This window comes from Falco biarmicus, chromosome 14, assembly GCF_023638135.1.
Source record: "Falco biarmicus isolate bFalBia1 chromosome 14, bFalBia1.pri, whole genome shotgun sequence".
NCBI classification, from domain to species: domain Eukaryota; kingdom Metazoa; phylum Chordata; class Aves; order Falconiformes; family Falconidae; genus Falco; species Falco biarmicus.
The window spans coordinates 22,941,458-23,002,173 of NC_079301.1; the positions used below are offsets into that span (position 1 = coordinate 22,941,458).

The 60,716-nt window shown below is 52.6% G+C and overlaps 3 protein-coding genes across 11 annotated transcripts; all 3 read left to right on the top strand.

Annotated features, from left to right (window-relative positions):
* Positions 1-8,944: 8,944 nt before the first annotated feature.
* TMLHE (trimethyllysine hydroxylase, epsilon) lies at positions 8,945-34,287 on the top strand. 7 transcript variants are annotated; one of them, XM_056359811.1, is made up of 10 exons: positions 9,218-9,369; positions 12,469-12,569; positions 15,396-15,577; positions 16,981-17,157; positions 17,901-18,180; positions 19,294-19,413; positions 22,473-22,709; positions 23,405-23,543; positions 27,782-27,964; positions 33,854-34,287. In XM_056359811.1, the coding sequence occupies exons 3-10, from the start codon at positions 15,397-15,399 to the stop codon at positions 33,911-33,913; spliced, it is 1,377 nt and encodes a 458-aa protein (XP_056215786.1). In that variant the 5' UTR covers positions 9,218-9,369; positions 12,469-12,569; position 15,396; the 3' UTR covers positions 33,914-34,287. The 7 variants fall into 7 exon arrangements, with proteins under 7 accessions (XP_056215788.1, XP_056215785.1, XP_056215786.1 ...); XM_056359812.1 differs by lacking the exon at positions 12,469-12,569 and adding an exon at positions 10,714-10,807 and having other exon boundaries at positions 9,223-9,369; XM_056359816.1 differs by lacking the exons at positions 9,218-9,369; positions 12,469-12,569 and adding exons at positions 15,711-15,789; positions 16,742-16,852 and having other exon boundaries at positions 15,436-15,577.
* A 2,332-nt stretch (positions 34,288-36,619) lies between these two features.
* LOC130158792 (uncharacterized) lies at positions 36,620-41,968 on the top strand. Its single transcript, XM_056359828.1, has 5 exons — positions 36,620-36,894; positions 37,610-38,011; positions 39,457-39,549; positions 40,247-40,290; positions 41,363-41,968. The coding sequence occupies exons 1-5, from the start codon at positions 36,843-36,845 to the stop codon at positions 41,546-41,548; spliced, it is 777 nt and encodes a 258-aa protein (XP_056215803.1). The 5' UTR covers positions 36,620-36,842; the 3' UTR covers positions 41,549-41,968.
* An 89-nt stretch (positions 41,969-42,057) lies between these two features.
* Positions 42,058-56,740, top strand: LOC130158790 (uncharacterized). Of its 3 annotated transcripts, none has more exons than XM_056359823.1 (12): positions 42,058-45,706; positions 46,238-49,268; positions 49,378-49,432; positions 51,409-51,753; positions 52,694-52,963; positions 53,478-53,594; positions 54,148-54,249; positions 54,771-54,893; positions 55,118-55,210; positions 55,544-55,636; positions 55,921-55,978; positions 56,559-56,740. In XM_056359823.1, exons 3-12 carry the CDS (start codon positions 49,378-49,380, stop codon positions 56,608-56,610), a joined length of 1,308 nt encoding a protein of 435 aa, XP_056215798.1. In that variant the 5' UTR covers positions 42,058-45,706; positions 46,238-49,268; the 3' UTR covers positions 56,611-56,740. The 3 variants fall into 3 exon arrangements, with proteins under 3 accessions (XP_056215798.1, XP_056215799.1, XP_056215797.1); XM_056359824.1 differs by having other exon boundaries at positions 55,123-55,210; XM_056359822.1 differs by lacking the exons at positions 55,544-55,636; positions 55,921-55,978; positions 56,559-56,740 and adding an exon at positions 55,306-55,537 and having other exon boundaries at positions 55,123-55,210.
* The last annotated feature ends 3,976 nt before the right edge of the window (positions 56,741-60,716 follow it).

The window sequence follows — 60,716 nt, forward strand, 5'->3', positions numbered from 1 at the left end:
CTCAACACAGCCCATATCTCACCACATGGCACAGCAGAAGATGCCCCAAGCCCATAAGCAAGCCCCTGAGGCACAGGCAATGCCATGGAGGTTGAGTGTCTCCAGGTCAGGCCAGAAGGACAGTGCTCCCACCTCCAGCATGGCAGAGCTCCCCCGCTGCCCCCAAACCAAGCCTGGCTAGGGCAGCGACATGGGCAGGGTGGTGGCCAGACCCGTGGGGAGCCGATGCTCTGCTCCAGGGTCTCACAAACCCAGCTCATCTGTCCCTCGCTGTGGTTCCCAGAAAAAGCATCTTCTAAGATAGGCTTCAGGGCTCCATTGGAGGGTGGTGGTAAGGGGTGGCACCAGTGTCCCCCTGCTGCCTGCACCCCCCCAAACCCCACCTTTCGGCAGTGGCTGGAGCTTGTCTGGCTGCAGATCCCAGCCACTGGCACTTGGTGAGGTGGGACCCACAAGCAGGAGGAATGGGAGGCTAAGCCCACCACAGGGAGGGGTCTTCTGGCACATTGCCACCGATGACGGGTGAACTCCAGCCCACGCTCCCCCCTCCACACCTGCAGAGCTGGTGACAGAGAGCAGCGGAGACGCTTGAAGCCTCTTAATGGGCTGGGAAAGGTGAGGAGGAGGTTGAAGCTTCCTATATGGGGCTGGACTCTCCCCAAAGCTACTTCCAGAGCTTCCCAGAGCAGCCAGGCATATTTTGGCAGTCCAGGGGTGCTCCCTGGGGATGCTGCTGGTCCATGCTGCCCTGCCAGGGTGGGCTGAGCACAGGGCAAGCCCTGGGTAGGGACAACCACACTGTCTGCCTCTGTGCCAAGAGCCCTGACACCAAGACCCTCCCAGGGCCACTTAATAGGGCAAAGAGACCCCAGGCTGGAGAGCTGCATTCCTCCACTCCAAGCAGAGCTGGACCTGAGGGGCCATGGAAAAGCTGGGGCAGGGCCAGGTTCGGCTGCAGGCAGTGGGAAAGTCGAGGCGAGTGGGGAAAGGGGCTGTGCAGCAGCCAAAGCAGTGACCCCGCGGAGGAGGGTACCCCTGGGGCTGGGGTGTGGGGGTGAGCAGAGGGGGTGAACCCAGGGATGCCCTGAGGGAGCTGGCAGGCAGCCCTCCCCCGTCATGCTGCGTTCAACTGCTCCCAAATACAGCAACTGGCAAAAAGGGGGACCTGCACGCACCACCCCTCTCTTGGAGGTGGGTGGCAACAGGACATGCCTTGCTCGGAGGCTGCATCAGCAGGGCTGGCCACCTTGCAAGGAGAGACCACAGTGTTTTGTTGGGCAATTTTGAGCTGGGGAGCCCCACTACGGGGCTCCGTCTGCCTCCCGATGGCCATGCTGCTGCCGGGTCCCAGCAGGGTGGGAGAGAAGCCATGGCCTGAGCCCCTGGTGCAGGCAATCAGGCACAGGGGTGATGCTGGGGAGCACATACAAGAGCCACAGAACAGACCTGGGGACATGCGACATGGGTCCTAGGGGGGCTCTGAACCTCAGCTGGGACGAGGTCCTGGGTTTAATGGGCACCGTCTCTGCAAGGCTCCCACCTGACTCATCCCACCTTCTCCCACTCATCCCCAGGGGAGGTCAATCTCCTTCCTCCTCGGGTACCTGCTCTGGGGCAGGAAGAGCATCCACCCCCAGGACAGGAGAGGAAATTCTGGTTGTATAGAGCCTCATAAAGACTCACCTTTCCCCTGTCTCCAGGGGGAGGCATGGGCAGGTGCAGATGCTGCCTCATCCCTGCACCAGCACCTGGGTGTCTGTCCCTCTATGGACACCCCATTTTCCCAGGCAGGGCAATGTGAGGCTGAATGTTTTATTATTTTCCATGAGGGAAGGGTGTGAGAGCAGCCTGGGAGAGGACCTGCTGCTCCAAATACACAGGTAACAAAGTCAAAGGAAGGACTTGTCTTTGCCCACAGTTGGCAGCTCCTCCCTTTCTGGAGGACACCACCAAGCACATATTAATGGAAATCAGGAAATTAAGTCAGTTCATGGTTCCTTGACTCAGTTTACCACTTCTGATAGGTGCAATGGCTTATTCTTTGCCTGCAGTTATTTGGGAAGCATCCTTCCTTCTCCCATGCTATGGGAGATGTGGCAGACCCCCAGGGCACAGCCAAAGGAGGAGGTTGGCCACTGCTTTCCAAGATACCATGATCCAAAGCACCTTTGCCGGGGGTTATCACAGAGCAGGCTAGAAGGAGGGCAGTGATCCAGCCTCAGTGTTGGCCATAGCTTCTCCCCCACTACTAGTGTCCCCAGGCAGCCTGGGGGATATGCGAGATTTCAGCTGGGAACAGGCCTGAGAAAATCATGGGCTCCCTGTGGAAAGCATATTTGAATCCACCTGGGTCTGTTTGGAGAGAGAAAAGGATCATTCATCCCTGAAGAGGGAAGGCTGAGGGCTTCCTGCTTCCCCACTGAAGGTTTCCAGACGGGTCCCATGGAGGAGCTGCATGTCCCCACCACTGGGTCTCATAAACCAGGGCTGCTCAGGGCACAGGGGAGGTAGAGCCACCCAGGTCTCCCAGCAAACCAAGATGTAGCACTGGCGGGGTCCTGGGGGACTGTGACAGCTCTCCCCAGACGGCTCCCCCATCACCCTCGTGCCTGGCTCACGGATGCACCAGCACTGCCGTCGCACATGTCACCGCTGCCCAGCCCCAGCTCACGCTCCCCTCGTGGCTGGGTTTTGCTGAACCAGGAAAATCAATAGTGGCTGTCTGCTGATGGCCAGACCGGGCGGGGGGGTCAGACGGAGGGGAGGCAGGGGCTGAGGCGAGGCAGGGGGACAGAGGAAGAGCAGGGGGACCCCAGGGGCTCGGGGAAAGGCAGCAGAGCTGCATGGCAGAAGGTTTGGGCAGAGACCTGCAAGGGTTTGTCTCCCATCCCCGGAGGGTCTGCAGGATTCACCCTGCTGATGCAGCCCCCTTCTCCCAGCCCCCTGGCAGAGACCCGGCTGCCATAGACACACGGGAACCGACAGGGACTCTGCTTTAATGCAAATCACTTATTGACCCTGCAGAGCTGAGGGCGGAGGAAGATTGAAAGGAGGAAGTGTAGGGAAAGAGCTCCAATTAGCAGCATCAAAGCTATATATTATCTTCTGGAACGAGTGCCCTGGCCAGCAGGCAGCAAGCCAGCGCAGTGGCTGCTGTGCAGCATGGTGCTGGGGGTGACCTGGCCTTGCACAGAGCCCGGGGACCCCCCAGAGCATCCCCACTCACCCCCCAAGAAAGCCCCCAGTGCCCACCACCCTCCCCCGCACGCAGAGGCTGCGCAGCTCAGGGCGGCCCTTGGCCACATGCACCCAGTTGGGAGAAGGGAGCCGGAGCTGGTGAACCTGCCAGGTGGCTGCTGGGACCAGGGAAGGGGCAGGTGACATTGTGCCAAAGGATGGGCAGAGAAGGACCTTCCTCCTCGGCCATTTGCCCTCTCCTTACGGGATCCAGATGCCCGTGGTGGTGCTCTACATCATTTCAGCGATTCCCTCTCACTTTCCCAAGACACTGAGAAGAAGAAATTTACTCAAGAGCCCTGGGAAAAACAGCTCCATGGCAGCCAAGCGAGAGGTAAAAGAGCTGCTGGGGTGTGGGGCCCAAGGCAGGAGGTTTGGAGCTACCAGCAGGAGCTGGGTGCTGGAGGGTCATACCCATATTTCCTGCTGTCCTCCCCGAACGAGGGGACACCCAAAGGGTGTCTTCAGGGCCCCTCCATTGCTGCAAAGAAAAAAATATTGAGAGCAAATGCTCCACTTCTAACAGAGAGAGAACCCTCTGTCGCCTTCTTGCTCCAGCACTTCCTACCATGCCTCTGCCTCCAGTACCTCCAGCATCTTCACGTACCCTGCAAGGGTCCCACGGACTCATTTCCTGAGCCCACCCACACATGCCTCTGACCCCAGGATCCCAGGGGATGAGGAAGGGTCTCACATCCCCAGAGACACCCCAGCATCCCTGGGCAGACACTGTTCCCAGGAGAGCTTCAGAGGTTTCCTGAGCTGAACAAGCCCCCGTTGTGTGTTCCCCTTTCCCTTGAACTGCCTCCCTGTCCTCAACAGGGAGCTGGGAGCGAGAGGACCACAAAGCCTCCAGCTCCCCCACGGCACATATTCAATATCCCATAAATGTTTGTCTTTTACAGGACATGTCAAGCACATACTCCAGCTTGCAGGAAGGAGACTTGCCAACCTAACGGCTCATGTCAGGAGCTGTGGGATGAGCTTCTGATTCCTCAGACCTGCGAGCACTGCCTCCTCCTGTCTGGGGTCTGTACTGGCCTCAGACATCAGAGGATGCCCGCAGTTGAGTGCAACCTGCCTGGATGAAGAGGGTGAAGGTCTGTGAGAAGAGCACAGCTCACACCCGAGCCCAGATCCCTTCTGGGTTCTCCCCCTCCATGGTCCTACAGGCAGGGGCAAACCATGGGTCCCGGCCGCACCATGGCTCTGGAGCTCAGAAGGTGACACCAGGGTGGGGTGGAGGAACCCCAGATTGGAAGGAGATGCTCTCCTTGCAGACATCCCACTGAGAACGGTCCCGTGAGCTGGTGACAAAGGTGCTGCCGGTCCAAGGGGGAGCGGAGGCAGCTAGCAGCACGCAGCCCCCAGGCCAAGCTCATCGGAGAGAAACCGTGACGTAAGGCTGGGGGAAGCAGGGTCCTGGCCTTTCCCAGGCTCCGCCGTGCTCCACGCTCCAGTTCCCTGCCAGTTTATCAGCCACTGGAGTGCGACCAAGGGAACATCGGCCAGGACAGAACAAACAAACATCCGAGTTTGGGCTTCCTTCCTTCCTTCGAACAACCAAAAAAAAAAAAAAAAGGGGGGGTGGGGGTGGTGGAATTAAATTAATTTTAAAAAAGCAAAACTGAAACAAGACAAATAAATAAGCATTTTTGTTTCTGTGGGGACGTGATGCATTCTTGGGAGTGGGACCTTGGCCTCGGGGAGAAGTAATGCCAGAGCAGCAAAGCCAGTGACGGCACGGGTGGCCCCATGGGCAGCTCACCACTGCACCCAGAGGGACCCGGCGCGTGTCCCTCGGCTCCGATAGCCCTTGGATCAAGCGCTGTGCCGGTGTCAGGATCGCAGCCACACTGGGGGCTTTGCCTCAGGTTTTACCTCGCATTCTTATCACCATTGTGCACGCCAGGTTCTCCTGCTAGCCTCCATTCCCTCAACCCTCTTGAAATCACTGACCAGTATCACTCTAAGAGACAGAAGTTTAGAGGCAACTTTAGTCCTAAGAAGTGTCATGAAAGGACAGAGTGAGGAGGAACAGAGGGGCTCAGCCCCTTATGACACACCAGAAAATCCCCCTGGACTCTCAGGTCCCTAAGACAGCCACATTTCACCAGTTCATAGCCTATTGAGAGGGGAAGTTCTGGTGGGCAGAGGTTGTTTTGCCCTTTTCATTTCATTACAACAACCTTGCAGCATGGGTCAGTTAAGACCAACCAGCAACTGGAGCTCCAGTCCCTGGACCCTCCTAACCCTGACCTCCCAAAGGTCCTCCGGATTTTCCTCTCATCTTACTGTGCTGTGTTATCCATGATGGGGTTTGTTGGGTTGAGATGGGCCAGGTTGGATCATTCATGTTGGTTGGGTTGTGTCACTCTCGTTGGGTTGTGTTATGTTGGATCACTGGCGTTGGGTTGGGTTGTTTTGGGCCACTCACATTGGGTTGCGGTGGGCTGGGCTGCATCATTCAGGTTGGATTGTATCGAGTTGTGCTGGATGTGCATCAGAATAAAATAGTTCCAACACCCAAACTGACATCTTTCAGAATTTTTGTCCTGTGAGTGTCCCACACTCATTTCCAGGAACATCCCCTGTCCGCTCAGGCACCTATTGTTCTGGTTGCTCTTGTGGAAATTGCCATGTTTCCTGTAAAACGTGAATTTCCTGTCTTGACATGCGGAAATGTCCCCCAATTTTTGCCAGCGTGGAAGCCACGTGTAAAGAGAAACCTGTGTGTGCCCTGCACGTCACAGAAAGCACCACCTGACATCAGCACCGGCAACACAACCCCTGAGAAATCCTGTGAGCAGGGAAGGGTGACAGATTTCTTGCACGGCCCGTCAGAGCGGAATGAGCGAGCCCAACGGAGGATGCATCTGTAGGATGCGGAGTCACTTTCCTCTGCGCGTGGCGATGCGCTGCTGACCTCGGAGCCCCACGGCACTGGAGCTGCTGCAGGGACCGGCAGGGCCTTTCCCAGGCAGAGGGCTAATTCTGTATCCCCCGGGCCGGATGCGGTATCTCGTCACCAGCACCCATTAGGGAAGGGAAGAGCATTGTGTGGGCTGTTGCTTTTTTTAAAACCGTTTCTTGACCCCAGAACTAGCATGCGAGTGAGAGCCGCTGCTGGAGGAAGGAGGGGAGAAGAGGAGGGGGGGCAGAAAATTCCCAGGTCCCAGCTCTCCCTGGGAAATCCCCAGAAAGCTCCCAGGCGCTTTCTTTCCCAGCACACAACATACTACGTGCCAGGGCCAAGCAGCAGGTGCATGTCCAAAGCGCTGGGCACCTGGGGGAGAGGGTAGCCAGCCAGCGCACCTCCAAGGGGGACTGGGGTTGTGGCACTGCCAGCCCCTGCCCCACAAGACACGGCAGGTCCAAGCTCAGCTCTGCAGGGCACAAGAGGGACTGCACACCCTGGTGAGCTCCAGAGACCACACTCCATACCCCTAACGGTGGCTCATCTACGTGAGACACAAACCATGGGACATCCTGATGCTGCTGCACTGCTCGTCCTAAACGCAGCCAGCGGAGACACCACAGGAGGGGGATCTTTCCTCCCCAGAGCCCCCCAGACCCTTAGCAGCCTTTCAGCTGATTCACTATTTATTCGTGTCTGCTCACATCCACTGCTCATGACAGGAATACACCTGGATCTTGCAGACACCCAGGCGCTGTGTCAGAGGTGCTGAGCACCAGGGCATGGTGGGAGAGGGGCTGGGGCTTCCTGCCAGGCCCATGGTGTGCGGGAGAAGGACCAAGACACGGGGCGAGGCACCGGGTGAGCATGAGGAGCATGGGGCTAGCCACTGCCTGCAGCCATGCAGCTGCTGCCTCCCCTGGGGAGCTGGCATCAGGGCACGCTTGCACCCCGGCAGCCTGGGAAGGGCCCGCGCCAAATTCTCATGGAGGCTGAGATGCCTCTGCCGTGAGCTCACCGAGTGACTAACTTGTTTATCTCCCTTGGGAGCTGTACCAAGTTTTTGGGAAGCAGCAGATCCCCGCCAGCTCCTCTGCCTGTTCCAGGCGCCGCCCCCACCCCTTTCCTGAAAAACACTCTTGGAAAACAGAAAGCTGTGGTGACACACCACCACGTCCCCTCGCTGTGAATGCAATCACAGCAAGTGGCTGTTCCACCTCTTGCCAGACCAGCACACCCAGGAGTGCGACAGCAGGGAAACTGTAAGGACTCTAAAGGCCCACGTTCTGGAAAACTGGGCATGGAAATCGCAGTACAGCACAGATTCCACACTGGGGAGAAGCACGCAGTGCTTCGCAGGGGCGAACTGTCTATGCAGGTACCATGGAGGAGCAACCCAGACCTCATCCTGCCCCATCTCCAGCACATGAGACAGGGCAGCTGCTTGCCAGGGATGTGGCCAGCAGCCCAGAGCGATCTCCGAGGATGCCAGGGCTCAGCACCACTCAGGATGCATCCGATGTGCTGAGTGGCAGCAGGGTTAGCCTGCTTGGGGATGTTCTGCCCTCCCCGTTGCCTGCCAGCACAGCATGTCCCCAGGTGACAGGGACATCCTGGGACACCCTTCAGGCCAGGCAGCGGCCACGGACCATCTCCAGGGAGGAACAGGGTCCAGGGGGTGCTTCTCCCCAGCACGACAGATGCTGGAGATGGACAACAGATGGGCAACTGCTGATGGGACAAGCAGGGGTGGAATCCATTCCTCTACAAAAGCATCACGTTATAAGCATATGACCGATGGGTTAAAGCAATCCACATGTAAGCAAACTTCAGAGCTCCAGTGCCACCATGCGTCATGTATCCTCACCCCACGCTGCCATCCCCATGCCACCTGCGCTTTCGGATCTATCTCCCTCTGGATCCGTGCCCAAAGGCGACTCGGCACCACAATCCTGCACTGAAGATGCTTCATGCTAGAGAAAAGAATTAAATACCCGGGGGCTAGAGCTGCTGCTTCGAGGAAGCCCAGGGTGTCCGCCCTTGCTCAGGACAGGGCGCCCAGCAGGTCTGGCGGGGGATGCCCCAGGGCACCTTCAGGGCCAGGAACGGGCCCCAGCGAGGCGGGGGAGGGCGAAGGGGCCGGGGGGAGGCGGCAGCCACCACAGCCGGGACCAGGCAGCCCGCACCTCCCCTCAGCCTCCCGCCCTGCACCCTGGTGCCTTTAAATGAAAACCGGCATTTTATACCCCAAATAGGTAGCGTCTGCCCCCGCCCCGCCCCGCGCGGTACCGGCAGCTCCCGAGGCTCGGCCCGGCCCCGCTCCCTGGCACGCCTTGTCCCTCCCCGGGCGCAGACCGCAGCCAAGCCGGGAGAAGCAGCAGGCCAGGGACGGATGCAGGGACAGGACCGCTGCCCCCGAGCCGGCGCTGGCCCCAGCGCCAAGCCCAACACCGGACCCAGTCCCAGCTCAAACCCCAACACCAAGCCCGACCCGACCCGGCCCGGCCCCGCTGCCAGCGGCAACATGGCGGCCCCGCCACCGGGCCGGGCGCCGGCACGGCGCGCATGCGCGGCCACGACGCTCCCCCTCCCCGCGACGCTCTGGGCTGCGGCGTGCCCCTCTATGGTTCCCCCCGGGGCGCTCCACGGTTAAAGCACCGAAGCAGCTCATCGCACGCCCCCGCTGCTTCTCGCCCGGAGCCTCTCCGGAGAGTCTCGCTGCGCGCAGAGGCTTTTCGCCACCTCCGCGCCCTAGGACAGCCAGGTCTTCATAGGGCGTGCAGTGCTCTAGCCGCCCTCCCCGTCTCTATGGTGTGTTCGGCGCTCTACGTAGCGGCCTCCCAGCTCTTCACAGCCACCAGGGCCGCGGTCTGTGGCGCCTCCTGCCGCCGCCCGGTGCGGGCCCTGCTTTGCCCCTCTCCCGCAGAGAGCGGGGCCGGCCCGGTCCGTGTGACCGCCGTGCTCTCGGCATCACACATCGTCTCTACGGGCGCGGCGCTCTACCCGGCAGGTCGCTCTCTATGGCGGGCGGCGCTCTAGCCCAGCCCGCCCGCGCTCGGTGGGGCAGCCCCGCCCCGGGGCGGCCCGCGGCGCCGGTTGACGCCGCCTGAGGCGGCCGCGGTCCCGCCGCTGCTGCCCGGCCCCGCGGCCCTGGGGCCAGGTGGAGCCGCTCAGGAGGAGCTGGGGCGGCTCCGAGCTCCGGGGGAGCTGCCGAGGTGGGTCGGGGCCTGAGGCGGGGGCTCCTTAGCGGCCCTCGGGGCCCGGTACGGGCTGTCGTGCCGGGGCTGGCTGCGGGGCCTGGCCCGGGCCCTGCGCTCCGTGCTGGGAGGGGGCGGGCGGCGCGGGGGCTGCTCGGAGGCCGGCGCTGCTGGCGGGCCGGGCGCTCAGCGTGCGGTTGGTAACGTGGCGTTTTCCGCGTGCCTCAGCGAGCTCCAGTCGTAGCAGCCGCGGCGCCCCGGGCAGCGCCGGCCCCGAGCTGCCGCAGTCGGCGTGGGAAAGCCTCCGGGCGGCCGTTGCACCGGGTGGGTGCAGGGCCCAGCCGGAGGGAGCAGGGCAGAGCCGCGACCACCAGCGCGGACCCTTTGTCGTCCCTGCAGCGCCCCGGGCCCGTGGGAAGCCTCGCTCCGTCCTTTCCCCCACCTCAGCCCCGTGCTCGCACGGCCCCAGGTAACGTTACGGGCCCGGGGTTCAGACGGGGATTAAGACGTCAGATCCCCTTAGTTTGTGATTAAAAGCTTGCAGCCAAGGGCAGCGCGTTTTCCTCTCCTTCCCTGATAAAATGCAACCCCTCCCTGCCCGGGAGAGCTGCCTGGCCCCTCTGCCAGGGCACGATTCAGACTGGGTGCATGAAGTGATTTACTAACAGGAGTTTACTGTCTTAAATATCCCTGTGGGAGATATACCACGAGGGCTGGCTGCTTTGCTGAAGAAAAGAATTAGAGCTTGTTTCTGTTAAGCTGTGCAGCCTGAAAAGGCTTTGCTTGAGATAGCTGAAGAAACAGCAGACTGCAGTAAGGCTATGGAAAGGGGGTCTGGAGTCAGGTGGCTGGTGTTAAACGTGGGCTGAGCAGATAATTACCTTTATTTCTAGGAGAATGAAGTAGCTGCGAAGCTGGTAGTGTCTGGGATGTCTTTATTAGCTCCTTAATTTAATTGAAATCCCTTGCGGGGAAGGGCTGGAAGGATAATCTGATTCCTGACAGCTGAGATCTCATGCAGTTGTCTGCTGTGGCAGAGCAGTCTGCAGTGGGGGGGCAGGAGCCTTTCTCAGCAGGGAACAGGCAATCAGCCTTTTGTTTCTTTTGTAATTAATAGGTAAGCTAGGTCAGCTCAGGATTTTAAACCTTGAACTCCGCTGGCAATGGAGTGGCTGTGTCTAAGAGATGCCTGCTGTTCCAGGGGGCTTGGCCCACCACAGGGGTTTGTCACCTGGGTTAGTGTACTTGGCTCCTCTGGTTCTGGCACAGCCCTCTCAAGGCAGCAGCTCTGTCACAGGCTTTGCTGCACTCCTCTCTATCCACATTCCCTTTCTTTATTAATTTCTTTCTCTCTTTTTGAAGTATGAGGCCTGTTGTGCTACCAGAAATTTTCCTGTTTCTTATGGATCAGAAACCTTTGCTTTAGCCAGACGCTTCTAGCAGTGAGAAAGGATGCGTGAGTATAATCCACTGAACGTTTGGAAAAGCTTAATGAAAAACACATAATTTTTTTTCAAATGCCAAATGAGCTTGAAAAACAGGCTGGACATGCTGTCACAGAGTGATGAAACAGGTCTGTTCACAGCACCAGCAGTTAGGGCACTGGAGCAGCTTCCCTAATGCCAACAGGCCAGTGTCGCTCTGTTCCTGGAAGGTTTTAGCTAAATACTGGGTGAAGACCACAGATCGGTGTGGTTTCTCCTTCCGTATATGTTTTCATTGGTGGAACTATTTGGTCACTAATTTTTCCAGCTCATTATTTTTCTTTGCTCAAAATGGGAATTGTGGCTTTTTATCAAAGAGGTTAAAAACAATATTGGTTACTTCAAATGCTTCTTGTGTGAGCAGTGTGACAAACTGCTCAAGGGCCAGGAGGGAAGTCTGGACAGACAAGTCCCTGCTGAGGGCCCGCTCTTCCTTCCGCCTCCTTTCACAGCCTGTCTCTTGTCTTTTCTCTCAAGAGACTTATGATAATTCCTCAAATCACAATATATTTGAGTTTTCTCCATTTCCCTCTAGCACCTGCTGCCCTGTTCCTCTTGTTCACCCTGTCACTTCAAGTGTGAGTTCTGTTTTTCATCTACCATGTGGTGGACTCTTCCATAGGATGAGCCACACAGAACATATTCACATATAAGGCTGCATGGGGGTTTGTCTTGCTTTGGGAGAGGGGCAGGCTTGGTAACTGAACATGACTCCCTTCCCAAAGTCCACTTGCGTTTACGTACAGGGTCATTCAATGTCTTCTTCCTCCTGCCTTTTCTTTTTGAATTTCAAGGGAAATTTTGTCTTGAAATCTCTTAGCTGTTGCATTTTGCTGCTACCCAGGTGAGCTGTGTGTGGTCTGGACAACTAAAGATGAGAAGCATAAAGGCGAAGTAAACAGGAGGATTGGGGGGAAAGAGCTGTTCGCGTAACTAATTCCAGCCAGGAGAGAGCTGTTAGCTCTCACTAAACAAACACAAAGGCAAAATGTAAATCCTCTCAAATCATATAGCCTTTTTTGTTGTTGTTTTCAACTCCTCTTAGTTTCAGTATCTCTTGGAAAAAATTAATTTAGGGCTTCTCTGTGAGCTGTTTGTGGTGTCTGCTTCCTGCAAGAACAGCAGAGATGCAAGAGGTCTCGTTGATTAAATATCTGGGTCACTTACTATTCCCTATGTTTTTTCTCTGGTAAGTGTTGATATTGGAAGAGGGTGGGATAAAAGGAGCGTGTGCAGAAAGATACAACTTCAGCTGGAGCTGCCCCAGGCAGAGGCCGCTTCCTAAATGGATTTGTAGATGAGCTTTTCCAGTCAGTTTTGGGTCCTGTGTGAGGAGACATGAGACATGTGCAAATAAGCTTGCTGCTTCCCTGCCTGCTGCCGTTGGGTTAGTGGACATCCTTGGTACCCAAAAGTTAAACTGAACAAGTGTCTTCCCTCCCGTGTGTCTTTCTCAAAGAATAGTCTCAAGCTTTGTGAGCTGTGATGCTTGGTTCAGGGAGTTAAATAATTTCCTGCCAATAAACATCATAGTCAACTTTGGGGTTTCCATAGCTGTAGATTTTCTTTACTTAGTGTTAAGTTTGCGTGTCAGATTTGGCTAATTCTTTTTTCCTATACTAAATTTTCAAAGCTGGGGAGGTCGCACATGTTGGAAAGCATTTTCCGAGGACTTAGCACAGGTCTTTCTACAAAACTGATATTCTGGCTGGCTGGAGACTACTAAAGAGAAAAGTGAGTATTCTTGTGTGTCTTCAGATGCCTGGTAACTCTGGCTCAGGCTGTGTAAGTTCTCTGGTGCCCCATTTTCTTGGTCTGTAGTGAGAATGCTGGAGTCTTTCAGGATGTTGCAGCTCAGTCGGCATTTATAAAGAATTTCACAGGCTTCGCAGCGGTATTTGAAGTGCAAGGTCAGTTGTGTTAGCAGAGATCTTGGTTACTGGAGGTGTCAGGCAGCCAGCAAGGAGCTCCCGCTGCCTGCCCTCCTGTGTGGAGTGAGACATCAGCTTCTGAGCTGTTTCATGTCTTGTATTAACGATCTGGGTGAGGGGACCAAGGCTGGGCCATGCTGACCTGCAGGGGGGCTGGGCTGAGGGGCGAATGCCGAGGCCAGTGGTGTGAGGCTCAGCACCGCTCTGTGCCTGGGGGGACACCAGCCCCAGGCAGCTGGGGGCAGGGGGCTGGGAACTGCCCGGTGGGAAAGGGCCTGGGGGGGCGGCTGGATGTGACCCGCAGGGTGCCCAGGTGGCCAAGGCCAACAGCACCCTGGCTGGTAGCCGAAACAGCGTGGCCAGCAGGAGCAGGGCAGTGACCGTCCCTCGGCGCTGGTGCGGCCGCCCCTCGAGCCCTGGGCTCAGGTTTGGGCCCCACAGGGCAGGGGGGGCACTGGGGGGCTGGAGCGTGTCCAGCACCGGGCAGGGGCTGGGGCGAGGGCTGGAGCACAAGTCCTGTGGGGAGCGGCTGGGGGAGCTGGGGGGGTTCAGCCTGGAGAAAAGGAGGCTCAGGGGGGACCTCGCTCCCTACCGCTGCCTGACAGGGGGGTGTAGCGAGGTGGGGGTCAGTCTCTTCTCTCAAGTAATAGAGGAAACAGCCTCAAGTTGTACCAGGAGAGGTTTAAGCAGGATGTTAGGAAAAATTTCTTCACCGACAGGGCTGTCTGGCTCTGGGACAGGCTGCCCAGGGAAGTGGTGGAGTCACCATCTACAAAGATGTGTTTGGGGACATAGCTTGGTGGTGGTGGCCTTGGCAGTGCTGGGTTAATGGTTGAACTCGATCTTAAAGGTCTTTTTCACCTAAGTGATTCTATGATTGTATGGCTTCCAGGACAGCCCGATTCCCTGCAGCCTGGTGAGGAGTGACTATTGCATTTTAGCAGCCACAGAAATCAGAAAATTCTGAGTTGAAATCTTTCTGTAGTGCTCACACTGTCAGGGACTTGTGCACAAGCTGTGGCCAAAAACCTTGCAAAACTTGGTAGCTGAAAAGTGCATCTTAATCTCAAACCATGTTCTCTTTATAAAAATGTTTGCACTTTTTTTTTTTCTCTAGAGCTGGCTGTCTGCATTATTTTATTTTTTTTCTGGCTTAGCAAATTGTTGTCTGGCAATGTGGCACCTCTGCTGATTTCATTGTTATTGCCAGTTTTTGAGATCTATGCATTGAATCAGCTATGAAGTAGGAAAGCAGGCTGGATGGCCAAAGCGTCAGTGTCTGTACTCTCCAGATAAGAAAATGAAGGAAAATCAGAAGTCTAGGATAAGAAATGCTTTCTGAGTCTGTGCTCTTATCCAGTGGCACCACATTTCTATGCGCTTCAGACCAAAGTGCTGTTAAAATCCTGCTGGGTTTAGACCTGACCTCCAGAAATTAATAAACATGACAGCACATGTAGACCCTAGCTTCATATCTTAAAACTTGTAAGGTTTTGCCCTTGCTCTTTGTATTGAAGAGTTTTTACAAATCTCCCTCTGAGAAATCGCCTTCTAATCTCCAACCTAAAATTAACCACAATTGGTTTCCTTTTCCATGCCAGCTGTGTCCTTCAGTAGAAGTAGAGATCTTCTTCCTCCTCGTTGTTTTGCATACTTTTTCCAGAACTGACCTAATTACTGTATTCCCCTAGTTCTTGCTTCTGTAACCAAGGTCACTTTTCCCTGCTTCCCTGGTCTCTGTAGTTCTATGTGGGAATGGTGAATTCAAACTGGGAAGGCTGGAGAAGGGACAAGACCTGCAGCAGACGAGGCTTTGCCAGTATTTAGCACAAGAACATTGCACGCACAGCTGTCTCTTCTGGAATTGCTTTGCCTGGTAAATCCTAGGATCTCATCTGTGTGTTCTCAGGACTGTGTTCTGCAGTGGTTTATGGTGGTCACAAAATAAGCAAGACAGCCTTGTCTCTCCTCCTTCTGCTTCCAGCTGATGCCTGTGGATTGGATTAGCTTGTTTATTTAAAAACATTGGTTGACCCCTAATGGTTAATTCCCTGTTGCTTCTGTTACATGCAGTTTTTGAGGGCAGCCAGTTTTCACATGCAACGTCCTGGTCTTCCTCTGGGGTGTTGGTGATGCCTACTATCTACTGCAGCTGCTCTGAGCAAGGGATGCCCAATTTCACGGAGATTGTTGCAGTCTGTGTGATGTTAACAATAAGCGTGGGTTGTAGGCACGGGGAAAAAGCTTGGCAGCGTGCCTGACTGTGTTGTCACTGGGAGAATACAAAAGTGACAATGGTACTTGGACTTGGCAGTGAAAGCATTTAATACGAGACTCTCCAAACTCTGCGTTTAGGTTTTTTTCATGTCCAGATGGTGCCTGGGAGGTAAGTGACTCTCTCCTCTGGCCAGGCTGCCAGTCATCATGCCTACTTCTCTTCTTCCTCCTCAATGGGCTAGGTCTCACTCATCTTTTTTGTCAGTAAATTACAGTTCTGGAGGATGATACTGGCTTTCCCAGAAATGCTTCCAGTACCTGGCACAAGAGTGTAGAGATTGAGACCAGGATGTGATACAGTAGCACAGCCGAGTCACCTTGTTCTTTCCCTTCTCTCTCTCCTGATTCTCAGGATGTGGTGCAGGAGGCTGGCATGTCTGTTCAAGGTGCCGTGCCAGCTGAGTGGAAGTGCAAGACATCACTTGCTGTGGCTGTCCCGTGACAGAAAGGCTGTCCTCGGTGCTGCAGCTCGCTGGCATCACACAGCCCCAGAGTCCCTCAAATGTGCCTGGCAGTTACATGGTGACCATCTAGGTAGGTGTGTTGGGTGTGTGTGTACCTGATTTTGAGTCTGTCTGGGGAGAGGAGTGAGATTTTTTTTTTTTTCTGCCCTTGTTTCCCGGGAGTGATTTTTATTTTTTTTTCCTTCTGAAATGGCCTGCGTTAGAGGGATGCACACTGGAGTCTGTTTCATGTTCCCTTTGGGAATTCCCAAAGGCAGGGCGGAACAGGTTTCTCTGCTGGCGGTAAGTCTTTTACCATAAACAAGACAATACTAAATCAGAAATCAAATCAAGGGATTCCTGAGCCTTGGCCTGTCAGTCGCTTGTTTTCTGCGTAGTGCTCTGACCGGCAGGCAGGATGGCTGGTTTGGTGTGTGCCTGGCTGTCTTGCCCCCACTTGTGCAGGTTTTCTTTAAAACATTGATGCATGAAATGCTGTTGCTGAAGCAGGTTTGCAAGCAGCCTGTCTGTCTGTGTGGCTGGATGGCATGAGCAGCAGGGGGCATAAAAGCCTTTGAGAGACCGCTTAAAGAAAAAGCAAGGAGAGCGCGTCTTAATGTGAAGTTATGGAGCAAGCCAGTTATGAATGCTGTCTAATGCTGATATTTGTCCTGTTCTTGGAGGTGACTTGGCAACTGAGGCATATGTTTCCCCATGGCCTGTTTGATTTGGTCCAGTGTCTGTCTGCCAGGGTGATGGCCACTGAGGCTAATAATGAGATGTTGGTTATCTAAGCCTCTTGTAAGCGAAGGGAACAGCTCAGTACCTTATCCAACACAGTGGCCCCAAGAAAGGCTGTTGTTTTCCCACTGCAAGGTGACCTCTGATACCTGGATTTCAAAGCTGAGTGGGACTAGAGCAGGAAGGGCTCTCCTGTTGCCTCTGCTGGCTCTGACCCCCATCTGAAGGGCTTTGAGTATTCCTGAGCTGTCCTGGGATGGAGCAAGGAGGAGAGACGTTATTGTAATGCTAAGTGGATAGCAAAGCTTTGCATCGAGGTCTTGATGTTGCCTGTAATGTTTGTACAGTTTGGATGCCGGTGTGATTATTTGATTCACTCTTCCCTGTAATTCCTGTGCTGGGGTCTACAACTATGTCATGTACAGCAGCTGTTGTACAGTTCAGAGTTTATGGCTTGTTGAAGAGGTAAGTATGTGACCAGCGTGTTTGTCGGCCACGCTTCTTCCTGTTGCAGGATGAGATTGCCTGTAGGCTTGGTGAGAAGGGAGGCAGTGGTGAGATCACTGACAGCCAGGCCTTTTAAGAAGATATTCTGCCTGGTCTTCATGTGACAGGCTAGCTTAATGTACGTAAAGAGGCACTGCATCCCCTGTAAGTGGGATCATAACTTGTGGGCTCTTGGCTTCAGTTCTTGATTCTCTTTCTTCTCACTGTTCACACCAGTGCATCTTTTGAGCCTGTCCCTCTTTGCAGAGCTCAGGTATGCGAACACACTGATGCGCTTCGATTTTGTGTGGCTGAGGGACCACTGCCGCTCTGCTTCCTGCTACAATGCCAAGACGAACCAGCGCAGCTTGGACACGGCTAGTGTGGACCTGGGTATCAAACCCAAGGCTGTCCGAGTGGATGAGACCACACTCTTCCTCACGTGTAAGAAGCAAAGCACCTGTGCCCTTTGTATTTCATGGACCACCAGCCCTGCTTAGAGGGAGCCGTATTGCTGGATCCCACTCTTAGCTTTGCTGGGAGAGGGCAACCTTATTTTTAAATCAGTAGCTGTTTTGGGAGGGGGTTAGCTGTAAGCAGGCTTTAAACACTGCTTTTCTTAGCAGCATGTAAGTGCATCAGTCTTCAATCTGTGTCTGTTTTCCCCAGCCCTTTTTGGGTAGAGCTGTGTGTATCTTCACTGTCTGCATATTTTACCCGTTTGTTTGCACACAGCAGCTATGCAGGTAGTGAACAAATTGGTCAAGAAATGGTTGGTTTTCTTTTCATTAACCTGTCCTGTTTGAGCTGGTGTCCCTCATCAGAATTCACATTTTCTGTCCTTTCTCCTTGGCTTCCCAGCTGCTTTCTTCCTTTTGTTGTAGCTTACCTTCTTTTATGGGCCTGTCTTCAATGCTTTACTTCTCCTTGGAGTCCTGTCAGTAGAAAACAAACCCACTGAAATTGAAATACTTGGCTCTGAATTTGGAGTTGTTGCAGCAGCGACAAGGCTTTTAGGACTTGTGGCCTTAACCAGATAATATTTTGGGTGGCATCAGAGTGCAAAGAGTCTGTCACCAGACAAAATTAAAAGGATGGGGACTGTCCTAGACTGACGGTTGCGCTGGCCATGATCTCAGGCTGTTCAGTGCAATTGTGGTGACTGCGACTCTTCTCCCTTGTCAAAGGGCCGGATGGGCACGTGACGCGGTATGGGCTGGAGTGGCTTGTGAAGAACAGCTATGAGGGGCAGAAGCAGCAGGTCATGCACCCGCGGATTCTCTGGAATGCAGAAATTTACCGCCAAGCCCAGGTCCCATCCGTCGACTGCCGGAGTTTCCTGGAGACAGATGAGGGGCTAAAGGAATTCCTGCAAAACTTCTTGTTATATGGGATTGCTTTTGTAGAGAATGTCACTCCCACCAAAGAGGACACGGAAATTTTGGCGGAAAGGATCAGCTTAATCAGGTAACTAGGGCTGCCCTGGGAAGGCCACTGACCATGTTGTAGAGGAGCTGTGAAGCGTAGACTGCCGTTTTCTTCTTGTTTGTGTGCTGCCGCCGTATCCTATATATTGTGCAGTGTTTGTAAACAGAAGGTTTGGGTCTTCTACAGCCTCTGGCCACTCCGCTTGAACTGAGATGGAGTATTGCACTGTGGGATCTGACCTCTTTTTAGAGGGAAGTCTGGAGTCAGCAGGTTATGGAACTGCCTCAGGAGCATATGATGACTTGTGCGATAGTGGGGTTGTGCACAGGGAGGAGTGACTGAAGGAAGTAGCCTGTCTGGGAAGACTAGAGCTTTGCAAGGAGAGACATTTCCTGTTATGACTTGAAAGGTTAGGAAGGGCAGCCCTGGCCCTGGGAGCCAGGGAGATCAAAAACAATTTGTAGCTCTTGCTAAATAAAAATATTGAGAAATATTTCTTCTATGTTTCTTTAGAACACACCAACAGCATGGCAGGTTGGGGTTTGAGTTTAGGTTTTTGTCCAAGCTACAGAAACAGTTGAACTTGCCTTGGGCCATTGGAAGAGGAGGATTTTCTTCTAGTGAATAGTCACTCCGAATAGAAATGAGGGGCTCCAAGAATATCCAGCCAACTCTCTTTCTCCAGGCACCCTCACCCTGTAGTGCTTGTCCCTGCCTTCTGTCTGTCCCCTTCTGCAAATGTTGTAGTGGGGACATGGGTGAAAATTCAGGATCCTAAGAACAAGAAATGGGATAGTTGGGTAACTGCAGTGGGTACAAGCAAGGGCTAGGTGCACTCTGGCAACTCCTCATCCCTCAGTGGCTTCCTTGATTTGACTGAGACTGATGTTTGGTGTGGCAAGGTCATCTGTATCTGTGGAGGGGAAGCAAGACTCGCTCCCATCAGTCTTTCGGGAAGGAAAGGGAAATTAAGTACTAGAAGCAGCATTAGAAGCACCATCTCTCGACAATGTGACTTTTGTTAAGTTGTTCTGCCTTAACTTCTTGTGTACATAGGACGGAGAGGAGCAACTTCATATGCAGGAGAGGATCTGTTTTACCAGCGCACTGATCCCCGCAGTGCTGTGTGATAACTGCCTGCCTCTTTTGCAGGGAGACCATTTATGGTAGAATGTGGTACTTTACCTCTGACTTCTCTCGGGGGGACACTGCCTACACCAAGCTGGCTCTGGATCGTCACACCGACACAACCTACTTCCAGGAGCCCTGCGGGTAAGTGCTTTGGCTGGTTCACAGACACAAAGTGCAGAAGGCAGGAGCAATTCACAGTGATGCTGTGATGCTTGGGCTTCATTGTCTCCAGTGCTACTGATGGGATGTACTACTGCTAGTCACACAGCGATTCTGGGCCCTCTCTGATCCCTGTGGACTGGGGAGGTCTGTAGATCTATGCTCGGAACTTCTTTACTGCCTGCATTCTGGAAGACCTAGGACATGGCTGTTAGTGCTGGCTGCTGCTTGGTATTGCTGTGGTTCAAGCAGTTTTTGTAGCCACAAAGGTGGCTTAGCGCTGTAGTTGTTTCTAGTTGTTTCTGTGCTACTCTGAAGCCTCTCTACGGAAATCCCCCTCCTCTGTCTCTGAACTGACAGACAGCATTCAACCTCACAGGAATGAGCAGCTGATTCTGTCTTTTGGATACATCTGGCAAAGCGGCAAGCTCTCCTTGCCCGCATCAGCACTGTCTCTTTTGCTGGCTGAGCTCTGTCAGCGGTAGCCTCTGGGAGAGGAGGGAGAGCAGCTGCGCTTGGCACAGCCCGCAGTGACTGTCTCTGTGCTCCCAGGCTGTGTGAGTGGTTGCTGATGGATGTGCTGTGCTCACATATGCTCTGTGCTGTTGCTCTGTTTCAGTTCAAACAGGTTGGGGTTTGCATTTTGGCAGTGGTTCCAGCCCTGTAGGTAGTTAGAAACCCGGCTTCCCCAGCCCTTCGAAGTTCACACCTGTCTGCTTGTAAAAGCAGTTTGTAGCTACAGCATTGTTTCCCAAATTCTAGCTTGCAAATGGCTTTTCTGATACACCCTCTGGGGCGTGAGTTTTATACACAGAGAAGGGAAGGCAGCAGCCTTGGTCATAGCTCACAGTGAAGTACAAGAGGCTTAGGCTTAATTTCTATCTTAATTTTTTTTTTTGGCTGCTTTTATTTCAATCAAGAGGGGAATCGTCAGGAAATGGCCTGGAGTGGAACAGGTGGAAGTACTGTGATCTGGTATGGCACTAGGGCTACAAAGAGGAGTCACTCAGTCCACACCTCCTGCCCTAGGGCAAGATTAGCTCTTCCCAAGTGAGGCTGTTAACTTGCTAAGCATCTTAATGGAGAAGGCCTGTGATGCAAAGCTGTAAAAGTAGAGGACTAAGAGGTGAGATCTGTTGGCTGCATGGGGATTTCAGAGCAGCTCTTCAGACCAGGAAAGGTCGAGTTACCCAGGTGCTGAGCACTGTTGTCTGTGCCCAACCAGGCAGGAAGCTTTTGGGCAGTAGCGTTTGTTCTGAAGCAGCTCGACATCAGGAGCAAAGTAAGTGGATTTTATTGTGCTCTGTGGAGCTGGAAGTAGATGCATAAAGCATAGGTCCTGCCACACACTTCAAGCCAGATCTAGTTGGCGTCTCTGTTCCAAGTACACAGCTGACTGCAGAGCCCACATGCTTTCGTGACCTATGCAGCGTTAACCTGCTTGGCTGACTTGTTTTAGGAGCTCACAAGATCTTCCCCAAAATCAAATGAAAAGAGTAATTAGTAATCAGAACTTCAGCCTACAAAAGACCTTTGATTAAACTGCTTGGTGCCAGAACTATAGAGCTCATTAGTTATTTTTATACCTTTTCTACTTGGAAAGGTTCCCTGCAGGTAGGTGTATTCTCATCTGCAGCCAACTGAAGTATATCAAGCAATGACAGCATGGGCTAAATTAGTAGGGCAAACCATCAGTGCTTGCAATTCTGCAAAACCATAGTTGTGCAGGAAGAACATGAATTTCTTGCTTTCCTGAGCCCCCATCTCTGTCAGAAATCCCTTCTTCCCAGACTGTTTCAGACTTACTTCCAAAACACCTGAAACAGTCTTTGACCTGCTTCTAAATGAAATGAGGTGTTTTTCAAGAAAGATGTGTTCATTTGAATGTCTGCTTTCCACCCATGCTTTGGCTGAATTCAGCCAAATCTGACAGGTCTCCAGTTAAATTATTGCAGAGTAGAGGATAGAAACTCCCCAGGCTATGGGAAAGACTTTGATGTTATCTCACTCATCAGGTACCAGAGAGCCTGCCCTCTGAAGAGACTTTCCCAGTGCACCCAGCTGCAGGAGGTTGTTGCCTTTGAGGCACAGGGTGTTCTTTGCTCCTGTGCTTGTGGACTAACTTTGTAAAATTATCCTGAAAATGTTGTGGGTAGAAGGGTGGCTGATCACCCAGGTGAAAAGGTGCTGGTGAGGGTGGAGCTGGGAGGTCCTGCCACATCAATTGCTGTGGGTCTGGGTTAATCGGCTCAGAAGGGAGATCAGAAGATAAGGGCTTTCCCAGAAGGTCACAGTTAATTTTCTAACAAGTGAGGTTGATACACTGTGAAAATTGGGAGTAGGTGGCTTGAGGCAGCTCCTGGGTATTTGTTCCTAACAGTACAATGCCTATGTTGCTTGGATGAAGGAAAAGAGAAGCTTCAGAGAAGTAACAGAAGGACAAAAGCTGAGTTGGATGGCTTCCCACTAGGGAGGGGATGTCCATGTAGGTAAGCTGCTTACTGGGGACTCCTCCACTCCAAGCTTTCCAAAGGGTCTTTAATGTATTGCCTTGAGGAATGTCTCCTGCGTGTGGGAGACCACGATGTACGTGCTTTTGAATGAGAGTCACCCTGGACTCCCCTTGTAGCTCCTGGAGACCTCAACAGTACAACCAGCATGTCTTTAACTGTCCTTTTTGTTTTGAGGTGCTCTAGAGAAGTTCTGTGCTTTTGAACCTCTGCATCCTACTGCCTGCATGGGTTTTGGGTGACACAGGCCTGATCCTACACCACCTGAAGTCTCCCAGACTCATGTCACTTGATTTGGGAGGCAATGTAGGCAGTTCTCTCAGAAAGGAAACTGTGTGAGATTGGGCCTGAAGAAATGGCAGGTACAGCCATTTCTTGCCGGTCTGTCTCCATCCCCTGGCAGGTCTTGGTGAAATAAGAAGGGCGGTGCATCCATCTGCATCTGGCTGCGTCGGTGGGGAGCACCTTCTGTCCATGGGACAGGCAACCAAGGTCTTTTCTCTTGTGCTCTGGGTTCTCTCGCCCGTGCAGCATCCAGGTGTTTCACTGCCTGAAGCACGAGGGCACAGGTGGGCGGACGCTGCTGGTGGATGGTTTCTATGCAGCAGAGCAGGTTCTCCAGCAAGCCCCTGATCAATTCGAGCTGCTCAGCAAGGTGCCGTTGAAGCACGAGTATGTTGAGAACGTGGGAGACTGTCACAATCACATGATCGGAGTCGGGCCGGTTCTCAATGTCTATCCCTGGAACAACGAGCTTTATCTGATCAGGTAACATCAACGTGAGACCTCTTTTTTTTATGGGAAGGAGAGGGGGTTGTGGCAGGTGGTAGTGGTTTTCCAGAAGATACCATAAACTAAAAACCAGTGTATGTTTGAGGGGCAGGGGTGAAACCACAGAAAAGCGCTGCATTTCCTCCTGGGCTGTGCATTACCGCTTTAGAGGAAGTGTCAGAACCACCGATACAAAGGCAGGTGTCAGTACTGAGCTTTGATATTTGGGGTTTTTTCCCTGCTCCTGTCATCCTCCTTTCAGCTCCATGCCCTCATCTCTCTTCGCTTGAGAGGCAATAGAATTCAGCCCTTCTCTGAAAAAGCCTCTAGAAACTAGCCTGGCATACAGGGAACATGGATAGTGCGGACTGGTCCCCTTCTGTAGGAAATTTGGGCTGCTTTCTGAGGCTCTGGCTTGTCCTAGTGCAGGAGGCTGTCTAGCATTGCCTTGCACTCGTATTCTGAACAGCCCTCGGTCTTGCCTGTTGTTGTGATGCATCCTTCTGTAGAAAATCAGCAAGAGTTTTACACCTTGCTCCCAGTGCTGTGTATCTTCCTGAAAGTCCTGTGCTTGCAGCATAGCCTCCCTTAAATACTGACTAATCCTACAGGATCCTGAGGTTCCCTTTGGAAATACCTGGCTGGGCTTGTGGAGCCATGGGGGGAGTCTCTAACCTCTTCTTTGTTTGTAGATACAATAACTATGATCGTGCCGTTATCAACACAGTGCCTTACGATATTGTACATCGTTGGTACGCTGCGCACCGCACACTCACCACGGAGCTCAGGAGACCAGAAAATGAACTGTGGGTCAAACTGAAGCCAGGCAAGGTAGGACTTGGAGTTGGAAGGCTTGTCTGTGTTTGGTGCAGGGAGGGAGGCAGGGTGCTCTTCTGGATGTGCAGACTTGTTGCCACTAAGGTAAATCCTTCAGGCAAGCTCCATATACTGCAGTTTTCCTCTTTACAGCTGCTTTAAGGTGCCCTGTGTTACAGCATTGGCTTCTCCTGTGCATGTGTTCCTACTGTCCTAAAAATATACGAGCTTCCAGGTAAAGCAGAAGTTTACTTCAAACTCTGCCTCAGAGGACGGTTAGTCCAAGCTGGGGGAGACGAGGAAGATCTTTCCAGTCACTGAAATGAGGACCCTCGGAAGCAGAGGGGCTGCAAACACTTAACTTTCAGCCTCTAACTTAATCCAGAAGAAGATTTTATTTTGATAGCAATATAAAGGTGTGGGAAGCTGAATTTACTTCTGTTCGGAGGTTATATTTGGACCCTTACATTGCCAGTGAATCACAGGAGACCTGGGCCATCTTCACTGTCACAGAAATGGCGAAGGTGCCTTAGCACACCTTGGTATTTAAAGGAAAAAGCTCTGCCCTGTGTTTGAAAGGCTGATGCTGCGTACAGCTGTGGAGGAGCTTGAAGGGCTAAACCCACAGCTGTGGACTTGAAGGTGTTACAGTGCCTGGCTTCTTCCTTCAGCTGTGCCTGCTTGAAAGGGGCTTTATTCCTACAGGGTCTAGACTCAGCCTGAGCCCAAAAATGAAAGGGTCTAGCAGGGAAGGTGGTCAGAGCCCCTGCCCCTCTCTGTTCCTAAGGGTGCCGTGGTGGGAAGTGACACTTACAGGCAGAAGATGGCCACTTTCTGTTGCCGGTGAGCTATTGCCAAATCTTTCCAGCAGAAAAGCAAGGAAACAGCCCAGAATGTATTTCTGTGGTTTGCTAGCTGTCGTGTTTTAACTTGTGGTTAGCAGCAGAGCAGAACTGCCGGCTTCAGGTAAACCAGCTGTGCTAGAGCACATGAAACATCTGGCTAGAGTCTCGTGTTGTCTGACAGTGGTGAACAGGAGGAAGGGTCATGCCCACTGTGGCATGGTCTTACTTGCTTTTCCAGTCTCTAGGGATCTGGAGCTCCAGGACCTGTTCTGTCAGAGGGTCCTGGTCCTGGCTGCAGTGGTTGCCTTTCTTCTGACAGCCTTTTCTCTTCACTGCAGGCACTGTTTGTAGATAACTGGCGTGTCCTGCACGGACGGGAAGCGTTCACAGGGTACCGCCAGCTCTGTGGCTGTTACCTGACGAGAGATGATGTGCTGAACACCGCACGCGTACTGGGACTCCAAGCTTAGCCCGGACCGCCCTCTGCGGAGCGGCAGTCAGACCGCCGGCACCACCACGCTGGTGCATCACCACGACTAAGATGTTGCACATACCTCAGGCACCTCCACCCTCTCTAAGCAGTTCTCGGTGCCTCCTCAGGAGAGGGAGCAGGTGGAAGCCAAAGGTTACGGGAGCTTTATGGGACCGTATTCTGCCTTTGAGCATGGTCAGCTCTTGCTGTCTGTGCACCCAGCCTGGTCTTTCCAGCCTGTCAGTCTGTGCCAGCTCTGCTGAGTGAGAGCGAATCATACCACGGGAAGTGTGCCTGGCACCTACTGATGTGAAGTGATCCTCCAATCTAAGTGCCTTCAGGATCTGAAGTCTTTGCATTTTTCCCTATTGTTCAGCCTTTTTTGTCAGCTGGCAGTTCGAGTCTGGCTTTTTTTAGTGGAGCAGAAAGGAAATCTCCGGGGTCTTGTCTCACCCCAGGCTGAACTTCACCCCCTTCTAGAGAAAATGGAAATCTGTGGTCCCTATTTGATGAAAATGCCACTACTCAAACTGAGGGCTGTTGACGTATTTCAGTGCTTGCTTTCCTCTTAAACATACTACGTACCCCCTTAGCAGTCACTGACACAAGCTGTGCTGCTTGAGAGATGGCCAGGAAGGAGAACTTGGTGCAGTTAGGGTATTTCTGAAAAGGTTTAGGTTAGAAGGAAAGGGGGAAGTAGCAAGATCTGCATGTTGGGAAGGAGAGGTGACTGTGTTAGATGGGGGATGTGTTTCTCATGTTTCCTTGACTTCCAGTAATGTAATGCTGGCTTCTTCCTGCCTGTTGCGCTGTGCTTGTATCAAGGGCAAGTGCTCAGCAGCTACAGTATTTGCTGACAAATTTCCTACTGTGCCTGCTCTTTCATCTTTTCTGAAGAAGGAATTTGTGTTGCGTCATCGTTAAACTGGCTGCTGCATGAGGCTGACCATTGAGTTGTTTGTTCTTTTTCCATCAGATTCTTTGCATGTGAAGGTAATGAACACAGAGGTGACTTTCAGCTCCTGGTAGCTGGGAGGATAAATTGGAGTCTGGCAGGGCCATAAAAGCAAGTTCTGTCGTTATTAGAAACACTGGAATTTTAGAATGGAGAGGGGATTTTAGGATTTGTTTATTTTTCATTCTGTATCTTTTGAGGGTGTTTGCTCTGCTCTGACGAGAGAGACCTTAAAACGGGGCTGGTCCCTCTCCTGGCTTTCCTGTGCAAGCAATATGCTTGGGTCCAAGGTATGAGTGCAGTGCTAGACTTGCTGTCCTCATTTAATCTAAACACTGAATATATAGATCCTAGTGTTAAGAGGCACTCTTGAAAGCTTTTTTTTTTATTATTTTTTTCCACGTGGACCAAGCGATGTGATGCGGTCTCTCACAGTATTTCCATCGTGAGTTGGAAGGGGTTTCTGAGCGAAGGCTTGGCAGGGAGCTGTTGATCAGAGGATGAGTGAGGAAGTGAAGCATGAGCAATGGTGGCAGGTAATGCAAGCTTGAAGTGAACTGGCTTCTGTCAGGTACGTCTCCCCAGGCCTGTGAACAGCAGCCTCAGACACAGGCAGGAGCTCTCATTTTCCTCTAGGCTGAGGCAGTGAATTCCTTGACCAGCCTGCAGCGTGTGTTCTGTTACTTTCTTTATCAGGCATTTTGTTCATAGGTTCTCCTTAGGTGCCAGTTATGCCAGCATGGCTTAGATGCAAAGTTTTACAAATCTTTGTGCATCGTGTTGAAGTGGCAACCCACAGCGGTTACGTGTGCTCCCCCTCACACAGCTCGGGTGCGCTGGGGTTGGTTTCACCCTGTGCTGCTGGGTGAAGCTGTGGCCTGGAGCATGGGGGAAGAGGTGGTGACAAAAAGCGATCTCTGTGTTAGCTGATGAAGGAGAGGACAAAGGGGTCCTGATCAGTATTTGAAACCCTTGAGTAGCGGAGCTGTCTTTCAAATTATTTGGGGGTATCAAGAGTTCCTGAGCTCTTTTTTGCCTCTCTGTGCCTCCGGGATGTGAGGGAAGGTGCTTGGGTATCATGGAAACCTTCCCTTAGTCAATGAGGTCAGCTTTACTTTCCCCTGCTCATGGGACCTCTGTCTTGGTCAGCTGCAAGCTGAATCTGCCGCTACCCTGAGCTGGAGTGTGCAGGACTCTGGCTAGCACAAGGGAGAACCGACCAAATTCTGTTTGATGACAGATTGTCGTGACATACGTGCCTTTCTGACAAGGAACACAGTGACTGTAGCTCTGCCTCCCACCGTGGCTGGTGCTGCCAAGGGCCGTGGTCTTCAGAAACCAACCTCTTACCAGCCAACTGCAAGCCAACACACTCCTCAAAGTGATTGTGTAATCTCTTTGGAGGAAAATTTTTCACTGCGAATGTAGAAGAAACACATTTCCTCATAGGTATTATCCAAATTAATGTAGCCACCCCAACAATAAAATGTGGAGTGGAGAGAGCTTTGTTTAAATCTTGTGCTTTATGTCTCCCCACTTCCCAAGAGGGCTAAATTCTTCCTAAGCAGCTTGTGAGCATTAAAACTTTATTTGAAGGAACAGGACTTCTTGGCAGCTGCCACCTGTCTGACACTGGCGTTTGTTGTGCTGTGTTACAGAGCAGGTTGTTTGCTGTAATGGTATCAGATCTGGTTTTGTAATCGGGCTTTTTCAGTTCTTTCAGCCAATAAATGATGAACAGCTTCCTTCTCCTTCTATACTGGTGATCCAATGTATGTGTTTTAAAAACATTTTCCACAACTAAGAAATAAAGTCTTCAAATAAATGATTTATAAGTAGTCAGCTTAACAAAATACATATTTCAAGCAATCATGAACTTGAAAATGAGTGTATTGCCCACCAAGTGTGGAATAAACATGAGGAGCAGTAAAGTGATGCATCTCCATTGACTTCTCATCGTTCATTCTTCCACTGGCCACAGGAAGGCAGAAGATGCAAGAAATTCATATTAAAAAGTCAACGAGGAGTGTCACCCCTGTGTGGCTTTGGGGATGCTGCTGCTGTTTCTTTTGCTGTGCTAGAGGCGTTTCTTCTGGGACTCCGAGAAGTTCTGTTCAAAAGCCTGAGGGACTGCAGGCGTTTTGGAGGAGCTGCAGGGTGTGATGTCTGTCATGCTGAAGGGGAGGGGGCTGGGGCTGGTGTGAGGATATAGCGGAGGGAATCTGGGAGTGCAGTGGGGATGGTTTGAGCGTGCATGGGGGAACATGGAGCTGGTGTGAAGGCATGTGAGGCAGGAAGGGAGCAGAGCTAAGCACAGTCTGAGGGCACCTGGGGAGGAAACGAGCCATGTGAGGGTTGGTGGAGGGCAATGTATATGTACCCTGGCGTCCTTGGTTCCCATCCCAGGGCCCACAGTTTGGTCCCTTTTGCTTACTGGGGGCCCTCTCTCCCTAACCTTGAGCACCCTGAACACCCCTCACCCCCCCTACACACCCTCAGCTGCCTCCACTTGCCCTCTGGTCTGCTCCAGACTGTCCCTTTTGTCCTCCAGTGCCCCCCACCCACCTGCTTGGTGTCTGTCACCGCACGCTCCCTTTGGGACCACTCCCCTTCCTCGTGGCTGCACAGCACAGCCCATCATTCAGCTTTTGGTGTTCCAGGGTCCTCAGTCCTTTGGTGAAACCAGGCACACACACCCCTTTTTTACCTGCTCATCCCATCAGGAACCCCTGTTTTTCCTCCAGTATGCCCCAGGGCTCTGGTTTCCTCCCAGGGTGCTCCAGAGCCCCTTGCCCCCCCCCAGGTTGCAGGATTGCTCCGTTTCATCTCTTGGCTTATCCTCTCTTTGCATTTTGGCCCCCTCAGGGCCGCCAGGAGCCTTGTGCTCCTGACAGGACTTGCATAAAAAAGAAATAAGCTGCTTTCAGTGCTGCAAAGAATAATTTGGTAGAGAGACTACCAAAGAAAAAAAGAAAAAGAATGCATGTATTGTTCTTGCAAATGTCTGATTCATGCTTCGCTCAATTACAATCGTTATGTAGTGACTAAAAGCCTTTTCTTGTATGAAAAAAAAAAGTTTAATTCTGCTCTTGCTGAATAAATACTGAAATTATTTTTAACTAAGCTGAAAAGTATTTACATTTGTAGCTTTAGTCCTCATTTCATTCCTTTTTGGCTACTGGAAAATACAGAAGCTATTTTAATAGGGGCCTTCAGCTTACTTAACTAAAAATGTATTACCTAAAGTTAATTATTAAAGACCTTCATTCCAACCTGAACTGTCAGGATCAGAGAGACAGGAACGGTTTTGCTATGGAAATGGGGCAATTTGTATTTACAGAAGAACAAGGTGGAAGCAAATTAATACGTGGCAAGTATCATAATTTTGAGGAAAAACAGACAGTGCAAGCAAATCTTGTAATTGCCTTCAGTGGGCTGCAGGAAGGGTGGGCTGCCCTTCGCAGCGTGTGAGGTACCAAAGGCAACATGCAAACCGCACAGCAAACCTGATGGTAACGGAGTCCCCTGGGAACTCCTCCTTACACCTCCTGCTCCTCTCAAATTCTTGAATAACCCGCGGCAGCAGAGACATCCCTGGTTTGGGTTGGCAGTTTTGAGCAGGGATGTGTTCGGTACTCTCTCTCCCATGCGCCCAACGATGGGTATCTGTTCATTTTACCCATTTTACCTCTTTCCTCCTCCCCTTTTTCTGGTTGAACTTCAGAGACCTCCTTAGTCATCAGCCAGAGAAAGGACGTATTCGTTGACAGATCGTGCTACCTGCTCGTGGGAGGTACCCGTTTCTGGCTCATTACTGTTCATTACCTGTGCTGTCATAGCACTTGGAGCCGAGAGAATGTAATGGGGGTAAATACATTAGATCAGGGATGGAAGCAAATTATCACCTGGCCCCCTTTAATAATTTCAATTATTAAATTCAATAATTCAATTTCTAACTTCAGTAGATTTACTGAAACAAAGGGAAAACCTTTACAAATTCACAGGAGCCTGGTGATCATAGCACCAGACCGAGATTTTCCAAGTGATTAATTATTCTGCTGTTCTCTCGCACCAACCAGTTATGCACAATTGACTTGTGGTTAATTAATCCCTTATAGCATCTCTGAAAGGGCTGGGCACAGCAGCAGTGGGGCTGAAGGGGCCTGGGGAGGCAGGACTGGCAGAGCACCCCCCCTCCGCTCAGCACGCAGCTCCTGCTCCTCTGCCCTCCGGCCCAAAGAGGCAAAAAAGAGACAAAAAAGGGGGTTTTATGTAAACACAGCCATGAGAGCTCTCCATAAAACCTGTTGCTCTAAAGCATTTTGATTTCAGTCAACAGCCAAACCTCACATTGTTTTACAGGCAGGTTATTTGATTATTTTACTGGAAAAAAGCTGAAGGCAAAACCTGCTTTGTGGTTCAGAAACTCCTGTTGGGCCCCCCCTGGAGCAGATCAGTCCTGCCCCGGGAAATACCAGCAGGGAATTCTAATTGAGCAGATTTTGGTAGAGTTTGTGCCTGAAAACACTGGAAAGGGGGAAAGCAGAAGGTGTAAGGCCACAAGAGGTGAAAGGCTGCTGCTGAGCAGGAAAGAAGAAATAAAGAGAAAATAAAGATTCCCAGGAGTCAGAGTTACATTCTGAGAAAACATTGCATGTTTAAAGACACATCCCCATCCAGCAGTTAAGGATACTTTTAAATACGCATATGTAAGCCCGGGTGAAATGTAAGCAGAAGTTTTACTATCAACATTCGCTGAGTCAGATGGTTCAGTATCAAAAAAAAAAAAAAAAGAGGAAGAAAAAGCCACTTGTGAAAGACACAGATCTAACTGAACACAGGAAAGAGAGCATTAGCCCCTTCTCCTGCACAAAAATCCTTCTGTTAAAACATTGGTTATGCAGAAAACAGATTTTTCAGGGGAAAGCATCTGCCAAGCAGCACGTTTGTTCTGGTACATCCAGAAAGGTGATCAAGGCGGTGTTGCACCCGCTGCTGGTTACTGCCTGCCCCCCGCCTGCGAGCAGTTACTCTGCGTAGAGGTTTGTATTTTGCTGATGTGCGTGTTAATGTAAAATACAGGAGCCACAGATGGCGATGCTTTATGCTTAGTGACATGCAAGAGGGGGCAAAACTATTCCTTGCATAAGTTTAGAGAAAGAAGAAACAAGTATATTTTGAATGGCAAGGTTATATGTACCCAAGCCCTCGAGGAGTTTTCATTTAGCTCAGCTGGGAAAGCTGAGGTGCTCCAGCTGATGAGCTCTGCAAACAGCCTGAAACCCCTCGGCACAACCCCAGCCCCTGACAATGCTTTGCATCAGCAAGTTTGCAGCAAATCACCTGGATAAAGGCTGCACATCAGCTTTTTCCTCCAGTTTTCAGGTTTAATCTCGATTCCCACAAGATTTTTCATTTTATTCCTATGTCCTTTCCACATGCCTGTATCTTTCTGGATATTGTAAACAAATACTTTAATGTGGCTCCAGGTGCAGAGGATTTGAAGGCAATTGGGTGATAAAAGGGCAGTCTTTTCCCATGAGTGTGTTGATGAATTATGGTCCATAAAGTCATCCTCAAAGCTTTCCCTAGGGAAGGGAAGGGAAGAGAAGGGGTTGTGGTGTTTTTTTCTGTGTTAAAAATGAGTGGGAAGGAAGCGGAGAAAGGTCTGTTTGTGAGCAGCGGTAACCGGCTGGGCTCTGATATGTCACAGAGCAGGGGATTTTCCACTATTTCCACAGTGTGTTGGAGGAAGCCAGAAGGAGACTGCTATGTCCCAAAATCAGATGGTCCTTACTAGGAAAATGTATCGTTAACCCAGATACAGAGATGACCCTCTGCAGCACCTGTGGTTTGGGGTTATTTCTGAGTGCCAGGGGTGTGAACGGAGGCACCTCCAGTGGCACTGCTGTAGTAAGAGACCTTTTCTGCTGTGCTTTCCTGAAACCAAGGGTCTAACTAGCATTTGTCTGTAGATATTAGCGAAGCAGATGGTTTCCCTGAGCTGGTGGGGAGGAAGGAAGGGGTGGGAGCTGGATGTGTCTTGTTTGCCCACGAGCGACGGGCTCTGCTGTGAAGCCTGGCAGGTCGAGGGTTTCGCAGAGGCCGCTGTAACAGGTCATGTTTTTAGTGTTCGTGCACTTTTAATCCCTGTTTGTTACTCTCAGTGCTTTGCAAATCCATATTACAGTGTGGCTCCTCCAGCTCTGCTGCAGATGAAGATATTCTTAAATTTCTAATTTTTGCTGCCGGCACTCTGCACATGCGAGGTGGGGGCTTCTCACGGCACACAGGTAATGCTGCTTTTGCACCACTGAGCCCGTTCTGCAGCCCTGGTACTCTCACCTCCTGCCCTGACATTGCTCACGGCTCTAAAAAAGCCTTTGCATGACAGTGTGTACATGGCACAGGAGCCCCCAGACCAAAGCCAAGGTTCCCCAGCTGCCGGGACCTCAGAAAAGGATGCTCAGGTATTTCTGCAGTGGTTGCATCAATTCCTGAGCGTGCACACAACTCTGGAAGCAAAAGAAGCCTCTAAAGAAAACACCTATACCGCTATGGTTTTGTTTTTAGAAATAACTACAGAGCTGTGAGGGGAAGGCAGGATGTTTCTGTGTCAACACTGAAAAAGCACCAGGGAAGGGACCTTCTGCCTCCTGGGTGGCCACGGTGGTTGGTGGGGCTGGGGATGAGTTCATCTGCTGCGCTTGTAGGTTCCATCTCTGAAAGACTCCTCAGGTGAGTGCTGGTGGCTGTGGCCAGCTGCAGGAGGCTGAGGTCTGCCCCTAAATCCCAGCTGTGCTCCCCAAAGCTGACCCACAGCGGAGCCATGCAAGGAGGGACAGGCTTTGTGAAGTGTGTGAGGGCTTCTGCAACACAGCCAGGTCCATCAGTCCAAAAGAGGCCGGAGGTGCTGGATGCTGCGGGGTGCCGTGCTCAGGACGGGGATGTCGCAAGGCTTCTGCAAAGCAAATGCAAATTTTGTGATGTACCTCATGAGGTCAGGGGGCTCTGACAAGTCCAGCGATGCTTCAGTTCAGGGAGGAAGGGACCCCTGCAAAGCTTCTACCAGCCCCCTTCATCCTTCAGCATTCCTCGGGATGGATTTGTTGGCAAACTGAAGCCCTTATAGTCACAACGCCTTATGCTTGTGCAGCTAAGGAGATCTCCAGGAAAAAACCAACCTCAGATCAAGGCAAGCTGCTGATCCCATCGCAGACCTGAGTCAGCCTGGCTGGTGAATGGGATGACGAGTCTGGTGGGAGAGGGGCAGCAGGGCTGGGGCTGGGTGCAGGGACACGGGGCTGGGCGAGCTGCTGAGGGATGTCTTGTAGTGTGAACCAGGGCGAGACCTGCGAGTGAGCTGTGAGCCCGTCAGCTGGAGAGCGAGAGCAGGATCAGGCCCTTCACATCCCTGCGAGTGCTGTGTGTGGGTGCGGGGGTGCCGGTGGCTGTGCCGACCTGCCAGAGGCTGGCGGTAGGAAAGTGCCTGCGTGCACTGGGGTCTGTGCTCTGTCTCCTTGCTGCCTGGGCTGGGGAACAGGACCCACTTTGGCTTTGGTGGACCAGGACCACTCCCTGGGCTCATGAAACCCCCCTGGGTCAGCTCCTCTTAACATAAAGCTCAATTACTGAACACCGATGTTTTATATTTACTTTAAAAGCAATGACTTGTAGAAACATACATATTCAGATGGTGTTTCCCAGCTTTTAGCTTATTAAGAAAATGAGTGCTAACATCCGAAGGCATCATTCCTGTTGCTTTTCCTTCTGTACATCTCAGCTGTGTGTTGATGGGGCTGGGGTTGGTTTAGATTTTGGGGGTGGAAAAGGAGGCAGCTGGAGGTGCTGTAGCATCCACCCAGAGCCAGGCTAACCCCGGGCTCAGGCAGAGCTGATGCAGGGGAGGGGGCAGAGCGGGAGGGGGCTGGGCTAGAGGGTGTCTGGCGAAGGAGAGCAGCCTTGGGGAAAGAGGTAAAAACACAGAGTAAAATGCAGTCCTCTCAAATTCTCCTTTGTTCCCAAATCCTGACAGACGTTTTCTGCCCTCTAGAAACTGCTGCTCTTTCCCTGGCCATCACTATCCTCTGTAGCTCCTTCATCAACCTCTTGAAATGTCACTGCCCCCCTTCCTGTTCACCCACCTGCTTTGACACCAACCCTCCAGCCTCCCCGCTGGAGACTTCTGATGTACCTTCATCCCTCCAGTACCTCCCTGAGCCCTCCCCTGGGCTGGCTGCATCCTGCCACCCTGGCCCTTGTGTGTCCTGACAGCAGGTACATCCTTCTGAGCTGAAGAGGGATTGCAGAGGCACTGACATGTGGCCAGGCTTCCCCAGGACCATCTCAAGTAGTTCAAAGTCAATTGGCCGGAGCTGCTGACCACCGACCTCCTGCCTGAGACACGTCCTCATGAAAATTTTGAGGTCAGCACAGATGCAGTTTCTCATGAGTGTGTCCTCACTGCACCTCCAAGGCAAAACATGAGCTCTTTGCAGGGGTACTGCACCCTCTGCTCCATCCTGATGCTCGTCGGTAAGTCTGGGATGGGGCAGGCAGAAAGTGACTTGGGGGATGTAGAAGCTGGGACTGGGGCAATGCTTTCTGTTCACTGCTTCTGCTGGTGTAGTAGTCAATGCTGGTAATCTCTGGGCAGCCCACAAAGCGTGATAACAGCAGGGTTATCAGTTCTCAGCTGCCAGTGTTCATCACTGCATCTGCAATTCAGAAGATCTCTTCTGCTTTCATCTATGTGATGATAACATACGTGAAAAGGCTTTCCCTGGTTTTAGATGTGAGTTGGAAATCACAAATGGAACCCTGAGAGAGCATTCATAACAGCTGGCCCAACCCCTGGTGCTGTCCATTTCCCGAAGGAAAGAAAAATTCTCTCAGGCTGATGGACCAGTGTTTCCCAGCCCACACAGCTCCCTGCAAGCGCTGCGCAGGCAGAGCCCCTCGCTGCCAGCTTTCACAGCTGCAGCCAGACAGTTTGGGGATAACTTCTGCTTTGTTCCCACAGCCAAGCTCCTGGGAGGCATCAGACGCGGTGTCCCACTCAGTCGCAGGGACGGAGCAGGCAGAGCCGGCTGCAGCACGGGGCAGCTCCGCAGCTGCGCTGATGCCGCTTCCCGAAGCTTTTGGGTGCTGCTCGAGGGAAGAGGTGAACGTGCAGGAGCGGCTACATGTGGTACCCCAGGGAAACGTCGCAGCTCGGGACAGCGCCCTTGCAGCAATGCCTGCGCAGCTTAAATGTGCTGAACAATTTCTGAGGCTTGTTTTCTGTGCGCCACCTGCTCTGGTTGTCCCCTTGCTGGTGCAGGAGCCCCGGGAGCCGGTGAAGGCAGCAGCCGTCCTACTGCGAAGTGAATGTGCTTTGCACTGCAGCACCTCCCACTCGCTCTGCCTGAGCAAACGTGCCCCCAGCATGCCTGCTCAGCAGGCAGAGACCCGTGGTTTCCCCAGTATAAAATGGTCTTCCAGTGGCCCTGTGTGACTGAGGTTTCTTTCCTCTGTGGGAGGTGGCATGTGCTTCGCCCTGTGCCCAGCCCCAAGTGGCAGCAGCTGCCACCCCAACCTGCCCGTGGGCATGCGGTGGAGGTGCCTGTCCCCTGCCCCCCCCTCCCTCCCCGACCACCCCATCCCTGCAGGGCAGAGGGCTCAGGGCTGGGGTCTCAAGCAAGCGCTTCCACCCTGGCACGTTCCTGGTTTGCCAGCGATGGTGCGGACACCTCCGCAGCAGCACTTTGTGTCTCCCCCTGCCCTGGATCAGCTCTCCATCCCAGCGAGGGGAAGGTGCCCTGTTTGTCACCAACCAGATAGCCCTTGCCCCAGCGCAGCGCTGCTCCCTGCACTCAAATACCCCTCTCCCCATTCAGCACCCCTCTCCAGTGGAATAAGCACCCCTCCCTCCAACAGCCTGCTCCCCACAACAGCCAAGGCTGTGTCTGCAGTATCGCTTTGGGCTCTTCCAGCTGCCGAGCCAGAGGGGAGATAATTTTCCAAAGGTTCTGGCAATCCCAAAAAGGGCAAAGCACCTCAGCGTGGGGCTGCCAGGAACCGGGGGCTGCTTTTGCAGGATATTTTCTGGTTGTCCCCTGAGGGTGAGAAAGTGGACACCTCTCAGCATTGTCCATGGTCACGTTCCTGCTGTGACCAGGCGAGATGAGGTGACCCCATGACATCTTACGGTGCTGTTGCAGCCAAGAGGGCTGTAGAGCTTCGTAGCCCCGTCCCCGCTGCAGCCGTGCTCCCCCAGCGCTGGCCCACATCCCACCGTGGTGGTCACAAAGCCGTGGTCAGCTCTGAGAATAAGCAACCAAGATTAAGTTGAACTAGACCGACGGGGCTCTGCTGCTGCTCCAGCTGCCTCTCAGGCAGGACGGCTGCGTGAGAGAGAGCCCCAACCCACCACCTTGCAACCACCCTTGCTGACGAGGTGCTGGCCATCATGAACCTGGGGAGCAGGAGCTGGCATGGGGGACTGGGTGTTCCCTGGGGCAGAGCTGTCCCCTTGCTCCCATGTTTGCAGCTCCCCCTTGTCCTTGCCATGCTCCGTGGTCGCGGCAGCAGCTCTCTGCCACGAGCAGTGCCTGCTTTGGGCTCCCCCAGCCCCCCAGGAGCAGCACCTCCCTCTGCAGCACTGGGCTCCCCCTCATCTCTGCCTGCTGGGATCTGCGCTGAGCCTGCCCGCGGCTCTGCTCCTCTGGCTGGGGCTTTGCAAGCCCTTTCTCCTGGGTGAGGGCCGGCAGCCAGCTGGCTGTCCCCCAGGACCCCTACTCTTCCCCGGGTCCCACCGCCAGCAGTTGCAGCAGCCTGTGGGCTGCGATCGCCGAGCACAGGAAGAAAGCCTGGGCTTGCGCTGGGGACTGAGGAAGAGTCACCGACTTCCTCCTCTGTCAAGGCGACAGCTCGGAGATGCTCGCTGGCTGCCTCGGTGCCGACTCTGACCACTCTGACCCCGCACTGGCAGCGTGGTGACCGGCTGCCCAGAGCTCCCGCTTCCCCTGCTGCGGCGGGGCTGGCCCCAGCACCCAGAGGAGATGTCCTCTGGCTGGTGCCGTTGGAGCCTCGGCTCCCTCCTGCTGCTCCTTGGTGAGTCTGGGCCGCGCTGGGGTCCCAGGGCACAGGGTGTGCTGCCGGGAGCAGCTCACAGAGGGGTCCGTGGAGGGTGATGCTGGTGTGGCTCCTTGGCTGGGTGGTGGCAACAGCACGCTGGTGGCACCCAGGACTCCCGTCCCTGTGACAGCTGGCAATGGGGACCTGCTCTGGCGTCAGTCCCAGGCAAGGTCATGGTGGCAGGGGCTGCTCCATCCGCTGGTAGATGAGGAGCGGGAGGGGGCTGTGCCTTTGCCTCCCCTTCTCCTATCAGGGTGCAAGGACCAAGAGCTGCTTCACGTGGAGGTGGCCAGAGAGGCAAACCCAGCTGTGGAATGGTGCAGTGTGCGCAAGGGCCAAGGCACAAATAACACCGGGGGTGTTGGATGACTGGGGCCCATCTCACAGCTCCCTGCGGGGCTGCTGCTCTGGCTCACGGGCAGGCGCAGACGACACAGCTCCCTGCAAGCGCTGCGCAGGCAGAGCCCCTCTCTGCCGGAGCTTGGGTCCCCTGTGAAGCCCCCCAAAAACAGGGATGCAGCAGCTGCGTGTTGCTGAGAAGCAGCTTCTGTGCGTGGGGCTGCAGCGCAGGGGGAGGTGGGGCGAGGTGTGCTGCAAATGCCTGCGTGGGGCCGTGTTTAAAGAGGGGAAGGGGCAGTGGGTCCAGCCTGTGCTCTCTCACCACTCATCTGCCTCTTGCCCTTCTCTGCAGGGAGAAACCTGGGTATCCATGTCAAAATCCATCAGGATTCGGTCAATGGCACCGTGGGTGAGTCTGTGCTGCTGCCCATCTCCTACAGGTTTGATGGTGCCCCTTGCTTCCCAGTGTGGATTCTCTGGGCACTCAATGACAGCCAGGGCCCGTTCACCACCTGCACGGTGTACAACTGCTCCCTGGGTGCCAGAGGCACTCCCAGCTCCTGCTTTGCAACTTGTTTCACCTACGCCACGTACCAGAGCCGCACGAAGGTCTTTCCGGAGAATGGGTCCCTGCTGCTGCAGAACCTGCAGCTCAGCGATAGCAGAGGCTACACTGTCACGTTCAGACCACCACCCCAAACCTTGACCATCACCCTGACGGTACATGAGCAGCCTTCCAGCCCACCGCCTCCAGGTAAGCATGACTGTGCTCAGCATAGGCGCGTCCCACACTGCCCCCGCCACACGTGCGGACGGAGTGGGTGCTGGAGTATCTGTCCCTCCTCTTGGAAGGGATGAGCTTCTGCCGTGAAGGGAGAAATTCCAGGGATGTCTTATACAGTGCTGTAGGTCTTTTCTTCCTATGATAGAGAACCCATCCTGTCCCACAGTGCCAGCTCCACCACAGTGTAAGGGCTTCCTCTGCCGCTGGTTGTCTCTGATGAGAAATGCTCTTCTGCCAATCTTGTGGTTACCCAACGCAAATGGCTGCAGATGAGAGGTGGGTGGGTTTGGGTCCTGTGCTGGAATAAATCCAGTATTCACTGGGGAGAGCGGGGTGCTCGGGGATAAATCTTTGGCTAAGAAAAATATACCAAGCGATTGCTGTTTATGACCGTGCAAGATGCGTATATCATGGGGCAGCCAGCTGCGCTGCCACATAGTCCTGATGATGTGCCCCACACCCATCTGTCTCACTGTGTGTGTCTCTTGCTGTTGTCTCTTGCTGTTCCCTGGTTGGTTTATCACTCACCACAGTGTACAAAGGGGTTTTGAAGACCGAACTTTGCACTCAGTAAATTCGCAATTCCCTCCTTGGGTTTTGCTTCCCCTGCTGGGTCTCCGCCATCTCTCAAGGCACAAGGCACAGCATGCCTCCTGCGTACCAGTGACTCTTCCTCAGCTCTGCTGCCACCCTGCAAACAAAGCACATGAAATAACCTCTGTGGCAGTATCTGCCGTGGGTCAGAACAAATCCATGTATGAACATCTGTGCCTTCTGTGGTAGGACTAGCGAGCTCCTTCCCTGGCCCCTCCAGCAGTGCCATGAGGCATGCACATGGCTCGTGCTCTCTGCAGGACAGAAATGTCTCTGAGAATATTTTCTGGGCTGACACTCAAGTTCCAGCCTCTGGCTGGCCTGGGGTGAAGCTGTCGGCTGTCTTCCCGGTACTGTGGCCAGGGAACCCTCCTGCACAGCCCCTGCACTTCCACGTGGCTTTGGGGCTGGGGGAAGATGCCGATCACAAAACCCAGGGACCAGTTATGAGGCTGAGCCCTGCCTGGCTCCATGCTGAGCACCCGCAGTACCCAGGTGCAGCACTTCCAAGGGCTGCCGGTGTCAGTCACAGCACCCCCCTGGCGCAGGGCACGCAGCCCATGGGGTGCACACCGCGCAGGCAGACGTGCAGCAGTCGGTGCGGGAAAGGAAACTCAGTGATGCCTGAGCTGTAGGTGTGGGTTGGCTTTTTGCAATGCGGTATTTCCTCTCACCTGCTTGCCTATCTCCAGCTCCTCGTGCTGCTTTCTGATCCCAAGAGTGCTGAAATCAGCAGGAGCGCTCTGGAAAACGTGGTGAAGCTACTGCAGTTAGAAAACACTGTTGCTTAAGAAATACACCACCTATTTTATTTCAAACAGATGAGAGCAGCCAAGGCCGTTACTATGCAATTTGGATTTGTTCTTCAATCTTCCCCCTGCTATTCCTGCTGTTCTACTGCACAAGGCGCCGAGGTGAGTGGATCTGCTCTGGCTTTTTATCCTTCCAGGCTGCACCCTCCAGCTTGCACAGGCATATTCCCGGGTGTTACAGGTAGTGAAGGGCTCCAGAGTTGCCTGGGTTCTGCTCTTCACACCAAAATTATTCCTTCTGTAAGAGCATCTCTCAAATGTGCCACCTCCTTCCAGTCATAAGAGTCACTGAATATATTTCAAGTTCATAATGCAGCTTAGCAGAGCTAAGGGGGTGTTGCAATGGTTTTCTGGAGAACTCATACCTTTTGGCACTGAGACCAGAATCAAGATACTGTAACATCTCTCATCTGTAAAAGAGGTACAATTTCAAGGACTTTGAAACACACCCTCTAAGTGTGGCCATGACTGTTCTGTTGTAGCTACTTTAGAACTCCACCTGGGGAGGGTATCTTGGGATGTTTTCACTTTAAAGCAAGCTGACAAGGTGCGCATCCCCACAGCTTCCACTAGTGGTGTCTTCCAAATTTGCATCCCTGAGGATGCCTTCGGCAGGAAACAAATTCATTTCTTTTCAAGGGAGAGAATGTAGTTACAGAAATCTCCACCTTAAAAGCAAAATCCACGCCACCTCGCCAGTGAAAGGGCCAGTAGGGTGATCCTGGTTCTCCAGTGCTGGGAGAGAGGAAGGTGCAGACCATCAATGTCTCTGCCAGATAATAAAACTCTTTTTTCCTAGGTGCAGCTCGGCAGCAGAAGAGGAAAGTCATTAAACAACAGCAGGTACAGGGGAAAATCGGAAAGCTTTTGCACACAGGCAGCTGGGTAACTGCTAACTGCTGGCTTGAATAAGACATACTGAGCTGCAAGAATTGGGTGCTGGGTATAAAATCAGGAAGTTAATTCATTACTGTAAGGGAAGGCTGCAAAGCGCCTGCCCTTTCCCCAACCGCACTGCGGCTGCACGCTTCCCCTCCACCTCCCCCCCAGGCAGACCCCGAGGCACCGCCAGCCTTCCCTCCCTGGCCCAGGAGCCCTGGGACAGCCTTGCCCAGCAGCAGCAAGGAAAATGCCAAATGGATACATGCAGAGAAACGTGCAGATAGTCATCCCTTCCCTGCTTCCTAGCCAACCAAACTTACCTTAAAGCGCTTCTCCAGAGATCAGCGTGGATGATCTCGGGACTTGTCTCACACAGAGTTTTACCCATGAAAAATAAAGCAGAGAAAGAAGTAAAAAAAAATAAGGAGACATGAGAGCCAGATGGCTCAAGTCATTGCTCTGCCCACCACGTAGTGCTGGAGAAGCTGATGCCTTGGGGGTGGCAGATGTCCCAGAAGTACTACAGTACCCCAGAAAGCATGTCATGCAGGTACTTCCAGCCAACAGTTTTTCTACACAAAGAGGCCAAAGAGGGTTTTGTGCTTTTTTTTTTTTTTTTTTTTTTTTTTCCCCAGTGAAAATAGCCCAGGTTGAGGGCAGGTTCCCCACCCCTGTGCTCTCTGGCCTAGAAATGCAACAAAACTTCAGCAGAGGTTTTCATCTCCCTTTCCAGTGTCCATCAAGCTCCCCCATCGGCTCCCCAGGTTGTGTCTGTTTTAGCTGAGAGGTCCTTGGGCAAAGTAGATGTCACCCTCCGGTGTACCCGATGGGCTGAGCCACTTTTGCATCCATGGGGTAGGGTTGCTGGGACCAATGTTCCTCCCTGCTATCACAAGTGAGGGCCACCTGGGCTTTACATAGCTCCCGCCTCTGCCGGCTCCTGGTGGTGCAGACCAGCTCTGGACCCTTCCTGATCCCCACGCAGCCTCTGGAGAAGGCTCTCATCTTTGGTATTTCCTTTGTATTTCTCTAGGTCTCCAGCATGGAGGAGGCCCATGTGGAAAGCGCTGCAGTGGGGAACGTGGCAACCATTTATGCCACAGTTGCAGACAGGTTTGAACAGTCACAGCCAAGACCAACACCAGAGGTCATGTATGCATCTATAACTGCTCCTGGTCCCCCAGGGCTGGACCCTGGCCCCTACCATCTCCTGGTTTGACTGTGGGAGCTGCAGGACCATCGCAGAAGGTAGTTGTGCCTCAAAGCAAAGAGGATGTTTTTGTCACTGATGCTGCCTGTGCTGATGCTCCCCCTCCAGCAGCTCTGCATGCTAAGCGTAGGCTGTAAAGAGCTGGGAGCAACAGAGTACAGAAATGCATTAGTTTGCCTTGAACTGCAGCCTCTCTTGAATTTGAGGAGGTGAGCTGGTTTTAACTCCTGCTTGAGGCTTCCTTAGAGTACAGAGCCATCCAACATAAGAAATGCCTAAGGCAAAGGCAAATCAAGAGTTTGTCTGTGGGAAGTCCATAGACTCACCTTGATTTACGGGGTAATGGAGAGCATCAAATAGATTTTAGTTGTGTGTCCCAAGTTTACTATCATATTGTTCCTTGTCATATTAAAAGAATGTATGAAGATACTTTACTCTGAAAAGTTGTCCTTATTTTTGTAAGTATGGCAAGTAATTGATGAGCAGATTCTTCCTACAATGGTGTTTGCTTGACCTTGGGATCCCAGGGCAACAGGTTCCTCTGTTGTTTTGAAATGTCCTTTTGAAGCACAAGGATGGTCCTGGCACCTAGTGCTGTTTCCTCAGAATGGTATGCACAGGTGGAAGAAAGCTGAGCTGTGGAGTTCTAGTTTAAAATCAAAAGGCAGCATCTCCCTCAGCAGCACTAGCTTTTTCAGGCATCTTTAAAATGCAGTGAGGGCATAAATGGATTTTGTTTCCCTCTGGGTTTTGCAGAAAGCCAGGTAGTATGGACCAAAACATGGCTACATACAATAAAAAGTGGATGCTATAGAAGGATGAGAGCCCTTGGCATCTCCCAATGGCAGCTGCTGTTGGTACATGTGATGATGCCAGGCTGCAGGGCAGGATTCCCTTGGAACAGAGCATGGAAGGTGCTGCTGCTGCCTCTCTTCCTTTTGAGTGCTCCTCTGTCATCTGGGATGACATTCAAGAGGGATGATGCTGAAGATGATGTTCAAAGTACCACGCACAAGGAGGCTGCTCCCACCGGTGCTGCACCTTCACTCCTGCCCTCTTCCTTCCAGGAAGCAAGGAAAGAGCATCCAACACCTTCAGCAGCGCTGAAGGCTGCCGCCAACACTCCTGACTGCTGCTAGCCAAGGAAGAAATCTTTTCCTGGAGAGAGACATGCAGTGGCACGTGCAGCTTTTGCTTTCTGCTCAGCTGCATCTCCAGCTGAGCATCCACCAGCCATTCTCCTGGCAGTAGGTGGAAGACCTGCCTCGTGGCCCGGCGTCTCTGCTCTTGGAAAGCCCTGCCAGCAGTCAGGATGGCAGAGCTCTGCTGCAGAAAACAGAAGCATTTTGTGGTTCAGTGCAGTCACAAAAACTGAATGTTTGCGTTTGGTAAAGATAGACCTACTGCTGTGGTTAATGCGAGGCTTTAAGTTCAGGAGAGATGAAAGTACTAAAAAAAGTGAAGTAGCAAATAAGTACACAGGCCATACGGCTTTCAGTCTTCAGGCTAAAGCACATACGGTTACTGCCTTACTGCCAGTCCTCTTGGCAGAGCTGGGGGCTGTCTCTGCCCCACTGCTGAAGGACTTTGGAAACACCATCCCTGGGGAATGCAGGGGGAGGGAGGCAAGAGAGGATGCTCAGGACACTGATCTGGTCCTTGACACCTGCCAGCAGCCACACAGCTCATTGAAAGGGTCAGCAGAATAACCCCCCATGCCTGGTGAGCCACAAAATCATCTCAGGATTGGAGCAAAATGAAGACCTAGAACTAAATTTGTGCATCCACTAATCACCCAGAAACACAACTGCCCCATTACCAGTATCTGTGTCTCCCAGAACAGACTCCCTCCTGGAGAAAATACCTCCGGGGAGCCCAGCCCATGGGCTGACTCACAGAAACACGCCAGGCTGAGCCACTGCTTCCCAGAAGGTAAGACCAAGAGGCAGGAGCAAGCCCTGATGCTCTGCCAAACCATGAGTGCAGTAAAGCTCCTTAGCTGCCGCAGGGCACGGACCGCCCCAGACCTCCCTCCTCTTGCCCTGGCCTGTGCTTTGTGCAGCGGTACCCAGCGGGGAGGGACAACCCATCACCTTGAAGCTGCACATGCCCTGAGCTGCTGGTTTGTTTTGGACACTTGCATGTGGACCTGCACTTCACGAGGGGATTAAATCCCCCCTGTGGGACTCGAGTCTTGGTGTTACACCAGGAGCTGCGGCACCCCTACGAGGTGGGCTGACCTCGGCTCAGGTGTTTTCTTGAGCTACAGGAATGAGGTTAGCTTTGACTGGCCATCTTCCTTCTTTTGGGCCTGGAAAGCAGAGCTAGCTAGCAAAATCCGCGTGGTGGGCTGGTGTGTTTCTCCATATGAAGTGCCTGGGGTACGAGGCTTAACTCCGAGCAGCGTGCTGGCATGGGGCTTGATCAGGTGTAGCACAAAGGTGCAATGTGGTATTTTTGTGGTTTACTGACCCTGCTCAGCCTCGTTAGAGCTGCTTCTGCAAACAACCCTTTTCCCAGGGGTGAGGTCTGCCGTCTCTTTAAGCTTATTCCCCATCAACAGCCAGCATCAGCTTTTGAAAGACAGGTCTCTGGGGCTGGAGCCCTTGGTGCAGAGGGCGAGGAGGGCTGCTCTGGCAGGAAGGAGCCGTGCCACAGGGCTGGCCCCTCTCTGGCCTGGTGAGCTGGCAGTGGCGTGGAAAGGAAGGGACCAGCGAGGTCTCGGCGAGCAGCAGATTCCTGGACAGTTTGCAGAAGAGCTGCAGTTTTCATCTTTGCTTTAGCATGCTTGTAGGAAGACTAAGCTTAGTTACTTTCTAAAAACTCGCTTGCTTTTCCCCTTCTTGTTTTGAGCTAATATTCAGTTTCTGCCATGCTCAGCCTGTCAGGCATAATTAGGAGGAAGGCTGGGTTTTGGCTTGACTGGAGGCCCAGGATTTGGAGTGATGGGTTTAACGGGATCTTCAGCAGTGAGGTGCTGCTTGCACTCATTTTTTTTGTCAGTTGTATAATGTGCATGTCATTTGCCAAACGTGTCAACCAGGAAAAACAGGCTCTTCCATTACATGCCTGCTCTGGAGCTTGCAGGCTCTGGTCCATTTGCTTTAGCCTATGCATCGCTGCCAGCAGCGGCTGCTCTTCCCACCAGACAGATGAGCTGGGTAGCAGTAGATCCGAAGAGAGGCAAGTGTCTGCTGGTGGCTGGCAAGATGCTGCATTAGCACTAATTACATGCGATTTTGTGCTAATGAGGCTTACCCAGACCTGTCCTCGATGCTGGCTGATACACTAGCCGGATAACTGCCTTTGTGGCTTCGTGCTGTTGAAATGCTGTACTTCTTTGGTAGACTGCAAGTCTACCAAATCTTGGTAGACTGGGGGAGGACAATGCAGGCCCCACAGAGCGGAGCAGCTGTGAAGCCCTCACCACAAGCCCACAGCTCCTCTTGCAGCCCCAGAGACCAAGCGCCTGCAAGGCTGCAGCTGGGGTCTCATCTCCGTGGGAGGGAGAACACATTGCATGCAAACTGGAGAAGAAACTGCAGAAATTACTGGAGGAAAAAAATACAAATGCAAGGAGACAAGTCTGGCCACACTTGCTCCACCATGCTCTTCACGCATGCTTCCCCATTTCTACCTTCTCCACCCTTCGCTCACCCTGAGCTCCTACCGCAGGTGGTGTTGGGTCTTTGCCTACGCTGTGTCTCCCGTCCCTGTCTCTAACCCACGCCGTAGCCTTAACAGCTGCCTCCGCCTTTTCATTTCCTTCTCTGAGCAGCATCTTCACCAAGCTTTGCCCCCAGGCACTTGTTTGCTCTTTGAAGCTCTTAAAGGTCAGTGTAGCTCAGTGCTTGCAGACCTCAGGTGCGCGCTGGCTGCATCTCAGTGCAAGGCTTCCTCCAGCGGGGTACGTCTAGCCTTGTATTTTAAAGTCTTCAAGTGGCACACTGGTCCTCTCAACAGCCTTGCTGCTTGTCATAATTTATTCCTCCATGTTTCAATCCATCTTAGGTCCATGTGGCTGAATGTCTTCCTTTGAGACTGCTGCTGGGGACAAAGGACATAGCCGAGGCACCCAATGCCTTCTCACTGAGGCTGGCCTTCAGCAGCTCCAGGGCCTGCAGAAAGTCCACAGCAAGGAGGACTCTTTTGGTGGGAGAGGATCAGGTTAGGCAGCACCTAAGCAAGCTGGGCAAGCTAGTCATAGCCGCCGGTTTGGGTTGAAAGGGACCTGGGCCCTGAGATGCCATCTCCCATAGCACCCTCATAGAAAAGGTGATGAAGTATGAGTTAGATAAGTGGATTTATCAGTTTTTTGGGTTGAAAACTTGCTGAACAACTGGACCCAGACACAGTCCTTGACAACCTGCTTCTAGGTGCCCCTGCATGAGCAGGGGCTTGGACTAGTTCACCTCCGGAGCCAACCTCAGCTGTTCTGGTGTTCTGAGATTCAGCCACACTATTTGTTTAGAGGGAAAAACTGTCACAGTTGTTCCTTGCACAGGGGTTGCTCAGAGCCTACGACATGCATATCATGGCTACCTGAGCTGATCTAAGGCGATGAACACAGCATGGTCAAGATTACAGTTGTCTGCCAAAGCTTCGAGCTGCACCTCTTTGCACCTTCTTCACTGGGACTGATCAGGTGAATCTGACTCCTTTTTACTGGTTGGGTTTTTCCCTCTTGTTTCATCCTAGGTGCAGAATTTCAGGACACCCCCGTACACACAGCTGGTTGCAGACACCTCTGCTGAGCACCCATACGAATATCTGTGATGGCCAGGAGCATGCTGGCCACAGCAAGGTCCTCTCCTTACCCAACTGCCCCAGCATGCTACTGTCCACATCAGTAATTTTGTGGGCAGGACTCAGGAGTCTTTCCCCCTTCCCCTTGACTGTAGAGGGGTGGTAGTTTGTCTGCTCCAGCTTGGGGACCACAGAAGGGGGTGAGCAGCAGCAGCTGGTCCATGCACATGCTTGTTGCACCCTGGGCTTGGTCCTGCTGGGGATGGAGGGCTCTCCAACCACTATCTGCAACAGGGGTGCTGAGTTCAACCAGCAGATGCAATTTATTTTTCATCTGCTCACTTCTGATTTCTGCCAGAGACCAACGATTGCCCCTTTGTGACTTAGGAGTTGCAGCAGCGTGGGACTGGGAAAAGAGAAGGACCTGGGGTTCTGCTTTTAGACACCCTGCAGTATGATTTTCACATCTGCTGATGGTCACCCGCTGCTCTTATCTCTCTCCAACCACAATAAGCTGCACTGGCCCGAAGCAGCGAGTGTGCAAATTCTTCCTCACAGCCAATATTTACAGGGTTTTGTGCTGCTCTATTTGCTGTTTGGTCTCTTCCAGCCCCTCAGAAGGTGCAGGGTGCAACACAAGTGACAGAAAAGACAGTTAAGCGCTAGTGGAAATGTGCCTTGTTTTTTCATTCAGTTTATCTAAGATTAAGTTGAGAATATGTTTTTAAAGTTTCCTTCCAGCAGCCTGGAAGGATTAATGTGGCCAGAATAGCATGACTGATAAAAACTACTCTTTGGAGCAATTAAATGAAGAGGTGCATGTGGATGACGGGGACATGGTTGGGCAACACTCATCTACAGTAGCTCACCTTTCCTGCAAGGAAATGAAATAACCTGTCTGAAGAACAGAAGCTGCATCCTGCAGTGGGTGAATGGTTGCACATTGATGCATCCATTGCAGCTGCCAAGGGCTACCCAAGAAATGTGCTGCTCCAGGGAAGGAACGTCCCTGGGGAAAGAACACAGTTGCATTTTCCAGCTCAAATCTTGTGCCTGTGCTTTTGCACTGCTTGCGGTTGCTTTTAGCTTCTCAGACATCCCAAGCTCATGCAAAATGCATGCAGGATGCAGCAGCCCATTGCTGTGATGGCAAAAAGCCAATGGGCTTGTGATATGACCCCGCAAATACCCGGCCCTGCATTGAGGAACCGAGCAGATGGGAGCAGAGAACCTGCGCTCTGCTGGGCACAGGGTAAACGAGAAGTTAAACTAAATGCACAGTTGGCAACAAAACATTGTGAAAGGCAGAACCTGAGTGGGAGCAGCCTCCCCTCTAACACAAACACCAAAAACATGTTTGGCATAAGTTTGTACCAACCTAGTTGTAAGCTCCACTCATCTTAAAGGTCATTGTCCTTCCTGTCCGAAAAGGTCCGTCCAGCCCCTGGGCCTGCAGGTGGACGACAGTCGCTGCCTGGGCTCCAGCCTGGGGCTAAGCAGCCCTTCTCAGGGTGTAGGAAGCTGCTGCAGTCAGCAGAAGTGGCAGATTACAGCACGAGGAACATCAGAACCCTAAGCCGGTGTGCAAGGTGCAGCTAGGTTTTGTGGTGGTGAGAAATGAGAAACAACCCACTGTCTCCCTCTCGGATAACCGCAGGGAGCACTGGGGACCTCCCAGGGAGAAAACGCACAAAGCCAGCATCACCCAGGCAAAATCAAACTGGTAATACCAGCTGCAGCTGAGATCGTGTGCGGAACGGTGTCAGGAATAAATTTGTAGATGGATGCCGCAAAAGGAAGACCAAGGGGGGAAAGTAATTACAAGCACATTTATTTGGAAGGAGACAGGTGGAGAAAGAAAGGGTCAAGAAATGGGAAAAGGGATGGCAAGGGCAGCATCGGGCTGAGCACGGCATACGGGTCAGGCGGGAGGTGTGGGCTGGGTGCTTTCCCTGGCTGATGGAGCCAGCAGGTGTCACCGTGTTGGTGCTCTGGACCCGATGACATCTGTATTCACCCACTTTTTCCTAATGCTTAACACACAGTGGTCATGTCCCAGACACATCTTGCTCTGGTTTTGGTGGTCCATGGGAGTCAGACAGGGCCAGCCGCGCTCGGCAGGGCAGGAAAGCTTTCCCCTGCGCTCTGGGGCCAAGCTCAAACCTTCCCAAGTCTCTCATCCCCCTGCTCTCCTGTCTAGAGCATGAAATTTGGTCCCCAGGTGCTCCTCTGATCCCAGGAGTGTCTCCCCCTTAAACTAGAATTGCCTTTGCAGAAAGCTTGTGGGACATGGATGATCCCAGTCTACACCTGCCTTGCTGGAGGAAAAAGGCACTTGCAGTGGGACAAGTGTTTTGGAGCTCTGTCTGAGCCCCTGGCCACTGCTAGGAACAGGCTGGAGGATGAGTTGAACCTCTGCTCTGCTCAGGCCACTGGGCTCCTCTCCCAGGGACAGGATGGAAGATGATGGAGCTGTAAGAAAGGGCCAGGGATGGATCTTCTGGACTCAGACCATGGAAATGATCAGGGACATCCCCTGTAACTCATACTGCTGTGAGAACTGACATAGGAAAGTTCTCCTAGAAGCAGAGTTGGATGAGTTATTCCCCCTGGTTTGGCCTGGCAATCAAGCTCAGCATTTCTTGGAGGGGGACCACTTCTGGGGTGCATTGCAGCTCTGCCCCGGCAGAAAGGCCGTCCGGGCTCTGAGCGCCAGGAGCCGGCCGTGCAGGCAGTGAGCAGGCAGCTCTGCCTGCCCACGCTGCCCACTCGCAGCGCCGGGGAGTGGCCAGCACCGACGAGCACGGGGGCAAGAGCGGGCAGCTGCTGCCCGACAGCGGGAGCCTCCCGGGAAGGGTCCGCGGGGAGGAGCAGTCGGCAGGAACACAGTGAGGCTGGAGCCAGACCAGACTGGGACCATCCACCGCACTGCCCTCGTCAGCGTCAGAAATCCGGTCCTGACAACTGTGGAACTCCTCACACGGTACAGCCTGACCGGTTACTCTTATTGCAGAGTGGAATTCAAGGCAGTTTTGAAGGAAATTAAGACATTTTAAAAACATAGCAATTTTTGAGCTGTTCTTCCTTGACAGATGCTGACGTGCCGTTCTGCAAAGCTGCTGGGGACCAGCTGGCTGCTCCTTGCAGGTAAATTGTCCCCAGGCTGGGCCAGGTGCCAGTGCCATCCAGTGCTCTCTGGGCCAGATCCTTGCCTGTTGCAAACCCGCAGCGAGCCCGAGGCTTCAGCAGGGCTTTGCAAGTGTGCATGAGCATCTCTGGTCCTTTTAAGTTAGATTTTTTAGATGGGGCAAAACGCTTAACCTGGAAGGGAACAGTATCTCTGCTTCGCTCTTTAAAGACAGAGGAGGGAGAAGCAGCTCAAGAGCTAGGCACAGTGCCGAGGCTAAAAGGGTACTGCAGACAGATTTATATGGGGGCTGATATATGCAAACCCACAAAATTTATTGCAGTTATACTCATGTGAGCAATCTCACTGTGGTCCTTATATATGTACTAACTGCCCTGAAGCACAGATGTACAAAGATTTTCAGAGCCAGCAATTACCCATTAATCAAGTCACCAAAACCCATTACAATGTACCTAGAGTTTTGGATGCCGTGGTGTGAGCAAGCTCTGTTTGAGCGTCTATAGGATAAGCTTTGAATATTGCAGTTGTAAAAGATGCCTGTGATTAAGTATTTTCTCTTATCTTCTACTAGTGGTACCCTGTGCCCTGTATAAGTAGTGTTTTCCCAGACCAAAGGGATTTTCCGTCGTAAGATTGTTTCTTCTCCTTGCATGTCTTAAAGTTTGGGGGGCATGAAGGCACAGAAATAAAAGCTGGTAGCTGTTTCTCAAGGTTATGAGAGGGAGAAATTAAAATCGTCAGATGAGCTTGATTTACACCTATTTTCTTTCCCACTTATGCTGCAAAATTGCTAAGAGAAATCACCAGTCAGAGTGCAAGGGGCAATTTCCAGAATTGTTTGCAGAGGCGGCAGGCGGCAGTGTAAATGCACACAAACATCTGCTTATCGGGGCAGGAAGCGAGACACGAGACACGGTGGAGAGGGAGAAGAGCAAACACAGCCGGTGCAGCTGGTGGGTCTGAGATTAGCATCTGTGGATGCTCATGCACATCCTGCCTGCCGAGCATCCCTCCGCCTTGCTGCCTGAGCGGGGTGCTGGGGGCCGTAGGTGCTGGAAATGTCTTTCCATGACATCCCCTTTGTTGGGAAGCATGGCTGTGGTCGTTCGGTGAAGGGTGGCTGGGAACAGGCTGGGATCACTGCTGCTGGTCCCCATTTCAGCGAGACTCAGATGCTCCCATGCAAGGGCTAGACTGAGCTTTGGCGAGGAGAAGAGGACCTTTAGCAGAAATCTTGGTGCCCCCTTCAGAGCAGCCTCCTAGGAGCCCTAGGAATGCTGCTGGCAAGTCACTGAACCTCTGCCGGTGTAGCTAAATACCCTTTTGGGGTTTCCTCTGCCTATGGCTGGCTTCTTGCTTTACACCTTTTAGCCTCACCTTTTTTTTAAAGCATCCCCTTTTACAAGACAGTGATTTCTGCCTGGCTTTTTTTTTTTTTTCTTCTTTTTTCCCCCTGGGCTGGGAGCTGTGACCTTACCCACAGCAGCTCCTCTAGAGGTCTTCAAGCGCCTGTTAGAGCCCCAGTCATGCCAAGCCCAGAAATTGCCATGTGTTTTGGGGAGACGGCTGTGTCCCTCTCGGCTGGGAGCTGGTGGACACTTTCAGCCCCAGACAAGACCAGTAACTGGGAATTTGCCGTGGAAATTAGATCAGGATTAGAAAGTCCCTTCTGGGTCCAGGCTGGGAAGAAATGTCACCGCAATACACACAAAATTCAAGTAGCAAAAGCTTACAGCCCTGCAGCCATGTATCTGCAAGCACCCTGTGCTGTATTTAGCACCTATATCAGCTCCAGCTGGGGTGTCTCCCTGCCTGGCAGCATGACGGGCAATGGCGATGCCTTTGTGAGAGGCTGTGACCAAGTGGTCCAAGTACTGCCTGGGTGTCCTTGGCACAGGGGTTATCAAAGCCTCTCCCAAGCCACGCCGACTTGTTCTGTCTCCCCCAGCTCAGCTTCCTTTCCCCTGCCATCCAGGGCTGCTGGTGCCTTTGCAACAAGCCATAGAAGCGGTGGGACCCCTCGAGAGAAAAGCTGCTGCTGTGGGATCCTCGGTGCTGCTTCCTGGGCCGGAAAACATCACGCACATCTACTCCATGCAGTGGGAGTACCTCAATGGCACTAGCTCCAGCACCATCCTGCAGTACTACAGGGGGTCTCACAACACTGCCATCCACGTGCCCTATGCAGGACGAGCCATTTTCCATCCAGCCAATGGATCTCTCTTGCTGGAGGATGTCCAGGAAAGCGACAGTGGCATCTACAAAGTGACTGTCAACGTGGGAGACAGCGAGAGCCTGAGAATCCTGCTGGAAGTCCTCAGTAAGCGGTGGGCATGGGAGGGAGGAGCGAGCTGATGGCCACAAGCTGAGCAGTGGTATGATTTGGCTGGGTATGGACCATCAGCTGACAAAGGGGTTTGGAGAAGGAGTTTGGGCTGAGTCCAGCGGGTCAGTCATGAGTTTCTTTGAACCTGTCGTGCATGGAGACATCACGAGGGGGGCTTTGAGAAGAGGTTCCAAACCTGTCCTAGGGCAGAAGGTCTGGCGATGCTGCCCAAGGAGACCTCCTGGGGTGCCTCGCTGTGACAAAGGGCTGGGGTCCACCCGGAGAAGGCAGTTTCCTCCCTTGTTTTCTATTCTAAGTGCAGCGAAGGAGGGACTGGTAGGATGCTGTCAACCCATTGCCACCTGTGGAGAGTACCTCCAGCACTTTTACAAAGGAGAACAGGTAGAGCTGATGGAGCTAAGTCCAGCAGGGTGAGCTTTATGGAGAAGTCATGAAAAAAATCTTCCCCTCAGACCATACTAACTGATGTTTGCAATTTTCAGGCGCCAGCTGCTGCCACAGAGACCAGAGTACACTTTAATAACACAGAAGTTCCTCCTCAATATCTCTCTGGGCAATTTCCTTAATTTGCTTTGGCGTTATCCTTTCTCTGCAGTAATAAAATTGCTGCCATAATGTTACCACAGCCTTTCACCACCCACTTCTCCTTTCCACCTCACATAAATCTTAATGAATCTGCATCCTTTTCCTTTTTTTTTTTTCTCTCATTTTCTGAGAGGAAAAAACACCCCGTATTTACCAATATGCAATAAAAGCAATAATTCTGCTAGAAAAAAAAGCCAAACCCAGAAAGTACAGCAGCCCTGTGCAGCATGGGACATTCGAAGGAAGACTTAACTGCAGCCCACATCCCCATCACAGATGCTCCAGGGCATGTCTGAGAGAAGTGCTGGTGTTTCTGTTCCCTTTCTAGAGCCCGTGACTCGCCCTCAGCTCCAGAGCAGTGCTCTCGTGGCCCGGGCCACCGGCATGGTCCTCTGTGAGGTGATGGAGGGCAAGGTGGACACCATCACTTGGAAGAAGGATGGGCAGCCCATTCCCTCAGACAGAGGTTACCACCTCTCCAACAGCCTCAGCATTTTGTACCTGAGGTCAGCAAAGAAGTCAGACTGTGGCTCCTACTCCTGCAACGCCAGCAATGGGATAAGCTGGCAAGAAACCTCCCTGAACGTCACCATTGCAGGTGATGGCTGCTGGGGCTTCACCTCCTGCTGCTTTTCCTTTTCTCCACCCTCTGCTGGGGATCCCTGGGTGGTTTCATCCCATCCCTTTGCCTCCATCCCCTCAAGGTCTGGCCATCCTCTTGTGAGGTTGTGGCCCACGTGCTGTTGGCAGGAGCTCCCCATCGTGGGATGGTCAGCAGCCATCCCAGTCCCTGATCCCCCCAAGGCACCGTCCTTGGCAAGACGGGTGGCAGGAGACTGGCTGCTCCCACTTGGAGAAGGTCCCAAGTGATGGCCCTCGGCTGAGGTGATGGTGAGCAGGATGTGGGCGGTGGGGTGGCCGGGAAGCCTGTGGGCAGCATGCACCCCAGGCTGGGCATTTCGTGGGCTGCAGCCTGCTGCAGAAAGTGCCGATTTTGCCACCAGGTGGCAAATAAATTGAATCTGTCCTGGTGATGGAGGAGCCCATCAGAGCCATCCATGCTGGTCCTGCCGGTGGCCTGATGCCTGGCTGCTCGGGTGTTTTCTTCCCAGGTCTCTCCCCTCCCTTGCAGGACGCCCTGAGGGTTGCAGTGGTTGCCGTGGTCTTTGCTGCCGTCTCAGGATGGGGATTAATTTTTCCTGTCTGCCAGTCTGACAAGCTAAGAATAAGTGAGTCTGCAGTTGTGGGGCAGCCAAAACCTCATTTCTCTGGTCTGGTGGGGGAGAGCAAGGAGCATTGCCATGGGAAGAGCTGGAAATCAGCTAATTCCCCTTCTTGCTGTGTGAACACCTCATCTTCACATCATCCGACAAGTCTTTATAAGCACAGAGAAACTTTCCCTGGCAAAATTTTTTAGTGGCAAAAATGGATTTACTCTGTTTTCAAGCTAGGTTAGATTCTGGTTCTTCCCAGATATTTTTGTTCTAGAGAGCTGAGGTGATCGATTGACACTTTTATAGAAAAAGACGTTTCTCAGGAGCATTTTTTGATTACAAAGCTCTGTTTTTAAGAGAATATGCTTAATACACTGCACTGGGGGGAACAGAGCCCTTTCCAGGTACCCACGCTAAAGAGCGGGTCAAACCCACCAGGCCTGGCCAGGGATAGCCCACAGCATCCCGGGTGAGGACAAGCTGCATCCCACCCTGAGGAAGGGGTGGGACTGGCACAGGACATCCCGGGGGTTCACTCCAGTCACCCCACGCTGCTCTGGGTGTCTAGGGGGGGAGCTGTGGAGATGGCTCAGCGCCTACACCTGCGGGCTGGTGTGCATCGCCTCCATCCTGGCAGGCACCGCCGGGATCCTCTGGATGCGAGAGGAAGGTAGGAGGTGGCTGTGGGGTTTGAGGTGGGGGGTGGCGCGATGCAGACCCCACTCCTTTCCCTGCACAGGGCACGGTGCAGAAAAGCAATCCTTGCTGTGCAGACCAGTGGGGTGAGGACCTTGTGGCAGATGTAGGGTCTCACGGGGGTCAGAGAGGAAGGAGTGCCCTGGAGAGGGAGGGTCACACAGCTAAACACGTGGGGATAGACCCAGACAGAGCGACATGTGTCTTCCCCATGAGTGATCTCAGCCAGTGGGGGGGGCTGGACCACCGTGTGGGTTACACACCCACCCATACAATGAATGTAGCTATTTGCCCCTTCCCAGAGCCCTTTCCCAGGGTCTGTTGCAGAAGGGCAGTTAAAACGCTCAAGGGATGGAGAGGCTGCTTGCAAGGACAGGGTGAAAACGCTGGGAGCCGGGAGAGGGTGGGAAAGGGCTAAGGTGGAGGGTTACAAAGTGGTGCAGGTGGCAGACAGATGCAAGAACCAGTAGTCTGCCTTGTCCTGTTTTCTTTCAGGCCCTTCTATTGCAATCATATTGCCAGAGATCGCCCTTACATACGTGATCGTGGTAACCTTCCTGGTCTCTGCCACCGTGACCTTCCAGCCTACAAAGCTCATCCAACTGAAAAGTAAAACAGGTGAGATGTTTTACCAGGGATGGCGGGGAGGGAGATAAAACTGGGCCATGAGGTTTTTATTTTGCCAAAAATCTCATCCTTGACTTTTTTACATAAAAACTTCATTTCTACTTCTGTGCTAACTCAGGCTGGTGGATTCCACACCAGACAGTGGGTGAGGGCAGACCCCCATCCACGTCTCGTAACACTCATTAACATCACTTTGTCATCTTTCCCTCGGCCAGCACAGCGCACGATGGGCTATGCTGCTCCTGGAGGAGTGGTTTCGGTGGTGCTGACGACCAGCTTCCTCATAAAAAACATCCACCATCGCCACGGTGAGAGGGGATGCTCCAGGGACCACCCCAAGGATTTATCACACTGAGGCTAAAACTTGCCCACGATCTGTAATCCCTATATCCTTTCAACTCAGCCATTGGGAGTCAGACCTGCTCAAAAAAACCCCAAAAAAACAAAATCAAAAAACCAACATATTGGAGTTTTCAGGCAAGAGGAATCTTTGCAAAAGCAAAACTAGTTTTCAGACTTCCATTAATTTTTCCTTGGTTTTTTGCCATGTGTACATCTTTTCACAGCGGCAATTTGTCTTTCTCCTTTCTCTTTTGCTCCGGATGGCATTTTGTGCTGACACCTGGTTTCTTTGACCACAGAAGAAGGATGCACCGAGTTCGTGGACTTGACCGTCCTCACGGTCAGCACGGCAGCCGTGTCTGCCCTCCCGCTCCTTGCCATCTTCCTCTCCTGTAAGTCTTCCAGCTCCTTCATTTCCCTGCCACCCCACCCCCACCCCCCCGAGTGCCCTATATTTAGCAAGCTGGTTTCCCTCTGTCCCCACACGATCAAGCAGCCATATGAATTATTTGACATTTGCTCAGTTCTTGTGAAGACCCCCAGACCTCTCCACTGACCATTTCCCTTCCCGGGGAGCCCCAGACACCATCCCCCAAGTACAAGATCCTGTACGGTGCATTCGGTGCCTCTCGTACACTTTCTCCTGATGCCTGGGAACAGACTTGTCCTTTCGCAGATCACACGACTCAGGGGTGGCTGAAGGAACGTGACTCCGGCTGGGTGGAGAAGGCAAGGTGAATCCTCTATTGCCTTTTTCCCTGTAAATTCATACCGTCTTGAAGTGCAAAGAGTGGGATATAGAAACTATCCTGTGCCCTGTTTTATGTTCTAGACCCAAGAAAGATGCAGTCCGGTGCTGCTCTCCCAGCCTTGATTTTGTCCTGGGTTCAGGTAGCTCTGGGGGAGGTCAACATCCAGCAAAACACTTGAATGCCTGCTCAAATCTCCCTCCTGGCCTTAGCCTGAAGCCTTTAAGCCTTAATTCCTGCTGGTTTCATCCCAGCACTTTGGATTTTTCAGCCATTTGGGCTTAGGCAACCTGGATGCCCTGCAGGAAAGCCCACAGGGCACCACAACCTCATGGGCCTCAGCCAGCTTCACTTTGCCCCAGCCAAAACCCTCCTGAGATACAAAGGAACAAGTATCACACCCACAGGCGTTTATAGGGTCTTGTCATGTCTCTGGGCCATGCAAGGGTGGGCACGGGGAGAGGCCACCGCAGCCCTCGCCCCTGCGAGGGGCAGGACTGGAGGGGGTCACTAGAGCCCCTGCCTCCAGCGATGCTCAGCACATCCCACCTCCTCTTCCTTCCAGGTCCTTTGAAATGTCTCAGCCCAGCAGCAGGGATGCTGTTCCCACCTGTTAGAGGTTTGTCGGGGTGTTTCTCGCTTGGTTGAGTCAACCCAATCTTTCTTCCTAGTTTAATGGGTTTAGGGCTCTCTGTTTCAGTGGGTTGGAACTTCTGTGACACCTCTAATAAAGGGCAATGAACTCGTTTCTGCTTTTTTTTTTTTTAATTTAACACAGAATGGGGCGGGGGGGGGAGCAAAATGCACATTTTCCCCCTTCCTTTCTCTTTCAAAACAGGCCCTAAAGTAGAGAAGCACTTTCAGAAATAGTTGCAGGAGTCTCTCTCGCTAGTTTATGGCGATAAGATAATGAAGCCACATCTTTTTTTAAGCCTACATGGGTAACCAAATGCACCCACCCCACCCTTCCCCACAGCCATGCTTGACTTGTTGCTCCCCGGTGCATGTTTTGGTGATGGCTGAGGGTGTCTCAGGCTCTCTTCCCCTGAATCCACAGCTCTACGTGCTGCCTGACCCCCTTAGTGTGGGACAGCATCTCCACGGGTCAGCTGTCCCCCCAGCTGCGGCGAGGCTCAGGGAGGGGGGACCAGCAGCTGACCTGAGCCTGCTCTTTAAGCTGTTTGCTTAGATGCAAATCAGTCTGTACAAGCCCTGACCCCATGCTGGGGTGTGGTGATGTTATGTCCTCCACTCCCCACTGGGTTTTCCTGCCTACAAGGAGGGGCTCAGTTGTGGGACCGTGGTTTTGGGGTGATGGTGGGGATTTGGATGCTGCCTACATGGAAGCAAGGGTGGTCTCACTCTGCCTGGTCAGCAGGAATCTGGATCCTCATTAACTCCTTTTTTTTTTCCAGTTCCTCCTTGGGTTTTCCTGCCTGAATAGACAGAGTCACATCCACATCTCGGCTCTGCTTTTTCCCCCTTTGCTGTGTAGAGAAACAACAGCTCCTGGGCCTCTTGTATCAAGAAAACAGGGAAAAATCCTGTTACCTTAAGCAGGAACCGTACTTTCTACGGACCCCTATCCAAACAACCTGGCTTGGGAAGAGCGTGCAACTGAGTATCAGGAGTTAAGTAAGACAGAGACATGAGGAAAATATACACTAAAATGAGAAGTGGGGATTTGAACTCTGAGCAGCCTGTGGTTTTGCCCTCTGGCTAAGCAATGACTTGTGGCTGGTTTTAACCGTTAGGACACAGAGAAACCACAACTCCTACCTTAATCTTAGGCTGAGTGTTCATTCTGGCTTAAGGGCCACCAGACTGCAAAAGGCCACAGAGGTCATTATAGCCTTTAACATCAGCTAATTTGCACAAAGCAAATCGGGCAGCAGAGAGTCATCAGGGGCAAGGGAACTCACAGACCCAGCAAGTATCACAGGCAAAATGGCCTCATCCCATCAGGATGCCAATGTGACAGTCAGCTTCTGGCTGGTACTGCTCTCAGGTACCAGCCTGTACCAGAGATCGCAGCTGTACTACAGGCATTACCCATTTCTATGGCTTTGTAAAGTCCCTTTTTCAGTGTTCCCCCCACCAGGTATTCCTGCAAACATAATAAGCCCTGCAGTTCTGCATGCGGGAAACCTCTTGGCCAGCCCAAGGATTGCTGCCACTTGTAAAGGGAATTTTCTCCCTCTTACAAGCACCATGTCACAAAAATCTCTAATTAATAATGGACAGGAGCTTCTCCAGGGGGCATGGGCTGTGTTTATATCTCATCCTTTACATGAAGGATGAGCCTTCATCCTAGTTTCAGCTGGAATAGAATTAATGTTCTCAGGAGCTGGTACAGTGGATTTTGCATGAGAAAATGTTGATAACACACGGATGGTTTCGGTTGTTGCTGGGTAATGTTTATACAAAGTCAAGGACTTTTCAGTTTCGCAGACCTTGCCAGCAAGGGGGCTGGGGGCGGGGGGCAGCACTGGAAATGGAAAGGGGGGACACAGCCAGGACAGCTGGGCTATTCCATGCCACTGAACATCATGCTGAGTATGTATAAGCTGGGGGAAGAAGGAAGGGGGCATGTTCACCGTTAGGGTGTTTGTCTTCCCAAGCCCCTGGTCCACATGATGGGGCCCTGCTCTCCTGGGGGTGGCTGAGCACCTGCCCATGGGAAGCGGTGAATGAATTCCTTGTTCTGCTTTGCTGAATGCATGGCTTTTTCTTTACCTGTTAAAATGCCTTTACTTCAGCCCACAAGTTTCCTCACTTTTACTCTTCCAGTCCCTCTTTTCTCTCCCCCATCCCTCTGGGCAGGGGGGAGCTGCTGCCTGGTGCTTAGTCACCAGCCGGAGCTAAAACCAGGACAACCTTACATCCTGCTTCCCTGTTGCCCTAGTAGCAATGAATATGAATTATATATTGAATTTGTGTTTGCTTAGCCCTTGTCAGCAGTGTCTCTGGCTTTTCTGTAATACCATTAAGGTTCAAAAAAAAAAAAAAGTGGCTGATTTAATCTAGCAGGCTAAACTAGCCATGCTGAGGGTGCATGGCTGTGCAGGACCATGGCCAGGTGGCTTTTGAATGCTGATAAGGCTGGAGACTCCAGAACCTCTGTGGGCAACCACTTGGTCACCCTCACAGTAAGACATTTTTTTTCCTCTTTGGATTAAATTCCCTTTTTAATGTGTGCTTGTCGCCTCTTGGCCTGGACCACTGGAAAGTCTGGTCCGTCTTTGTTACAACCCCTTTTAGACATTTATCCCACTTGATGAGACCCTCGGGAGCCTCCAGGCTGAACGGTCCCAGCTCTCCCAGCCTCTCCCTGGATGACAGATGCTTAGTTACCCGCATCATCTTTGTGGCCCTTTGCTGGTCTCTCTCCAGTAAGCACATATCCTTCCTGTACTGGGGAGCCCAGAACTGGACACAGCACTCCAGACGGGGACCCACCAGTGCTCAGTGGTGAAGGGTCATCCTCCTCGACCTGCAATGTTCCTCCTAATTCAGCCCAGGACACCACTGGCCACCTTCGCTGCATGGGCACGTTGCTGGCTTGTGGTCAACCATGCAGCCGCTTGATCACTCCCCCCACCCGGAGGGATGGGGAGGAGAATTAGAAAGGAATGTAAAACTCGAAACTGGGAAACCAAAAAGTCCTTGACTTAATATAAACAACTAAAACCATCAGTGCCTTAGCAACATCGTTCTTACATCATAGCCAAAACCCAGCACTGTACTGGCTAAGAAGAAAATTAACTCCATCACAGCTGAAACTAGGACACAAAGAAATTTTTTATGGTGAGCGTGGTGAGACACTGTCACAGGTTGCCCAGAAAGTTGTGAATGTCAGATCCCTGAAAGTGTCCAAGGCCAGGTTAGATGGGGCTTTGAGCAACCTAATGTAGTGAAAGATGTTACTGCCTACGGCAGGGGTGTTGGGCTGGATCATCTTTGAAGATCTCTTCCAACCCAAACCTGTGATTCTGTGGTGTCCACCGAGACCCCCAGGCTCTGTAGAGCTGCTTCGCAGCCAGCCAGCCCCTACTTGTCCTGGTGCCTGGGGCTGCTCCTTCACAGGGGCAGGACTTCACATGTCCCCTTGTTGCATGAGGCCCCTCTCAGCCCAATTCTGCAGCCTGTTGAAGTCCCTCTGAATGGCAGCATGACCCTTGGGTGGCTCAGCCGCTCCTCCCAGCTCTGTGACATTGGCAAACTGGCTGAGGGTGTGCTCTGTCCTGTCATCCAGGTCATTAATGAAGATGCTCAACAGCACTGACCCCTTACTGACCCCCAGGATGCACCATTAGCAACAGCCCTCCAGAGCTGGCCCCTGAGCCAGTTCTCACCCGTCCCACTGCCCATGTAGCTGACTGTACTTGGTCAGGTTGTTTATGAGAATGTTAGGAGAGACAGTGTCAAAAGACCAGCTTGCCAAGTGCAATGGTGGCGAGTAGAAGGAGGCACTTAATGAGGAGCCAGAGATCCCAGGGGATAGGGATGGGCTGGAGACATTTCCTGGAGCTGAAGTGTCTCTTGTGGAGTAGAAAGCTGAAGGTCCAGGTCCCTGCAGGGGTGGATGCACAGGGTAAAGGGAGCATCTTTCTGCATGGTGGTCCCATTGCTTAGGAAGCAGATGAGCTGCAGGCATGGGGCAGCCAGGGGCTGAGCAGAAGCCAGGTCACCGCTGCTCCCGGGGCTTTCCACAAGCAGGTGG

Excerpts from the sequence above, each read along its gene's own strand:
- TMLHE (XM_056359813.1), top strand. The coding sequence starts at position 15,397 with ATGTGGTGCAGGAGGCTGGCATGTCTGTTCAAGGTGCCGTGCCAGCTG. Across the intron at positions 18,181-19,293 it reads GAAAGGATCAGCTTAATCAG|GGAGACCATTTATGGTAGAA; the intron begins GTAACTAGGGCT and ends CCTCTTTTGCAG. Across the intron at positions 22,710-23,404 it reads AACGAGCTTTATCTGATCAG|ATACAATAACTATGATCGTG; the intron begins GTAACATCAACG and ends CTTTGTTTGTAG.
- LOC130158792 (XM_056359828.1), top strand. The coding sequence starts at position 36,843 with ATGTCCTCTGGCTGGTGCCGTTGGAGCCTCGGCTCCCTCCTGCTGCTC. Across the intron at positions 36,895-37,609 it reads CTCCCTCCTGCTGCTCCTTG|GGAGAAACCTGGGTATCCAT; the intron begins GTGAGTCTGGGC and ends CCTTCTCTGCAG. Across the intron at positions 39,550-40,246 it reads CTACTGCACAAGGCGCCGAG|GTGCAGCTCGGCAGCAGAAG; the intron begins GTGAGTGGATCT and ends CTTTTTTCCTAG.
- LOC130158790 (XM_056359822.1), top strand. The coding sequence starts at position 49,378 with ATGCTGACGTGCCGTTCTGCAAAGCTGCTGGGGACCAGCTGGCTGCTC. Across the intron at positions 49,433-51,408 it reads CAGCTGGCTGCTCCTTGCAG|GGCTGCTGGTGCCTTTGCAA; the intron begins GTAAATTGTCCC and ends CCTGCCATCCAG. Across the intron at positions 52,964-53,477 it reads CCTGAACGTCACCATTGCAG|GTCTCTCCCCTCCCTTGCAG; the intron begins GTGATGGCTGCT and ends TTTTCTTCCCAG.